Here is a 70262-nt window from a genome sequence, read left to right on the forward strand (position 1 = left end):
GCGAGATGTTCCTCTGGGACTCATTAGCATCCTGGGCCTGAGAAGCACCCGCGTGGCGCGGAGACGGTGAACGGCGCATAATCACCTCTGATTATGAAAGCCTTGTTGACCTTGCGCCGCTCGTCTGACAGGCCTTCGGCGATACCGCACACTCCGGCAGAAGTGCGAGGCTATTTTTTGATGGGCGGCAGATGGTTTGATGAATGCGCTCGGCTGCATCGGGGGGGGGGGGGGGGGGGGGGGTGGGGGTGGGGGCACGACATCGGCAGGACGGCATGTTTCCTCGCCGTTCTCGCACCTACTGCTTCAGTGTCAGAGGTTCTGCAGATGGAGCGCTGAGCATTGGGAGGATGGGGTGCGGATGAAACAGCAGCAGGGTCGTGGAACGGGGCGGCGGAGAAGTTATTAGCTCGGTGGAATGGGATGGGCGACGCCCGCCACGCTGTTTGGTAACATACGCCGCAAGGAGCCATCCTGTCATGAATGATGGCTGCCTGGGTCTGCATATTCACTCTGAAGTCTTGTCTACTAGGTTTAATATGAATTTGAATAAAAAAATATCGCCCCATACAATTCAGCGATCAACTCATAACTTAGACCTCTGCTTAACGAGGTCTATTTAAATACTTGCAGAAGGAATTATGGCCGATAATTAGAGTGCTTTATGGGCGTCACTCCTCAGGGGTTTTATGGGAGCAGGAACGCTATATGGACCTGGACGTAAACCGTAGCGCCCTCTGGTGGCCGAAACTCATCTACAGCTCCATCGGGGTAATTTATCAATAAAGAAAAAAAAATTGCGCTGCAAGCATGAACATTCATAAGTCGTCCATCTCAGTGGGGTTTTACCTTTTTACACAAAGCACATCAGGGTATGTAATTTATCATTATACAAAACCAGCTGTGACGTTAAAAAATACACACAAAGACGTTTTTAATATACTATTGTGAATACCAACACTGGGATTATATAATTTTTTTTTCATATAATATTTTTGGATTATTGCCCAGCCCTAGTATGAAATCAGTGTTTAGATGATATATGCACTCATTGTTTGGTGATAATTAGCATTTTTAATGGACTCCATGGCCCATGATGACCCTTCTAACGTAGTTCTGGAGCAAATGGATCTTGACCTTGTGCAGTCAGCAGGCTCCTGTGTTCCTGCTTCACAGAGCTACACTGCGAATCAAAGACAAATGGAGGCTGGCGAGGGAAAGAGCGTCTCCCGCTGACAGACAGACAGACGTGGATCTACGCAGATGCACACTGCAGCAGAACCTCCCCTCGTACATCAGCCATTTCATGTACCTCGCTGCTTTCCCAGGAGCGGCTTCACTGTTTTCATTTCCGCCTGCGCGCCACATCAAACATGAGCACAAACGCTGGGAATTGCAGTCTGGGGATTTCATTTTTAATTTTTTTTTTTTTTCATATGTTGCTCCTTTTTTTTTTTCTCTCCCAGCAGAACATCACAACATCACAGTTTCCAAGCGTATACTTTAAACCGAATTTCTTCCAGAAACCACAGTAGGCCAGATATACTGTGTATAAAAAAAATGCAGAGCTTAACCCAAAACCTGGAATTCATCTTTAATATACGGCACCCTTACTTAATAATAAGCATCTTTCTGATTTTAACTTTTTTTAATCAGCAGCAGTAATGGAGATGATGAGAACAGAACAACATCTGCTCGTAGGATGGCGAAATGACATTCAGAAAGCATGTTCATTCGGAACCAGCAGGGGGGAATTTAAACCGAATGAGAGAGAAGCGCTTCACTTTCAACAGATGTTGTCCACGATTGCCCTGAAATCGCGATATTGTTGATTCTGCGAAGAAGAAGAAGAATATCAGTAGCCTTCTGTATAGCTTTTAAATTACATATCCATAAATCATGTATCGCTAGACGAAGCACCACTATTTATTACTTTCTCAGCTATCAGAAAATCAAGCATTACATGTTTGGTATATTAATCATGTAATTTTAAATATTAATAGTCATTAATAGTCATGTAAATTAATAATAATTGGTCCATATTTGGTCCAGTGTGAACGGAATTTAAGCACCATCAGGTAAATTGGAAGAAAATTAAACTGAAGCTTGTTCATCTGCAACGGACCATTATCCAGCATGTAATGAGAGTGGCGTCGTTTCGTTGCAGTCCGTGTGTTTTAACCAAAACGGCTGATTCTACACAACTTTATACCGAAATGACGCCACATGTCCACCAAAGCTCAGTTGAGATGCCACCATTTAACAAAGTCGTTCTCATTTATTGAAGTAAAACCTAATGTTAGCAAGACAGCTCCAACTTAGAAAGCCTTTTTGAAAGATCTTTTGTGCGAAATGTCTCTGGCCTTGTGAACCTAGCGGAGCGCCATCTGCTGAACAGCCCGAGCGGCAGTAAAGAACGGGCTGTGTGTTTATTAGTGCAGATTTTAACATCAAGTGTGGAAATGAATGTGGAATTGTAACATTTCACTTTTTTTTCTAATAGGTAGATATTCAATGAGCTTAAGTTATTTTACATTTGGAGGTGAGGGCCACATTTTACATTTGGAGGTGAGGGCATCAACACATTTAATTTTTTATGTAAATCTGGATCCACTCGTTAAAAATACACCATGCTATTGTTCATTAGTGGGATTTTGAAAAAATGATAGAAATCTTTGCAGTGTTTAACATTAGACCATAGGTGGTGCTGTTTGTGAGGCTAGCTGAAAGGCATTGTCTAATGATTTAATCTCTTTACATTCCTGTATGATTTTATCCGGTCTTGAATCAAATGTGGACATTGTAAGACTTTGTATTATCCATTTCAGGGACACATGAAGGTGGTATGACAGGTCGGCTATTTATTTATGTCACAAATAAATACTGTCATGCTGTTAGGAACATTTCAAATACATTAAATGACCCAAAAAAAACATGCATTTATCGTAAAAACTTTGATGTCAAAAGATGACTCTTGAACAAAGTTTTATACTTTTTTTTTTTTTTGATGGCAGAAAGATTCATGCCAACAGTGAATAAAATGACAGTTTATGATGGAGCCGTTGGGCTCAAAACACGTCTCCCAATATTTCTGGGTGTTTGTGAGAACCCGGCTGCAGACTCGGCTTCAGTCACAGTCACAGATCGGTGGACTCGGGGTTGTAGTCTGTCCCCCATCCCCGGGGGGCTCTGTTAAAGTTGGGCCGCCGAGCCATGCGGTCCGGTGTGAAGCTGGGGAGGTTCTGAGTGTCCAGCGACTCGAAGGCCATTACTGGGACCACCCTCTTACTGGTCATGGGACCTCCGAAGGGCGTGGCGGCTCTGGGGGGATGAAGAGATGAAGGATAACATTTAGAGCGTTTACCAGACGCCCTTAACCAGAGCGACTTACAATCAGTAGTTACAGGGACAGTCCCCCCCCTGGAGACACTCAGGGTTAAGTGTCTTGCTCAGGGACACAATGCTAGTAAGTGGGATTTGAACCTGGGTCTTCTGGCTCATAGGCGAGTGCGAGTAGGCTAGGCTACTTGAGTAAAACCAGGACAATTGGTGCACTTGCGCTCAGGACAAAACTGAGTGATGACGAAAGACACTCAAGCGATCCCAATTCTCATCGTCAGGAAATATCTTCCAGATTCCGGGCCCATCTTGCAAAGTTTGGAATACCGAGTGGAAATGTGGCCTTGGGTCAGTAGACGCTGGCCGAAGTGCTAATTGTGACGGTAATTTGATAACCTTTCACAGTTCTCATCAAGTCTATTTTCAGCGTATGATGGCAGGCTGCTGAACAGCCCTGAAATCTGGAGAGGTTTTTTTTTTTTTTGTTGTATGGAATTCTAACACAACATTCCATCACGATTCAAGATTCATTTGTCACATGAATAGTTCTAGCATTACAACATGAAGTGAAATGCATCCTGAACTGCTCTGCTTTGGCTGTGCATAGTTAAAGTCATATGATCAAAATCATATTTTAATATAAATAAAATAGAATGAATAATGAAAAATATATATATCAAGCTAAAATGCAAGCAAATCTGTTTTTTTTTAAACACAGACATCACTGGCTCCTGGTTATGGACTCTACCAGTGAAGCAGTAACTGATTGAGGGCAGTGACGAGAGAATCAATTCCAAAAATAATTCCATTTGAAAAAAAAAAAACACGTCCTGTGGTAGTCCCAGTTGCAATCAACCGACAATATTGGGTTGATACAGAGCCCGATTCACCACCAGGGTAGGATCCTGGACGTTCAAGAGGGACGACCGCACTGCCACCTCACCTGTTGAAGCACCTGTAGTTGGCGGCCTGCAGCGCCTGCTGCGCCTGTGGGAGCTGGCCGTTTAGAGGGGACAGCAGCTCCACGTCGTCTCCCAGCGCCTCCTGCCAGGGTGAGCAGTAAGACTTTGGGATGACGGTGGCGTTGAACTTCTCCCGGGGGATTTCCTTCAGAGGCCCTGAATAGCCTGTGAATGAAATGTATGGATTTCATCTCCTTGACGATTCCAGACTGAGACAGGAGCGCTGTTACCTGGAGCGAGGACGTTGGGACTGCCTTTCTTAGCCACCATGTTTTTTAGGGTCGTGACAAGGCAGTGCTTCCCGGGCACGATGTTGGCGAGATTCTCCTTATCCACTCTCAACTCGGGGACGATCTGTGTTGGATTCAGGTTTTGCTGCTCCTGCAAAATGCATAGAATGTGCTGTTATATATAGTTTAAACGTGAAATTCGAGTTCTTTAAAAAGAAATGGGTCCACTCAGGCACCTCAGTGGATCGGGATTCGAACCGGCAACCTTCTGATTACGGGGCCGCTTCCTTAACCGCTAGGCCACCCCACTGCCACCACTGCCCCACTGGTGGCCTAGCAGGTAAGGAAGCGGACTCGTAATGGGAATGTTGCGATTCGAATCCTTGACCAAGGCTCCTGGATTGAGTGTAGTCCTAGACTAGAAGCATTTTTAAATGGTAAACACAAACACATGATCCACTTTCTGAAATTTCCCGTCATTTCTGTTCATTTTTTTTGCAACCTTCCATTGCGTCCGTGAGCTGCATTATGAAGTGCCGTGTCTTACATATATACCAGCGGCTGGGCCCGCTGTGCTTTCGAGGGTGAAGCGCTCCACCCTCCTCTGCCTCTCCTGGAACATCCGGGACCCTCTGTTGGACGACAGGTTCAGCTCTTCCATCTGCAGGTCTTTGGGCGTGCTGACTTTCCTTCCCAGGTCCAGCTTTTCTGATGCACACAGTTGCACAAAAGGCCACTTATTCATAATTCGGGAATAAACGTCACAGCGTTACGAAATAAACCCTGACCTGCACCTTGAACTGGGTATTACCGCGTCTGCAGGGTCTTTTAATTGCAGATGCATCTCTCAGGGATTAGGACATTAAGACGCGCATGATTTAAAATGGCCTCGGCGGATTGTGATGAAAAGCCGCCTCCTGTTTGTTGTGGATGTTCTGTTGCCTGGACGGCCAGCGCGTCTATAAATAGGCCAACGTGGTACAAGAGGAAGTTTGATGGTGGCAGGTTTGGCACATTGGTTCCTGCAGCCTCATCAGCAGCGGCGAGAAAAATGCCGCTGCTGTCGCCATCTAAACATCTAAAACTCAGGAGGTCATTTATCAGGAAAAAGAAGGTCTGGAGACACACAGAACGACCGAGGTGACATCATCTACTGGCTCAGGTGGCAGCAGTGAGGGGAACGTTCAGATGTTTCTAGCCAACCTACGTCACCAACAAGAATAGCCACAGTTGACAGGTCAACATAGTGAATTAAATAGAAACCCCTCAAGACGCGTTTGGTGCGTCTACTGCAGAGGCGGGTTGATTTGATTTGAAACTCACACGATGTCAATTATCCAGACTTTTTGAGTTTGGTGGGTTTTATGGTTGAACCCAAAGTCAATCAGTTGGACAGTAGATAATGAGAAATTTACAGGACTGCGCCTAGATGATGGTCATCATGGCCCAGTTTTAAAATCCTTTTCCAAATGGTCGGTGATGCAATGCTGGCAGAAGATATTTGAAATTGCTCTTTTCGGGAACACTGCCTGGAGAAATATAATAGAAATGGCGCGGAGCAGCATGCCTCACCTCCTCGAGCCTCTCTGCTGAGCGCCAGCGCCTGCTGCTGCCTCCGCTTTGCCAGGTCATCGTGCATCCCGTGCATCACCATCGTCGCCATCGGCCGCTGCTGAGGAAGAAACATCTGTAACTGGGCCGAGCAGCTGAAACCGAAGCTTAATGGTGGCGCGACGTGGACGGCACTGTAACAGTTTCCATGCAGCTCTGCTTTGATCATGCTTAATTACCGACCCAAACCCAACTCCGTACCTGTGCCTCCGTCTGGGGTTTGCCTGGCCGGGTTTCTGGTGTCTCCCAGACCTGCCCCTGTCACGCTTTGTATAGTCTTGGCATCTCCTGAGGCTTACATCACCAGGGTAATTTTAGCCTGCAGGGGGGGCGAAGGAGTAGGGGCGGGCCGGGATTTACACCCCTGTAACCCCATATCCCCGAAAATAAAAATCCGATCTGGAGAACAGGTGACGGCGCCTGGGCCCAGTGTAGCCGTGCTTGTTTGTGTGTGAGGGCAGTCAGCCGTAAGTCCAGGTATTGGTGACCTCTGAACCGCTGTCACGCAGGAGGTCGTGACTGAGGTCGCGTATTCGCAAATTCCATTTTGCGGCCCGAGACTCCAGCAGAATTGATGAGAGTGTAGGAACAGACGATGAACCAGACATGGGGGGGGGGTTCATGCTGCCTGGTGAACAGAGCCGCAATAATGGCTCAGAGTGAATGAGAAGTTTACTAGTTTACAACAACCTTTATTTCTTATATAGTTGGTTGTCTATTGTTACTCCAAGGTTGCAGGCTGTTGTAGATTTCTGATTATTCTTGACACCCAGAAGATGACATTTAATGATGTTCTTTGTGAAAGTTTAACGCTTAGAAAGGTTGCTGTGTTCTGTACTCACCTGGTTCTGACCTGCACTGACTGTAGGAAAGTTTTCTCCAGAGAGCAGGTGCTTCTGAGACCTGGTCAGAGACCAAGTCTGCTCCTGTCAGCTGGGGGTGGAGCACTCAGCCACCAGGCCGTGGCAGGTGACAGCGGGGACAATGCCCCACCGCTGACGCTCAAGTGCTCATGTCAGTAGGTTGGCTTTTAAGGAAAAACCTCTGTGTCTGAGTGAAGCTGAAGCACTGATTCTATTCAGGAGCCGCTGGGATCGACCGGAGCCGAGGTATCTCTCGTAAAATAAAACACGACAGCATGTTTCACACGTCTGCTTTCCCTCCTGACCGTTCACGATCGTGGCTAAACTCCGGAGACCCCTGTCAGGTATTACATGTGGCTTCGCTCCCCTCAGGATGTACGGGCTGCTGTGCGAGAGCTTGCACGACTTCATCAAGGAGTCGTATGGGGACGACGTCTGGAAGCTGGTGAGGGAGAGGGCCGACGTCCGGCTCCACTCCTTCGTCACCCACCAGGTGAGGGACTTCCATGCCACCGCGCCCAGGATTTAATTTTATCCCACCCAGATCGGTATCCATCGCTGTCGTCAGTGGACACTTCAACAGTTACTCACATGTCTCCTATTTATGTGACATAATTGGGTTTATTTGCGTGCAGGTCTACAGTGAGAGCGTGATCCCCCGCATTGCCAAAGCTGCGAGTGGCGTGACGGGGACGCCGTACAACGAGCTCATGAACTCCTGGGGCGTTTACTTCCTGGGCTTCGTGGGGAAGTACGGCTATGACAGGATCCTCAAGGTGGGCCGAGAACAGATCGGATGTTCACACACACCAACAGTAAAAAAGAACGGGTTCAATTCGTTTCAGACCGTTTCTTGTCCCTCAGGGGGCAAGTTTACAATAAATGTTCCTGATAATAAGTCCGATAATAAGTTATTAAAGAACATTACAAAAACGACAAAAGTGCAGGCCATTCTTGCAGTTGTGTTTTGATGTCAAAGTTAAAGTTCTAGGCCACGTTGGGTGTACTCTTAGCAACAGTTAGAACAATTGAATGGGAGGTTTTCTGAAAGTCAATGGCCAAATCTTTCAGACGTGCAGATTCTGATTGGTGGTTAACGTGAAGAGGGCATGTGGGCGCGATTTATTCTGTGTTGTTCCGTCCGGGGGCAGGTGCTGGGTCGACATGTCCGCGACTTTGTGAACGGACTGGACAACCTCCACGAGTACCTGCGGTTCAGCTACCCGAAAGTCCAGCCACCCACATTCTTCTGCCAGGAGGAGTCGGCTACAGGCGTCACGCTTCACTACAGGTCTTGCAGGAGAAAAGAAATAAACTACACAAGACCAATGTGAAATGATGAAAATGGTTGTTTTTGTCATTTCCCTGGTGAACAGTGTGAAAGGCGCCCGGGGAGCAGTGTGTGGGGACGGTACCTTGATCAAGGGGGTTCAGGATTTGAATGCTTAAAGCTGTTGAGAAGATTTATTTCCTCCGACATTGTTGATTTTTTCTGTAATTTGTTCTGTCTATCGATGAACATGATTGCTTTAGGGTGGTAGAAGCCTAGCGGGTAACAGACTCTCCTATGAACCAGAAGACCCAGGTTCAAACCCCCACTTACTACCATTGTGTCCCTGAGCAGGACACTTAACCCTGAGTGTCTCCAGGGGGGGACTGTCCCTGTCACTACTGATTGTAAGCCGCTCTGGATAAGGGCGTCTGGTAATGCTGTAAATGTAAATGCTTTGCACCACCATGGTAATTTATCTCTAGCGGTTGTGTGGTGACTGTAGCAAGTTTGCAGTTAACGCAGGAGCATGATTGGTTGACTGATCAATGACGAATGTTGGCAGGAGTAAGAGGAAGGGCTACCTGCACTACGCCATGGGGCAGCTGCGGCAGATGGGCAAGCAGTTCTACGACACGGACATCCACGTGGAGGTCCTGTCCGAGCAGCTGGTGGGAGACTACTCCCACGTCACCATGAGGTCGGTTCTCCTGCACCGCGCATCGCTGGCAGACGCTGACCGACAGCAGCATGTGTCAGACAGTGAACCCTGCGCCGATTCTCCATTCGTAGATTAAACTTTGACAACTCCGCCTACCGCTACATTCTGAAAGAGGATGAGGAGGAGCAGGAGATCCTGCCAATCACCAGTGATTTCTTCTTTGAAGTTTTTCCTTTCAACATTGTCTTCAGACAGGTATGGTTGCTCTCTGATCTCTCCATTTTCCTCCAGTTGTTTTTATATATATATATCATATATATCCATATATATATATATATATATATATATTGACTCTGCAGGACATGGTGGTTCACAACGTTGGCTCAGGTCTAGCAACGGTCTTCCCGGATCTTGATGGAAAGAAGATTAACGATGCCTTTCTGCTGGCTCGGCCACTGGTGGAATTTACCTGGAACATGGTGAGGAAATGCTGGCCCTGGCAAGAGCGTTTTATGTTGAAACATTTCAACAGATTTCTCATTGGTTATTTGCTTTTTTCAAGTTGGAACAACATTTAACAGAAATGTGTTTTTTTTTTTAAACAGATTATCTCCCATCCCAACAACCTGTTTGAGATCATGTCCAAGGAACCAGTGAAAAGGGAAAGAAACCTTCACAACCGAGTCCAGAGTGAGTTCAGACAATTTGAAAAGCTTTAGAACTTGCAGACGATGCAAGGATAACAGGGGTGGTTTTTTTCTCCCATGCTGAAGACTCTGATTACGAGAACGCCAACCGCACAGCAGACGTGGATGTGGAGCTCATGGCTTTCCAGTCCATCATTGGCGACGACTACAAAGGTAGCTCCTGTACTGGGAAGAAACCAGTCAGTGGCTCTGTTTAAAGCTACAGCAGCATGCTTTAGTTGTGCCAGTAGGACCAGGAATAGAGATGGAGTGGAAAGTTATGTATCTCAGGTCGTATTTTCCTGACTCTCCGCTTGTCAGATGGGAACAGTGCCAACGCCATGGAGAGCTGGGGAGATGGGAGCCGCTGTCTGAAGTTGAAGGGTCAGATGAGATACATGCCTGAATGGGAGTCCATTATTTTCCTCGGGACCCCTGTGTAAGAGAGAATCATCCTTGCCTGTTGACTGATCACAACTGCTTTGGATTAAAGTTCCCATGACACCGCAAATACCCCCTCAACTTCTATAGGCCGCTCTCCTCCTCGTCCCACCTCTCTCCTCCTCATTAGCATTTAAGGCTAATGGAAATCTTGTTGTGGGACTGGATCAAAGTTGCTGTAATTCTGCACCACGCCTGAATTTCGGAAAGAGCCTTCAGATACAGTGTTAGGGGACACTAAAGCCGATATAAAAACATAAAAAAGAAATGGTTTATGTCATGGGACCTTTAAGAGTCTCCGAAATGCGCGTTAACAGGAAAGTGAACATGTGTATATGTGTATATTTGTGTATATAGGATGGAGAGCCTGAGCGCCATGTTTAAGACGGGGCTCTACATTAATGACCTCAGCATGCACGACTCCAGCAGGGACCTGGTTCTCGCTGGCACTCAGCAGTCGGAGGAGCTGAAGAGGGCCCTGATCCAGGTGTGGTTCCTGAGGTCTCCAACAATTGCACACTGCACTTTGATACATCTCTCACCACCTCACACTGTGCTGCTGTGTTATTATCATTATCACATGACATATTACTATTACTACTACTTTTATTATCATATAATATTATATACTGCATATACTAAATATACACAGTGTTGGGGAGTAACTGAATACATGTGCCAGCGTTACATATTTAGAATACAAAATATGAGTAACTGTATTTCGTTACAGTTACCGCTTAAATGAGTGATAATCAGAATACAGTTACTTTGCTGAAATAAATGGATTACACGGCGGTCTGATCCGCTGGCACCAGAACGACCCGGCCGGGCAGCACCGCGTGCGCAAAAGCCATCTGCCCGTTCCAGAGCAAGCATAAGTGTGCGTAATAGTTCACGTAATAGTGCCAAACGTTTTCGCAAAATGTTCAATTTTCTCCAAGTACACATAGTATGAATGCAAGGAATAATTAATTCATGCATTTTTATAATCATTTTTATAATAAATATCTTGGTATTGTTCACTGCTAAGGCTCGTAACCTCATTCTTTTGTAAACTTAGTGTTTGTTTTTTGCAAGCATTAGAAAAGCAGCACCTCATATGTTTATGGCAATTGTTAGCCAATTATTGCATTTTGGGGGGGATTTCAGTTTTTCAACAAAACAGTTCAGCACTGACACCTTAGATGGATCTTGCTGCCTTTGTTAAATGGCCATGAAGTAATGTTGCTGGGTTGGGTTGAAACATATATTGTCTTGTGTTTAAAATTATATCTGGTGGCAAAGTTTAAAGTGCATTTTGTCATTGTCAAGTTTAAAATATCTGATTTGTATTGAAGGATCTTTAGTATTTTTTTTTTAATTATTTGTGGAAAAATAATATTGACAGTAAATGCCAAAAATGTAGATTTTTAATTTTTGAGAATTGTTTTATATATTACCTTTTTTGTCCTAATCAGGAAGAGGGTCATTGAAAATGCTGATTTTTTTTTAGTGACCATAACTGTAAATACTTTTCAATGGCCAATTTTATGTTTGTCTAATACTCTTCCACTTTTCAGCTTTATAAATAAAGAAATGTTTTTTTTTTAACTGTGATTGCTACATTTATGTAGTTGGAAAAAGCATGACAATATACTAAGTAATCCAAAGTATTCAGAATACGTTACAAACTACATTCTGGGGTGTGTATTCTGTAATCTTTAGTGGAATACATTTTAAAAGTAACCTTCCCAACACTGAATATACACCATACACTGTTATATTATGATATTGCTGATTCTTTTTCGTCTGGTTTGTCTTGACCTGCATTATGTCTTTTGTCTCTCTATGTACTTGGTGAGATGATAGTAAAGTTCACTTAGCGGAAAAATCTTTAGTTCAGCCGGTTTTCGTTTGAGGTCAAAAAATGTTTTTGGACGAATCCATACCAGAGACGACTGTTTTGGCCTTGCTCCACAGGAACAAAAGAAGTCCAGTAAGCTTGAGGAAAGCATGAAGATGCTGGACTACGAGATGAAGAAGACAGACGACCTCTTGTACAGGATGATCCCCAAACCGGTGGCCAAGAGGCTTCGTAAAGGCGAGCCGGCCGTCAACACGTGTGAAGTGAGTGAGTGCACGAGATTACCTATAACTGAACTCTGATGGGGGTGGTAGTAGCTTGGCGGGTAAAAAAAACTCTCCTATGAACCAGAAGACTACAAAGTCACAGGTTCAAACCTCGCTTACTACCATCGTGTCCCCAAGGAAGACACTTAACCCTGGGGTCTGTCCCTGTAACTACTGATTGTGAGGTGTTCTGGATAAGGGTCGTCTGCCAAATGCTCGAAATGTCAAAAAAGTTAAATATCGCATGGTGGCTTGTGAGGAGAATTTGCATGTTGCTGTGTCTCGTCGCGAAGGTGTTTCCCGACGTGACCATCCTCTTCAGCGATGTGGTGGGCTTCACGCGCATCTGCAGCCACATCACGCCCATGCAGGTGGTGTCCATGCTCAACACCATGTACACCCTCTTTGACACGCTCAGCGAGAAGCACCGCGTGTTTAAGGTCAGCTGTGTGCACATGGCCATTTTCATCTGGGTGCCGGGCTTGAATCAGGTCAGTTTGCATGACCCCACATCCTGTTTCAGGTGGAGACCATTGGCGATGCCTACATGGTGGTGGCTGGAGCCCCTGAGAAGACTAAATACCACGCCCATAACATATGTGACATGGCCCTGGACATGGTGCGCTCCATCGATCACCTTAAGGACCCTTCCAATGGCAATAACATCCAGATTAGAGTGGGTTAGTGTTGGGCAGTTTGTCTTTTGGTGAAAAGCTCTGCAGCATTCTTCAGAATTTATAACAATTGGCCTGAACAACTCCAGGAATAGATGCATTAGAACACGACCAATGGTGGAACTGTAGACATTGTTCAGTGTGTTTAAGTTGGAGTCTATTTCAGGCATCCATTCTGGCATGGTCGTTGCTGGGGTTGTCGGGCACAAGATGCCACGCTACGGCCTCCATGGTGACACGGTTCACACAGCATCAGCCATGGAATCCAATGGCAAGGTGAGCCATTCATTGAAACCACCAGGACCACCCTCAGACGTTAATCATCTTTAAATCCGTCTGCATGGTAGCAGGTTGTCATTTTTTTCCTTCATGCGTCAACAGGAGATGCACATTCAGCTCAGCAGCGCCACCTATGAGCACCTGAAGGGCAGCCACTTCATATTTGAAAGACGAGGCACCATCACAATCAAGGTCAGTCTTCGTCACCATCTAACACAGTTTAAATTGCCCTCATGTACCAGAATAACGACAAATGTAATATGTGTAATATGTACATTGATCACAGTATATCATAAAAAAACAAACCTGGTTGTAACAACCTTTGTTTTATTTATTACTGTGATTTAAAAAAAAATTAGGTTATCTGTGGCAAGGTAGATGCAAGAAACCAAATAAAAATCTCACACGTGCGCGTTTCATATTCATCACATGTCTAAACTCAAAGTCACAACAATAATTATAAGCGTCTCTGTCAAGGCTCAGCAGATTCTGATTAACACGCCGATTATTTCCCTGCCTCCGCAAATTCCATTACCCACCGTCCGTGTAACAATGGGTTTAATTCTGCATAACAAAGGGTTTAATCAGTCGTGCTGCAGGAAACGGCCGGGCTACAGGCAGTCTGATTCACTGCCGTTCTTACGTGCAGTATGATGTGATTTAATAACGATTTCACTACGACGCAGAACAGAATCCTAACTTGAAATTTTCCCAGTAGGGGGTCTGAATGCAGACAAGATGTAAACATCTATCCATCTATCTATCTAACTATCTGTCTGTTTGTCTGTCTGTCTGTCTAGGGTAACGTGGAAATAGAGACATACTGGTTGAAGGGGAAGAGGGATAAGGATGGGAACGCCCAGGCTGCCTGTCCCCAGTTCGAAGCCCAGACCATTAGCAAGGCCACCATCTCAGCCCCAGAGCCCCCCACTGATGAAGAAGTGCTGGCATGTTTCATTTCACTCCTTTGTCTCTGGACGTCCCTTCCATTTAAAAAAATGTCCTTTGAAGTGGAAATGGGTTTGAAGTTCCATTGACCCGTCGGACGTTTTGTCTTAGGTTTTCCCCTCCGTGGCCGGGGAGGATGAGGATGATGTGAAGTCCATCCGCTCACACCGCATTAAGTTGGAGCCTTCTGGAAACTCATTGGAAGAGTCCATGGAGGAATGCCGGGTGGAGGAGATGTCTGTCAACAAACAGGTGAACAGATGTCTGGAACCAGGCTTTGCACGATGTCCACCTGCAGTAATTGTTTCCAGGAGACGATAGAAAAGTGTAGATGCTCCTTTATCTGGTCTTTCCTCCTCCCACCTTCAGTCTCATGGCCTCCAGGACAGCAGCCTGCAGGATCCTCACGCCGAGCTGGACTCCCCTGAGTTCAACGGCAGGCACTCGATCTTGGAGTCTCCGGACGGGTCATGTGACTCCCGCAGCTCAGACAAGAGTGCCATGTGTTCCGTGTCATGAAGTCACCCGTCTGCTGACCCCGAATTGTACACCGAACAGCGGGTGCAGCTGTGTGTTAAAAAATAAAGCACGTTTCAGATGTTTCTTTTCCTCCGTGTCTAAATGGTGGCGTTTGGTCTGCAGGAGGAGATTAAGAGCACTCATTTAGTCCGGCACAGTGCTGTGCCCTGGAACGCTGATTTATCGGCGTAATGCTGGGTTTTTAAAAACAGAGAGATGTGAATGGCCTGGAGCTGCGTGATGAGATGACAGAAGCAACGATTTGCTGCTTTCATTTCTGGGTTCCGTGGTTGGTTCTACATGCCTGCGTACAGATAAATAAGCAATAATAATACCAAACATATGAGATGTCTTTTCCAGAGGTTTATTTTCATCATGACGCAAAGAATATTGAAAATGTAAACATGGGTGGATAAAAACCCGATAATTCCCCAACCCATACGAAATCCATGGCCAGATACAGATCTTCCATAATCTGGTTCTTTTTCATGAACTAAATCGCTACGGTTTCATTTATTTTAGTGCTTTTTTTTGGTGCTATAGTAGGTATATGAGGTAAAAGTTGCTACACTCTTCTTCCATTGGGCAGGAAGAAGGAGATGGATTTTTTTTTTTTTTATCCAGACTCGGGTTGCGCTTGGTGCGGTTGTGAGAGCGTTCCAGCCCTGGGGTCAGATGGCATTGCCCAGCGATGTGCATGACGAGCTGCGGTGGTAGGTGGCTTCCTCCTGCTCCAGGCTGAGGGTGGGGTTCGGGCAGCCTCGCTTCGGGGTGGGACTCAGGCTGCAGCGGAAGTAGAAGGTGTAAAAGAAGGTGGCCAGCAGCAGGACGCAGACCGCACAGAAGATGACGACAATGATGATGGTGTGCACTCGCAGGAAGCCATCGTCCGGCGAGAAGCCGGTGTGGTAGGTTGGGGTGGGAGGGGCAGGGGCGAGATCCACTGCACTGGTGGAGAGGTGTGGCATGATCGTCATGGCCTGTTACCTGAAGTAGGGTGAAAGTAAGATGGCTGTCATGTCCTCCTCCTCTTCTCCTGACCCTCAACAATCCGTTCTATGAGACCTCATTCAGCAACAAAATATATGTTTTTTTCTATGACATTACATAAAACAAACTGTTTTTATTTAAGCATCGGCTCAACTGCAAATCGCATTTTGTCAATTAGACACAACAACTGTGACACAGCAAGTGAACAAGCCAGACAGCATCACATCTTTAATCTCATAACCCCTGAAGCATGCAAGAATTATTAAACAGTTGATGATGAAAGGAACATTAAAAAACACCAGCTCTCAGCCTCACCCACCTCAGATCTCCGGAACAAGGATCCAGCGTCTTGCCTTTGTTCTCTGCACTGGAAGGGGAAAAGGGGATGGAGAGCGGGACGGAGAGAACGCAACAGGCTAGGTTTCCATGGCGATGCTCACGGAGTAGCAGAGAAGATGAGAGCGACATCAGCACTATTGGGTCAACGGAGATACAAGGTTTAATAAAAGGTTGAGACTGCGAATCACACTTGAGGCTGTGCGGGTAAAACCATGTTTTAGCTGGAAGAGGTAACTTCGGCAGCATGGGGACGAAATTAATGCATGATTAGGGTGAAGAGATTACAGTCGATTAGATCATTTGCATCTGAACAATGATATCCTCATCAGGAAAATGACAGTCCTTTTTTGGTTTTACTGCCACCTGCTGGTTTTATGTGGAAATGTTCTAATGGCTGAATGAAACTCTCAGTCTGTGATAATTTAAATTAGGCTAATTTAATTTAGCAAACTGCAGATCATAAAAAATCCCCAAAACTTTAGTGCAATACCAGTGGTTTTTTTTATCTCTTTTACTGTGTCACTAATTTCTTAATAAGCAGTAGATCTGAATACAAGAACATAATATTGCCTATTTAGTTGCACTCAGGCTATTTCCTTTCTTAATTGGGCATGATGATTAAATTACAGGCCTCTCACCAGCAGGTCAGTGTTTTCTAGGTATTTCTTCCAGAAAGGACGTATTTGTGCTTTTAGGCATTTGAATGTGCAGTGTGTGAAGTTGCATAATAACCAGTTCATGGAATTGCATCTTAGTTTGTGAAACTAACCAAGTTGGATTATTTTAATAGTATTTTTTTTCTCAAGCTCAGTTCATTAGACAAAAAAAATATGTTCCAACATGCAAAAACGTGCAAAAGCAAAATAAAATAGGCTAATGTATTATTACAACTACTTTAAATGCGATTGCTTTAATTTTTATTAGTAAATTGTATTGGGTCATTTAATATGAAACACCTCACTGCAGATCAATGTATAATTAAGGTGCCAAATTATAGATCAAAATAAACCATTATAAAAAAAATAAACCCAGCTATATTGACTATTGAGATGCAGTTTAATGTGTATAACAATAAAAATACAGCAAAAAAAAATATCAAATGATGGCGCATCAGAGAGGCTTTTATTTTGAAATGTCCCACTCATTTCTTCTGATTTACTAGGGTGCTGCATATCCAGTTCATCCCATCCTGCGGAGGTGAGAAGAAGAAATAGCAGGGTTACTGTAGACATCACCATCAGATCACCATCATATTACTCACACCAATGTGATAAATTCATTTAATGTTCCATCCTCTCACTTCCATTGACAAATTGTAGATATTTCATTAAAATCAGTTTGTTCTGCGATGGTACCCTGACACTTGTTACTGAGATGACACTTGGTAGTTAAGTGTGATAGTGTCATGTTTCTCATGTGACAGGAGAGATTCCACCAAAGTCCCATTTTATACCTGCACTCCTTCTCCTGAAACGGCTGAACACGCCTGTATTTGCCAGATGCGGTCCCGGTACGTGTGCAGGTTCAGACCTTCTGCAATCTCACTGGCCGGAGATGCTGCTGCCAGGTCCTGCTTGTTTGCAAAGATGAGCACTGGAACACCTTTGAGGTTTTCCATGTCAATCAATTCTGCTAGTTCCTTTATAGACACACACACACACAAATCCATATAAATTGATATATGTATATATGAAAAAATCCATAGCCATATACTGATATTCTTTGCACAGTGTATTTTTTACATTTATGCCATTTGTGAGACGCCCTAATCCAGAGCGCTTTACAACCAGTATTTACAGGGACAGTACCCCTGGAGACACTCAGGTGACACTCACTCAAGTGTCTTGCTCAGGGACACAGTGGTAGTAAGTAGGGTTTGAATTTGTGGTCTTCTGGTTTATAGATGAGTGCCACTACTACCCCACAACGATGGTCAGAGCCCATAAACTGACCATCTATGCTGTCTCTCTGCTACAGACAGCAGCATGCTAATGCTACATGGATGTTAATACATTACCAGCCCAGTTTCTTCAAACCTCTTCTTGTCTGCACTGTCTATGACGTAGATCTGAATACAAGAACATAATATCACCTGTTTAGGTGCTTTCAGGTTATTTAATTTTTTTTTATTGGGCTCGACGATTAAATTACAAGCCTCTCACCAGTAGGTCAGTGTTTTCTAGGTATTTCTTCCAGAAAGGACGTATTTGTCTCTGTCCTCCTATATCCCACACGTTGAGTTTCATACCATGAGAAGCTACGCTCTTTATATTGAAGCCCTGGAAAGAATTAAGCAACCCACAATTTAACACACAGAATGTGCAATTTTCATTCTAATTCTATATTTTGTCCATTGTTGAAACTGTGCTTTATTGAACCAAAAGTATTTTGTAAGCGTGCAGTGCCACATTTGACCACGTGGTGGGCCATCCATTAGGGGGTAGTTTATTCTATTGGTTTCTACTTCTATTGTCAGAAACAAGGAAATGCACAGAAACCCCTTGATTTTCTGACTACTTTTTAACACATGGGTGTCAGAATCTTCAAGATGACAAAGAGGAGGTCATAATAGAATTGTAGACATCTCATCTTTACACTACTTTACACACCAACAACTCACTATGACCTCTAGAGGCCCGCGGTGGTATTACAAGGCAGGGCATGGAGATGCTAGCTGATTAGCATGAGAAAAACTCAAAATGTTTCTGCAACGCATTTCTTCACATTGGTTTTAATATTACCTGTTCTGAAATCCGTACACATAGCACCTGAAGGCATCGGAAGGCGTACATTACTGCCATTTCCCTCACCTGTGTTGGCATAATGGTGTTGACATCCTCCGAAGCTAAACTCTTCAGTAACGTGGTTTTGCCAGCGTTGTCCAAGCCCAGCAGGACGATCCTCAGCTCCTGTTCTGTTAATCCCTTTAATTTATTAATAATTGACAGCAAACCCTAAAAAAAAAGGGGAACAGCCACGGGTTAGACTGGCCATTATTACATTTATAATTACTTTCACCTAAACCAGGGTTACATGAAATGGCTCCTTAAAACAGATTAAGAATCTATTTTGCAAATTCAGACATCTTTAAAGAGAAACTGTTCCTCTGAAAGTAGCCGTACGAGACAAAGTGGACCATTGCCGCCAGACCTTTAGCATTTCCGTCTGAGCGTGATGTCGGCATATGGCCCTTACCGCATTATAAGTGGGTCTAATCTGAACGGGCGAAGGACCTACCTTCTGAGTTTCCCCCATTGCGCCGCAGGTCAAAGCTGCATTCTCCAGTAAAAATGAAAGAGGGGACCTCCGGATGAGGAGTATGTGACGTGTGAAAAAAAAAAAAAAAAAGAAAAGTGAAACGCGGTGTTCTGTTAGCTGTTCTGCTGGAGAGTGGGGTTGGGCCGGCGAGGGGTTTTGGGATTAGCGGGCCAGAATTAGCTGCTGTCTGCCTCCTCCTCCTCTGCACTCTCCTGGATGAAGTTTTAACCTGGATTATCCTCCCACCAGCTGCTACGCCGAGCATCCAGCCCAACGGGGCCGGCCTCCAGGTTCCTCAAGCAACGCGAAGCAACACCAGTTTCCTTTTTGTATATTTGTTGCACTTGGGAGTCTGAGTTTACCCAAAGTTTTTTCCCCCAGTTTCTTCCCATAGACCACCATTGCACTTAATACACACAAACCCATATCATTACCAGTCTCAGACGACTGATGCTGTTTGCCACAATCTCAGAGCAATGTGCAATAATCTCAACTACTTACAATACGTGCATCTATTTATTCCCCTGCTGAGTCTTTTATGTACAAGAGTGATTGTACTGCGCGTTATTGCAGTCCATAACTTCATTTCTGGTGTTTACCAGATATACTTTGTTTGTCCACAGTCTGTATTTGTTGTTTTGCACCGTTACATCGCCCGTTGTGTAATATTTGTAGTATCCTGCTTATTTAGTTAGTTAGCTATTTTTTTCTGGGTTTCGGAACCTAACCTGGGTTTCAAACTGCCTGTGTGCTTGGGTTAACTAAGCAGATTATGACCCCATGACCTCCCACACCTTTGTAATATTGCTAAGGTGGAAAGATAGGGAGAAGAAAACAAGCTTTGCTAAACAAAATGGTGAGACATAGAATATTCTGACCTTTTAAACGGATGAAATGAAAATTGACATTATTGTCTGCAAACCTGCTGTTCAATAACCACTGAAACGAAGGAAATGAATGAGATGATTGACTCTCAACAACATTTTCTTATATTCATTTTCTTATACGACTGGATCCAAGCACCACTGGTCAAAAGCCGCCTTATCACAAAATACTGTAGCACAATTCTGACTAAAAGCAAGATAATAAGGAAATGAGCCAGGCACGTAAATAATGCAGGGTGTTTACGTGAATTATTGCTGGGTGATAATATCTTTTGCATGAATTTTTTTTACGCCTAGCCCAAAATCATGAAAGTGAAAGTGATCGTCATTGTGAAACACTGCACAGCACACAGTGACACAACAAAATGTGTCCTCTGCTTTTAACCATCACCCTTGGTGGGCAGTGGGCAGCCATGACAGTGGTGGCACCTCAGCGACTCGGGATCCGAATCGGCAACCTTCCGGCAACCCACTGCCCCAATCATACCTGCCATGTGTGTATGTGAGTGTGTGTGTGTGTGTGTGTGTGTGTGTGTGTGTGTATGTATAAAATGCTCTATCAGGAAGGGGAATGTTATGTGGGAATAGAGGGAAATCCCATATTATCTTCTTCTGTTTCTTGCCCCGTCTGGCCATGGTGTCAGCTCCTTTTGTGCTGTCTGTTGGCTGAAGAAGGGATTTGCACTCAGGATTACAGCAGGAAAATGCAAAAATCATTCAAATCTCTGTGGAAGCAGATTATTTTTATATATCAAGGTGTGTGAACCACATGGGCCTAACTGACATGTTTTTTTTTTTTAAACTCCATAACTGTGTTTATGTGTTCATTCATAGTTTTGATGCCTTCAGTGAGAATCTACCAATGTAAATGGTCATGAACATAAAGAAAACATGTTGAATGAGAAGATGTGTCCAAACTTTTGGCCTGTAATGTATACATTTCCTAAATTTCTTTAAACTTAGTCACATGTGCCTTTTGGCACCAACTGCTCCCGTGTGTTCAGTGTTAATCGTTTGGTTTTTGCTTAATAACCCTTTTACCAAGAGATCAGGAGTTTTCATTTGATATGAACTGTATTCACCCACAGTTTCACCCAAAATTTCACTTACGCCTATTTAGGTCTCACCCCATTATGTTATTTTTCAAATGAATGTCTGACATTGTTGTCCTTTTCACAATCTTTGTCCTTTTCTTAATCTTAATTGTAATTATATTATTATCCGGCGTGCAGATTTTAGAGGAACTTCTCACCACAGTACGACACAGTACATTCTTGTGGAGAGAAAGGTCAAATGGGCTTTAGAAGAAGCTGAGAATACATGATGTCGCCGACCTGTGGTGTTATCTGCCAAAGAACTGGTGGTGCACAGCAGAGGAAGACAGGAGAGGGCGCCTGAACGAAAGGAAACAGATTAGGAAATCTCTGAAAACCTGCTTCATCGTGAGGTGTCCTTACCCAGTAGAAGAGTGCATTGCGTGAGGTAGCTGAACATTGCGCCCCAGAAATCTCTCAATGCCTTGAAGAAATATTGCAAGAAATATTTTTAAAAAATAATTGTCACCCGTTCCTGCACTTCTGAAAGTTATGAGAGCGACTTGTACACTGGTGTGCATGCAAATCAAGCTCGGTCGAGCCTCTGACATCACACAATATTTTATGCCCATGTCGTGAAACCGGGACCAGCAAAACACAGAGGGCCACTGTGCACGAGGCCATACATTTACAGTTTCATTTACGGCATTTCCCAGACGCCCTTATCCACAGGAACTTGAAATTAGTAGTTAAGTGTCCTGCTCAGGGACACAATGGTAGTAAGTGGGGACTTTGGGGTCATCTGGTGCAGAGGTGGGCGTTTTACTACCACGCTACCCTTCAACAATTGTTTTCTGAATTAAAAAGATATCGGGTGGCTAAGAAGTCCTGACATTTTTTCATGTTGTACATGAGGCTGGAAGCTGGGAATGTCTGATAATGTTGGGACATTCGAATACGTGTAAAAAGGACATTTATCAGCAACAATTAATTTTGCGATACAGTGGAGTGCTGTGTTCAGTTACCGAATGTCTCTTTAAAAGCTTCACTCATTATTAGAAAATCCTTTTAGATTATTTTAGTACGGCTGAAAACAGTTGCGTGGATAAAAAAAAAGGAATTACACCGGACAAGTTCAGCATTCATCATTATTTCAAACAAAATTGTAATTTATTATATGTAATTTAAAATCGCGACATGAACCATTCATTTTTCACGCAAGAAGATGACCGCCTGAGGGCGCTGTTCAGTCACAAAAGCCCAATCGACACGAAATGCTTTCGAAATTTAATCAAATATAGACCACAAAGAGAAATTGTATATTTTAATCTGTCTCTGCGCACTAGTAGTGTTGAAGCGGTTAATAGTTTAATAGGTAAATATATTTCCACCGCGTTAACCAGCCGCGGACATTGATTCAATCAGGACAGGCGACGCGCGTCCGCCGCGGGAACAGGGTGGCGCGCACGGCGCCCGAAGCCCCTGTATATTAGAAGAAGGAGAAAAAAACATGTCTCTATGCACATATGCCTGTGTTTGTTAATGTTTTGCAGAGAATGGTCGCTCTTCGGGCTTTAACCGGGCGCGTCTTCGGTCTGCCCGCGTTGGCTTTCCAAAAGCTGGCCAGACGCAAGGAGCCCAAGTCGGTCGCCCGCAAACCTGCACGCACCTTCCGGGTAGGCCTTCCGTCCTTTTCTTTTAAGGTTTTATTTTGCATTTAACCACTTGATCTTGATTTGGTGTGAGAGGGACTGTGGCTGAGGTTTCCTCCTGCTTTTGGGATAAAAAAAAAAAAAGAGGAACGAGTCTGGGCCTGCAGGTGGAATGGCTGTCAGGATGAGCCTGGCTGCAGGTCACACCTGGTGTCACACGTTCAGGGCGCGGTCATGGAGCGTTTGGGTTGCGTAACCTCACATTACTCAAGAGAAAGAAAGAAAGAAAGACAGAGAGAGAGAGAGAGAGAGTCAGAGTAACCACACTTCCCTCTTGCGGTGTGTTGCCATGGCGTGACTTCCCTCTGACACAGGAAGTGAGCGTAAGACCTAAGTGAAGAGGGTGGTGAGTGTCTGTCAGTCCAGCCGTCATGTCGGACACGATGAAGACTCTCCGCGTCCCTGCCGGGCACATGGTACGTTTGTGGCCTTCCGTTCCGCTTCTATCCAGCATGCGGGTGGTCCATCAACAGAAGCTCGGATCAACTTTTTGTGACTTTTGACTGGATCTTGGCTGTTTAACCCGGCCACAAATCTGTCATCAGACAGATTTAGATGATATGCATTGTTTCTTAAAATGGAAAGTTAACATCATTCTTTCAGTAGACAGGTTTCGTATCGTTCATAATGTTCTTTTTTTTTTGTTGTTTGACACGATCATGGATGGATCATAATTAAAGTTCTCTGTATCTGAGTGTGGGAGCATCATCACACCGCATATTGGACTCAAACCCCTGAGGGGTCGAGCAAGAGACGGAGAAATTATTATAATTTTTTTTTTTTACGGTCTTGCGAACATGGCGAGTGCAGAAAATGAAAGTGTGCGTGTGTGAGACTACACAGCTGGAAAGATGGAGACGTTGCTATGTTTATTAAAGGAAAAATACAGGAAGTTTACGTTTCTGTTCTTATTTTCTGTGTATGCCATATCCCAACGTTAGGTGGCGCTGTTGCTGCAGATATTTTTGTGAAGATTTATTAAATACTTAATTTTTTTTCCGTATTCTAACAGAGTCAGGCGGTGTCAGATGGAGGTAAGGCTGATTTTCTGGTCATGGACATTGTTGTCCCCGCCCGAGAACGTGTCACTAAGGAGCCCCGTGTGTCCGCAGTGCTCAACTCTTCAAGCCTCTCGGCCGGAGGCAGCAGCCGCAGTCTGGGCGGGAGCTCCGCTTCCGTGGCGGAGGGTGGTGCCAGCAGGGTGGTCGGCTGGGCCGTGGGCATCGAGAGACTCCTGGAGGACCCTGTCGGGGTGGAGCACTTCACGGTGAGGAGGAGACGTCGTGAAGTGTTTTAGTCGAGCTCTTCTGTGTTGAATATCATTTACAGCATTTACCAGACGCCCTTATCCAGAGCGACTTACAGTCAGGAGTTACAGGGACAGTCCCCCCCTGGAGCAACTTAGGGGTTAAGTGTCTTGCTCAGGGACACAATTGTAGTAATGGTAGTGGGGTTTGAACCTGGGTCTTCTGGTTCATAGGCGAGTGCATTACCCACAAGGCTACTACCACCCTATATCCCTATATCGTCATGCCTCTGCACTGGAGGTGTGTCCATCTGTCCATGCAACGTTCCACAAAGCACTGTCCCAATTGTAGATGCTGTAGAACCCTCCTTTACCTGAAGACAGCACGATCCTCGAATAGTCACCAAAAAAATGCAGAACCGAGAACGAGGAGACCGCTCATGTATGACGATTTATTTTTACATGGGACCGGTAAGAATAGAGTAGGTCAACTTGCAGAAGCAGCGGTGCAACATTCATGTCCGCTCTGCACGCTCATGCCTATTTATTTTTAGATTCCATACGATTTTTATTGCGCATCCAAATGTACTTTGATCCGGCGCCTTGGGCGCATTGAGCAATGCTGTCCTTTAATCTTCGGCATCTCCGCTGTTGTGTTGAGTTTAACGTGTGGGAGCAGACTAGTTCTGTGCAGTACTGTGGTACCATAGTGCATCATGGGAGGATGGAGGAAACCAAAAAAAAATTTTTCTTTCAGCCGGTCTTCGCGGTAAAAGGCCGTGGTGGCGCGGCACAATTCTTCACCCGGCCGGCACCTGTAGCGAAATGGGGAGTCCAGACGGCCGCCGACTCCTCGAACGACGTCTCATTTGACTCCTTTGCCCTCCAGGCGTTTCTGAAGTCCGAGGTGAGCGCCGAGAACATCCTGTTTTGGCAGGCCTGCGAGAGGTTCCGGCAGATCCCGGCCAGCCAGGTGACCAAGGTGCGTCCCGGGTCGGGGTTTCTTCACTTCTCCGTATGACTTCACGCCTCCGGACCCGCAGACGCTTATTTATCATTTTGGGCATGCTGATGATTCATTAGCAGTCGTCAGCCAAATTTCCACGGAAGCTTGTTACGACTTCTTCCAGGAATATTAAACCGTAACACTTCCTGTTCCTACCCTCATGTTTTATACCATCCCATCATGCAAGTTTTATTAAAACAGGAACTACAGTACATTTACATTTACACTATTTACCAGACGCCCTTATCCAGAGCGACTTACAATCAGTAGTTACAGGGACAGCCCCTCAGGGTTAAGCGTCTTGCTCAGGGACACAATGGTAGTAAGCGGGGTTTGAACCTGGGCCTTCCGGTTCATAGTCGAGTGTGTTACCAACTAGGATACAACCATCGTCAAACAGTACATTTGGGACCGACTTGTTTCGTCTTGTTCCTTCCTTGCGTTACGAAGTAACTGCAGTGATTTGGAGGTGAACGGCGGGGTTTATGGATTTGTGTGTATTTGTGCTCTTTTGGTGGTACTCCTTACCTGACATTTCCGTAACTGTTAGTCCGATGGTCGTGCGTATTTTTTTTGCGTATTTGTATCGTGTGTGTGGTTCTACTTTTTCCGCAGCTGAAGGAAGAAGCGCGCTGCATCTTCGACACGTACCTCTCAGACAGTTCGCTTAGTGCCGTGAACATCGACGACGCGGCTCGCACGCAGGAGGAGGACCTGGAGAACCCGACGCCGGAGATGTTCCAGAAGGCCCAGCAGCAGGTCCGTGGGATCCAGGTCCCCCTCCTCATTCGTGTGTTGTGGCAGTTTTTTTTTTTTTTTTTTAATTCTGCTTCTTCCTTTTAGATCTTTAAGCTGATGAAGTTCGACAGCTATGCGCGCTTCGTCCGCTCTCCCGTTTACCAGAGCTGCATGTTGGCCTGCGTGGAAGGACGATCTCTGCCTGGAGTTGGCGACGACTCGAAGACTCTGTGGCGCGGTGCAGCGTCAGCAGGCGACGGCAAGAAGGTACAGCGCTTTTATCTCATGGCCTGCGGATGATGTGGAGGTGGAAATTCTCTGAGCCTCGGGTTCCCTTGCATGGATTAAAGCTGGTCCTAGACCAGAAGACTAGGCTTAATCCATGAACGCGATTCTGACCACAAGTTGCTGGACAAAGAGTGGTGCTTAATAATAAATAATAATAAAGTGAAGTGATGCACACAGTGAAATTTGTGCTCTGCATTTAACCCATCACCCTGAGTGAGCAGTGGGCGGCCATGGCAGGCGCCCGGGGAGCAGTGTGTGGGGACGGTGCTTTGCTCAGTGGCACCTCAGTGGCACCTTGACGGCCCGGGATTCGAACCGGCAACCTTCTGATTACAGGGCCGCTTCCTTAACCGCTAGGCCACCTCTGCCCCAGCACTTCAGTCTGATGGAGTGACGATCAGATGTCCCTTGGTGCTACATGAACTGCAGGACACTTCACGTATTACGTGCAGATAACTGGCCGAACATAAAATGTGTGAAGTGTCCTGCAGTGATTTCAACAAGCTCTGTCTCAAAAATTGCACCAGATTGCACCATTGCTCATAATATTTTCAAACTGACACATTATTTCTTTTCTTTTCTTTTTTACTTGGTTGAATTGGATTGTGCTGAATCACAATTCATTAATTCATGTCTTAAGTTCAATAATGAATGAACTGTATTTATGAGAAGAGTTGTGCTGACCGTTAATTTGAATGAGAAACATTTTGTCCTTTCTTTTTTTTTTTTTGAGCAGACTTCCACTCCAGACAATAAAAGTATGAGGAAGAAGAAGCTTGAGAACCGAGGCTCCTGGGGAGGTACTGGAAATGCATGTCGTGATGTACCAGATCAGCCATTATAATTTTCATTCACTGTATAGTGCAGAACACGATGGCCATTAGTGACCGAAAAGTAGCATAAAGAAGCTGTACCCCGTGTCGGTCGACCTAGACCATCATGCATTGTGGTCGGTTTTGTGCAGAAAAAAAAGAAGAGCCGTCAGACACTTGGCTGTATGTTGAAACTGTGGGTGTGAAACTGCTGAGAGATCCTGGTGTGAGAAGGACCATCACCCGTGCAGCACTTTGTCTCCTCCTCCCGCCTGAGAGAAGTTATTGTGTTTTTCTTTGAGAAACTCTTAAAATGCTTGTGTGAAAGCTATAAAAAAAAAAATTCCGGACTACGCTACCTAAAATAAAAAGTGATGCGTGTAGACATATATATTTTAATAATTATTATTATTATATAATTATTTTTTTCCAAATATCATGAAAATGTCACTTTGTTTAGATTATTTTAAGATTACTACGAGTTCCCCCAGCCTGTCTATGGTCCTGCAGTGGCTAGACATGGCGATAGGTGTAAAGAGTACTTTCGGCTTCACCAATCATAGAGCGGCAGCTCAGACAGTCGGGTCTGGAATTTTTCCCTTTATGATGAAAGGTTACCTGCCATTTCTCACGCTTTTTCCGTCCAGAGACTCTCCAGCCCCTCCCCTCCCCTAAAACATTAACTCCACCGACCATCACGGCTTCCAAACGAGCAAAGAATTGCAGTTACTCGGTGATTGGATGTAAAAATGAGCACAAATTTATTTTTCTTCAGTTCCATCACACGAGCTTCTGAAGAATTGTGGGACTGGATCAAAGTAATTCTGCGCCACGGATGAATTTCGGAAAGAGACTTCAGATACGGTGTTACAAAACCACTAATACTTACATTAAAGCACAAAAAAAGTCAATATCAAGGGATATGAATTACGTAACTTTCACTTATCCAAAATTAGCCATGTTTGGTGCTTCCTCTGTGCATATGTTTCTCCGGGACTGTGACGGATTAAAAAAAAAAAGTAGTCTGGTTGCATGTGGTTTGTTTCTGTTTTTAACAGAGGAAACACAGGCAGGAACCGTTAGTGCTGTTCTCTCGTGAAGGCATTTCTTTATCTGAAGAATATACCACGAGGGTTAACACCAGTGTTGCCCAATGTAGCTCATTCCTTGTGTGCACACAAAAGAGACAGAATAAAATCCAAAAAAACCTTTTTGAAATTATGACCAAGCGTTTGTGCGCGTCACTCATACTCAGTGGAGAAACGTGAAAAACGTAGTAATTCGGGACATATCATGACATATAGATTATGCTTTTTGTGTGTTTGCTCCCCCTTTTCCATAAAGCGTGCATCACATGAGCTGCAACATCATGCAGTTTTTTTACATCCAAATAGTGTCATGTTTTTTTGTTTTTTTTTTTTCAGCTGTCTGCCCCTATTCCCCCATATTCTGAGTGCACGTGTTTATTAATTCATGATATAACGTTTTATTTGTTTCTTTTAAAGCAGACTTGTCATACCAGCGTGTTGCCGTCACTCGAAAAGAATCTCAGATTTCTGTGAAATCGACCAGCAGCATGGAGCTGGGATCCATTTCCGGCAGGTCAGAGGTAGGTGTTCCCTTTCAAGAGCATCCGTAACGTTAGGCAGGCAGGCGTTAATGCACTTGTCCACGTTATCTTGAAAAAGCACGATTCATCAGACCAGGACAGCTTTTCCCATTTGCCCGTGGTGCAGCTCTTATATTTTTTTGGTAGGAGCCTTGTAGGAGCCATCCGCATTATTCACTTCATGTTGTGGATGATCAGCGACTGTTTATGATGTGCAAATATGTACTTGTGCAGCTCAAATCTAATTGAAATATTCATTACACATACACTGAACTAGTGTTGTTTTATGTTGATTATTGATCTCAAATGTCCAAATCCTGAAAAGCGTCCTGTTATTTGAAAAACTATGAAAACAAAAAGTCATCTTCCATCTGCCCTTTTTAAGAACGGCCGTTCCAGCATGTGTGACCCCGGTCAGGGTTCGGGCGGCGGGGGTCAGGGTCTGGTCTCGGGCCCAGCAGAGGGGTACTGCTGCGTGTACCTCCCCGACGGCACCGCCAGCCTGGCCCCGGCGAGGAGCGGCCTGCTGCTGCGCGACCTGCTGAGTGGGCTGTGCGAGAAACGAGGTCTTCCTCTCAAAGACGTCATCATCTACCTGCAGGGCAAGGACAAGGTATGGTGGAATAAAAAAAAAAAAAAAAAAAAAAGCTTTATACGTATAAAATATTTACACACAATGCTCTTTCATCTCGAAGTCTCACATCTTTGAAGTCTCAATATATAAAAATTCCACATACATTTTTCATGGACTGTGTGTTCATATGATGCTGCAGTAGCCTGATATGGAATGAATACAGTGAATGTGCTTGACTGTATTAATAAAACAATGCATGATATGATGCACGTATCATAACAATTTATATTGAGCCCAGAAAAACACAGGCTGTAATGAAACTCTATAGAATTCTTGACGGGAAAATGAAATTCTTTGGATCAAGCATTCTAAATTAGAAGACCACAAAGTCCCAGGTTCAAATCCCACTTACTACCACTGTGTCCCTGAGCAAGACACTTAACCCAGAGTGTCTCCAGGGGGGGGGACTGTCCCTGTAACTACTGATTGGATAAGGCCGTCTGATAAATGCCGTAAATGTAAAATGCTTGTCACGTAATGCAAAGTTGGCTAACGTTCGATGCTGCTGCAGCCCCTGTCCCTGGATCAGGACAGCTCAGTGCTGAGGGATCAGCAGGTCTGTCTGGAGCTCCGAGTGACAGTCGTGTAAGAGCCAAATACATGAGATGAATATTCACCACACACACACACTTTCATTGCTGAAATGTGCATCGTTTTTGTGTTAAGTGTGGAAGTGGTCTTCACTGGTAACACTGTGGGCATCATGGCGAAGTCCGGCAAGACGTTACAAGACGCTGTCGCTGCTATTTTGCAGAAGCATCAGCTGCGCCCACAAGACTCCATTATCACTGTGGTGAGCGAACGTGTTTGTTGGTGTGGACTGCTTCTCAGGCGAGCTTTTCTACTAGTGTACAAAGTTTTTCCTTTTGCTGTTTCCAGAAAGGCTCAAAGGATCCCCTGAAAATGGACACCAATGTCTTCCACCTGGCCAACAAAACCCTGTGCCTTGACCGAGTCAGAGGTGAAATTTTCTGTTTCGTTATTAATACTCTGTGTGTGTGTGTGTGTATTATGGCAAGAACCATAATACAAGGTCAAGATTATTGTGGATTTAGCAACGAGAAGCAGCGGGTGCAACTCCAGGGCGCCCTGCGTCTAATGCGTAAATGAACTGAAGTGATGGTGTCATTCGTTTTGATGAATAACAATATACTACAAATATACAGCAGTGCAGTAGTGACTGTGGGTCAGGGTGATGGAGCTGTCTGAAGGCTGGTTCTGCTATGAATAACTGATAATAAATGAAGTGATACCAGCTGAACGTTGCCGTAATGTGGCTGATGTAAAGCTCGGCTCTCTAGGCTCTCTAGGTTTAGTTTTGTGTGTTTGACTTGGTTGTTTTTCCTGCAGTTCAAAGTGTCCCACAGGAAACCCGATCGAAACCCCTCCCCAGAGCTGGAAGGCCTAATGAAATGGACGGTGAGACCAGAATAATGATGTTTCCTTTGTAGGTCGGTCGTCTTCTGATGCCTCTTTTTCTTTTTTTTTTTATGTTTGTGTTCTCGCCGCCTCTGAACCCCCAGATCTAATGGAGATGCTGTCGAGAGCCCAGTGCAGTCGGGTGGACGACCAGCGGGGCCTGTTGAAGAAGGAGCACCTGGTTCTGCCTGCCTTCTTGAAGGTTCCGGACCACCACACAGATGAAGATCCTGAGATGAAGGGGGAGAAGCACAGCTCCGTTGAAAGACCAGTCCAGCCCACTTCTGAACTCAAGTCCCGCACGGTTATGAGTGACCCCAGCACTATGGCCCAATCCACCCTGCACAGACAGGGGTCGGGGCCAATCACAGTCCAGAACTCTCCACAACGACACCTACCCAACTTGGTCTCAGCCTTCTCTGGCGCTGGAGCCCAAGCAGGAACGGCAGCAGGAATTGGAAGAAATTCACAAAGTTCTGAGTATAGAGTGTCTATAAAAAATACATGACGGAAGAACATTTGAGTAGAACATTAACTTCTATATATTAATTCTATGTTTTGTTTTTTTTACAAGAATGATTTTTAGGTAAATTCTGTATAACTGAAAGGAATCACTTTTTTTTTTGTATCTTGACAGTTAAGAATATCAGGTGTACTTTAACCAAGATTATTATTTACATTTTTCTTTATTTGCACTTTTCTCTCTTGCACTTTTTTTTTATAAGCACCTCACTAACCACACAAACCAAATAAGGTAAAACTAAAATTTATAGCTATACGTTTCAATCTGAAGCTTTCCATACGCCATCTGGAGAGAGAGAGAGGGAGATTCCTGATTTCTTCACCAATAAGTCTGTTTTTGAAGAGTGATACTGGGTTTTGTATATTTGAAAACTAATTTATTTGAATTCTTATTGTGTGTGTGCGCGTGTGATGAGGATCACTCTCTCCCTTTCAGCAAGGCATGGGAGTTTGAGGATGAATTTTCGGCCCTGTCACTTTGGCCTTGGCTGCCCAAAGCACTGGGAGGTTTTGTTTTTTTTTGGGCGGGTGGGGGTGAGTTATTCTGCAGGCCCTGTTCACACGCATGCGCCTGCGCTGATGGCATTTTACATCTGAGATGTTGTTATGGACCCATGATGAACAGGTATCTCATTTCATTGGATGCATGTTTGTATGAAGATAAGTGAAAAAATATATGTACATGTTTCTGTATAAGCTGTTGCTCTTCTGTGTTTATTATGGATGGTTAATGAAGAGAGAGTTTGTGTGTGTGTGTGTTCGTGCCCCATCACAGCGCATTTAACCTGGATGAAAGGACCTAAAGCAGGTACGGTACCAGCCTTCCTCCTTCATCGCCCATTTGATGAAGATGCTGTGTTTAGGGAGTGGCTGGAGAATAATTCTTTGCTGTGATTTTAACTGGTAATACTGCTGCAGTGCTGAATGCTCTTTGGCTGTGTGTCACAATGTTGATTCACTGAATCCGGGGCTCTTTAGATATGTATGGCTATACTGCCTCAGGATCATGTACAGAGGAATAAGTGCGTGTGTGTGTGTGCAATGACAGAACATTGGACACATACCTAACTAATGAACAAATTTAAATGATTTTTTTTTCATGTTTCCTCCAGCTCTGGGAAAATTAGACTGCTTTAGAAGGTTTTAAAAAGGCTGACTGGGCCCTTAATCTTTGTATCTGTTACCCAAGCAGCTTCTTCCGCTCTGAAGAAATGCAGTTGTGCACTTGCACAACTCCCATTGCATCTTGGAATTGTCATTATTAACGCACAGGATTATACTAAACCAAACATTAAAAGCAACCACTGCGTCAAGACCTCTGAATGAGTGTTGAGGTACCTGGTGCCGAACCATCAACAGGGATCCAGTTTATCCCAGTGCATTCTCCAGATCTCTACGTTTATCCGTTCGGTGTGAACAGCTTTTTCCTTTGCTCCATGGTCCAGTTTTGATGGTCACCCGGCCAACGTGGGAACTTGGACTAGTTTTAGTCTGTACTAACCGTTGCTCTCAAGCTCTCACCTAATCTTAACCCGACACACTTGTCCATTTTCCCAGCTTCATTGCTTCAAGGTTTCACATCAATAGTATGGTTACAATGCACCTTGGTTGTCATGCAAGTAGGGGCTGGTGTACGCGTGTGTGTGTGTGTGTGTGTGTGTCCGTTTCACTCATCCCTATGCAGGTCGTCCATGTGTTTCCATGGTGACAATCTCTGTGCCGTGTCTTGCACGGATCCTTACCATGCAAGGTCCTCTCCCTCTCTGCGCTCAGCTCTGCAGGGGGTCACACTGAACTCTGGCCTGCAATGACATCAGGGCCCTGGGGGGAATTTTGTAAACCTCGCTGTGAGAGGAAGCCTGGGTTCATGACCCCCTGTCTCCACCCCCTCTGGCATGGTTCACATATGGACCCATGAATAATGTATAAACCCTTGCTGTGAGGAATCTCTGTTGCTCTGACGCTGACTTTCCTTAAAATGTCAGTTATAAGAAACCAACTTGCAGACCCCGTAGTGCATTCTCCCTAGATGCCGACCTCAGAGATCACATGACACACACAGAGGACACATGGTCTTAACCCAGCGGTTTTAACTAGTCCAGGAAGTGCCAGTTATGCCTACAGACCCAGCCCCTAAATACATTACATTTCATCTTCATCTGTCAGAAATAATTACACTCCATCAATGGGGCTGGAGGGCTAGTTCGTTCCTCCTCCAACATACATATAGCTATTGCTTTATTTCTGCAAACCCAGGAGGCATAAACATTGATCCATTCATTTAATCTCTTCATAAACCTCCTCTTCTCACCCCTTCTCACAAGAGGCGGAATCCATCATGGATAAGAGTGTAAGTGCATGTGGAGAACATTTCTGTTTCCGTGTTGGGCTGGATGTCCATTTTAAACTGACTGCTGCTGTTGCCCGACGGTCCCCCTCTCCTCAGAAGACTCCGGTAAAGAAACGGTCCAAATCTACCGACAAGCTCCAAAGAGACGAGAAGGTGAGGACCAGATCTTCACCCACATGACTCATTCAGAAGTCCTTAAACATCAAATTATTCTATCAAATTATGCTCAGGCCTTCATCACAGCCCAGAAATCCTTCCCTGGTCCTTTAGGCATGGATTCCATCTCACTCATGAATATTTGAGGGAAGGGGAGGCAAAGGGGGTTTGTAATGATGTCGTCTCTGTGCATCTCAGTGCAGGAAGGTCCCAGAAGTTCCTGAGGAGTTAAAGTGACTAGGAGAATTTCGTTGGACCATAAAAAAATACATGAACTTTTTAAATAAAGTTGCAATGTGATAAAGTACCCCTCTGTTTATTTCTTTTATTATTAAACAGTTGAGTGATGAAAATATCTTGCACCTCAACATTAAAATTTTATTCAGTGTTTCATAGTGTTTCGCTGTTTAAATATTTAACTTTATGGACAATGGAAACATGAAATAATGACTGTTTATGTAGCGGCAAATGTAGCTCACAAATGTGTGTTCACAACTTTAAAAAATAAAATCTGATGTTATAAGCTGTGTTCATGTTCAGTGTTAATTTTTTCTCTCTTCAATTCTTTGTAGTTTTTTTGGCACCAACTGCTACTGTGTTTAGTCATTTTTGTTCACTAACTACTATCATGGCCCGATTGGCAGGTGCCATGACAACACAGTGGAGGCCGTGCCGAGCTCTTCGTCATTAGGGACGCTTTTGTGGCGGAAGGGTTATTTATTTATGTATTTATTTATTTTATTCATCGATGTGGATGCCGAAAAGTTGACGCACCCATGCAGATGCAGACCGGAATCTGGGGAGAAGCCACATGGCGGTACTGACGTGTAGCCAGCCGTGGTAGTGGCTCTCGTGGCGAGTGAAAGACTTGTTTCTTCTCCCGGGAAGGGGGTTTGCCTGCTCATTGTACTGTTCTTTATTAAGGAGTAGGCAGACAGCGAACAGAGCCGGTGGCTGAGGCGAGGATGCGACCCAAAGCTTCCCTATAGTTAAAAGGAAGTGTCCGTGCTATGTGGTATAAGGTGTGGACCATGCAAGAGCTGTGGAAATGGGTCACAGAGCTTCAGGACACCCTTGTGTAAGAGGTTCGGCTGAGCCGAGCAGAGCAAGAGAGACGTCATTCCCCCCGCAGTGCTGCGTTCCCTGACCCGCCGGGGAAAACGTGTCCCCAGCAATTCAATGAAACTGAGGGGGACAAAGGCCAGTTCATATGGTGAGGGCTTACCCTGGTGGCCTGGTGTGGGTCTGGAAGCAGCCCTGACCTCGAGGTGCTGGTAGCGGGGAAGCTGGTCCCATGTACTGTAGACACTGGCTCACCAGCTGTTCATGCACTGGGTTGGAGGGGGGAAATTGAACGGGACCATAGAGATCCCATGCCTAAACCTTCATGTGGGGAACAGGTTGTCCCTGCCACACATGGGTGCTGGACTTCCGAGTAGCAGGAGAGATCCCTCAGCATGGGCTTGTGATCGTGGAGGACCAGCACCCACCAGCCCTGTATGGTATTTTGGAGATTAATGTGATCAGATATTGCTGGGAGGTGCTACAAGCATGGGAGGTGCTACAAGCATGTTCATTCAGATCTCTCATTTAACCCCCTCTAGGAGTGGTCGGTGAGTCTGGGACCAGACCTTCTCCACTTCGAGAGACGGCTCCAACGAACAGATATTCTTGTAGCTCATATTTTTACTTTTTATTTGTGGGCAGTTGACGATGGTTGAATTTAGTCTCTGGCCGATGGGAAAAGGAGGGAGTTTGGCCAGCGATGGAGAATTTTCTGTTCTTTTTGTTCTTTGTCTGATTGATTGTCTGTCAGTACAGGTTTTGTGGAAGAGCAGCTCCGTGGGACAGGGTTTATTCCCCCGACATTGTTTCATTGCTGTGTTAGGTTTTTCTTATTAATGTGTGTGTTTCTAATTTTGCTCTGTGTGCTGTGTACATTACCAGTGTGATCACCAGGTTTGCTCCCTGGGCACGTGCGGGTGGGGAGGGAAGTTCTGCATCTGTGGGAAATCTCTTAAGAACCATGTAGACCCCTGGGAAACAACAAAAGTAATTTGGCTGTGATAATTGCTTTAGCTGCCAGTGTGTGCGCGCTTCGTCCTTGGTCCATTTCACCAGGAGCTCTTGAGCTTGTTAGTGGCCAGTGCCACAAAGAACCACAAAGGGAAACTCTGGTTGGTAATTGCCTGGGGTGACATGGGGGAGACAGCACAACATATCTGAATGTCACTTACACCCATATGGTTCTCACCAATCAATATTGCAGAACATAGGAACATGCAGGTCAGAACGTTATAGCTGATCAGTGTAGAGATGCGTTCTTTTATTTTATTCTATTCTTTATACTCATGCAAGTAAAACGAATGCACCTTTGCTGTTGTAAAACGTTTGGCCTCATTGTGTGTCCAATTTAGATTTTTTTTTTTTAGATGTACTCTGCACCCAGGAACAGACAGAAGAGTTTCTGTGCATTCTGGGTGGCGCACAGCTGGGTGGAATTAGCAGCCAGAGCGCAGGCGATAAGAGGGATTTTCCGTGGTGTGTGTGTGTGTGTAGATGAGATGACGGTGCATTGTCCTGGTATCTCCGCTGTACCGACCTCCTCATTTCGCCCAGCTGACATCACACGTTCTCCGCCCTCAAATCCTCCAGAGGGAGAAGAGCCAGACACACACGCACACACACACACACACACACACACACAGCTATTTACCAGCTATTAGTTATGTAACAGTGTGTGTCAACATTAATCTGACATGCTCAGGCTTGAGCCTGCCGACTGTAGATGGAACTTCGACAGCGCGGCACATAGGTGTGAGTGACTTCTCTAATGTTGAAACATCTAGCACGAAACGCCTATCTAACCAGGAGACCGAGTACTACACTTTAAAATCCATGCACGTGATGATGTAACACTTTTTTCATGTTTAGAAGTGGTACTGTGGACTAAACCCGGGCACTGGGGACACATGTGACCATTCGTTTCCTGGCGCCGGTCCCAAGCCTGAGTAAATGGGGAAGTTTTGTGTTTGGAAGGGCATCTGGTGTCCTTTTGCAGACAACCAGACTGGTTGATCCACTACGGCGACCCCTAACAGGAGGACCCAAAAAGGGACAAGAACTCTCCTATAAACCACATGAACCCAAAGCTGAAGATTCAAACACCACATATTTATCTATTGTGCCTCTGAGCAAGACAATTAACCCAGAGTTCCTCTAATGATTAAACTCGCTCTTTTTTTCACTTTTTATTTTTTGTTTGATAAAACATTTATTTGCAGATTTGTCACTCATCAGCTGCAAGTCGCGCGATGCTGTTCATGTAAACAATGTCATCAATTTGAATAAATTGGACATGCAGTGAATGAGATATCATCGCTCCCAGAAATCTTCTCAGCCAATCAGAATGAACTTCTGTATATAACCTCATTCAACCACAACCAACATCATCGCTGACCAACATGCAGAAAAATAGAACTTTCTCACAAAAGTGTTCACTCATATATTAACCATTTGGGCTCCAGAGACATCAGACGTTATGAGGGAATAAAATGTGGTGAAGCTGTGGTTCAAAATGGAATGGGAACTGATTGTGGGAGTATGCAGTGAGGTATTTTCACTTTGCTTCATATTAATTTTTACTGCTCAGCGTAGTTTGGCTGTTGGCAGGATGTCTTTTGGCTCTGAGCTCTCGATTCTGTGTTTTAATCATGCAATATTCATCCAGCGGTGCTCCCGTATACTCTCTCTTACCACCAGATGTCAGATTTGCATGCTCCTCCACAAGCCTGCAGTGGATCCTTCCTGTGCGCTGAACTGGTAGCGACTGGTCCTAGACACATGCATGAGATCCGGCCCAAGACCAGGCTTGGTATTCAGAGCCTGCCTCACTCTGTGCTTTGTTTCTGTAACAATGCATCCGTCCCGTGCCTCTGTATGAAGAACACGCCTCGGCTCTTGAAGCTATAGGTGAATTCTGAAGGCCCTGGCTTCTTATTTCCCATGAATATTAGATTGTTTTGCGATGAAATAAAATGACGATGACTGCTCTGCATTTGTCTGACGGGCAAGGATATATTATCATACAGAGCAATTTCACTGACATTTAGGCTTATTTGCTTTTTTAGAGTGCATTAGCAAATCCTTTATTGCCAGCATATATTATCTATATTTTTTGTTTGACACCAAGTAAAACATCAACCTTGGCATGAAAAATGCATTTTCAGTTGTCAGAGCACAACACCCCAGAATTGCTTTTAATGACAGAATTGGGAGCAATTAGCAGACGGACCAGTTCTTTTTTTTTTACTGCCACTTGGGAACAACGCTGTCTGCTCCGCTGCCAGACAAGCGTTTTACTGCCAAGGTCGTAAAGAGCAAGTGAATTCGCAAACAAATCATTACTTACGACACGATGCTATTATTCCGCTGATATTGGGGGAAAAAGCACTTTAATCTGTCTGTACATGCATTATTGTCTTTATGTAAAAAGGGATTTAAATAAGTTAAGGATTTTGTCCGGTTTTTATTCCAGTTTTAATTATAGCCACGGGATATAGAACAATTCAGGTCACGTTGTCTTTGGGGATGTAAAGGGTTTTTTTTTTTAGTAAAGCTCTCTTTCAGAATTCCCCTCTTCAGTCCAATTGACAATCTTTCCAATTCAGTCACACAGATTTTTCTCATTACAGCAAGTGCTGTCGTGTACATCTGAGAAGGTTACTTGCTATAACCTATATTACGAAGTATTGCAGCATTATAATGCTGCAAATAATCCAGGGTGGTAGTAGCCTAGTGGGTAACACACTCGCCCATGAACCAGAAGACCCGGGTTCGAATCCCACTTACTACCATTGTGTCCCTGAGCAAGACACCTAACCCTGAGTTGCTCCAGGGGGGGACTGTCCCTGTAAATACTGATTGTAAGTCGCTCTGGATAAGGGCGTCTGATAAATGCTGTAAATGGAAATAATTTGCTTCGAGTTGTGATTTTACTTGAGAATCCATGTGTTTGGTTCTCAGCATGCAAACAACCATCTTTGTGCAGGAGCGTTGTGTCGGTGTGGAGTCGGCCTGCACAGTTTTACGGAAACGCATTGCTTTACGGCGCCATCCTGTCACAGCTCTGCAGTGGTGCAGGCGGTGGGCGTCCAGGTGGCTGTTCTGCTCATCACCTCCTCCGCCACCGCCATCATCCTCCTGTCATGCATGTGTCAAAAAAAGTGGGCTTTCGGCGCGTGTGAGAGTGTGACTCACGGAGTAATCCACCGCGTTGCAGTTGCCGGTGGGAAAATAAGATAAAAACGCGCCACCTCTTTTCATTCATTGTTTGAAGTTGTAGGACTGGAGTGAAAGTGACGCATTTCGTAACGAAAAAACAAATACGAGGGCTGTGAACTTCTTTTAAATTGTACAAGCAACACAATAGGTGCTTCGGCACACATCCTATCAGCCTCCATAACTGCCTACACCTTCCTGAGGTTTCCTCTGATGCGCCGAGGTCACGACCCGGGGTCGGTCGGATCTGACAGTTTCACCAGATCCACGTTGAAACGATGCCTCTATTTCCATGGGTAATTTCAGGGAGAATGAGTTATAATTATGGGTAATTAACAAGCAGAACGGATCCTCCGACACATTCAGGCTTTTCTGAAAACAAATCCACTGCAGTTAGAATTTTACACCACAAATCATCTCCTCGCTTGATATTTTGGCAGACAGGAGGCTGTCATCATCCCGTCCATCACAAGCGGCTCAATTGTGTTTAATTTGAATTAAAATATTTTTTTCTGGCGAAATGCAGTGGAGAGATGGACGCGATTTTAGTAAAATTAATGAGTCACCAAACTGCAGTCAAAATTGAGATCAGATCTGAAAATAATGAGTTGTCACAGCATTTATAACAATCACTTACAGACTGAACAAAGACCTCATTGTTACCCTGTCATTTGCGTTTTTTTTTTTATGTAGATTCAAGACGTCTGCAAATGCGAATGACACATTCAAACGTAAGGTGGTAGCAGCCTAGTGGGCAGCACACTCACCAATGAACCAGAAGACCAGAAAGTCGCAGGTTCAGACCCCACTACCATTGTGATTTTCCCTTGAACTGCTGAGTGATAAATGGTGTAAATGTCAATGTACGGATGTAAAACTCAATATGTAGTCAGGTGCAAAATAATTCTGCAAACTCGGAATGCTTTGAAAAATCTTCATTAACCATCTTCAAAATGCAAAGTGACCAAACCAGAGGGAAATCTGAATCAAATAGTTTCTAGCCTTTGCCTACCATCATTTCTTATAGGTACTGAAACAGAAGCAGCTGAGCAGAAGGCTTACAACTTGGTGGGGAACAGACCAACTCTGTTACCAAGGTGAGGTTGTGGAAGAACCATGGCAAGACAGAACACGGCAACAAGACACGAGGTTGTTATACTACGCCCAGCCAAAGAGCTCAAAGCAGACTGCCGTTTAATGGTCTGCGGTTCAAGCTCTTCTGAACAAGCACAACAAATCAGGCAATGTTGAGGATCGTAGATGGTGCTAGTAGCCTAGTGGGTAACACACTCGCCTATGAACCAGAAGACCTGGGTTCAAATCCCACTTACTACCATCGTGTCCCTGAGCAAGACACTTAACCCTAAGTTGCTCCAGGGGGACTGTCCATCTAACTACTGATTGTAAGTCGCTCTGGATAAGGGCGTCTGATAAATGCCTTAAATGTAAATGTAGATGCTTAAAATTTACCCTACCAGTCAAAAGTCTGGACGCACCTACTCTGGTTATGTTGGGGTCATTTTGAAGAATCCAAAATAAGAAGCCTGTTTAGAATTTGTTGTGTGAGGAGGAAGTGAAGTATGTTTGATGAATCTGTTTTTCCCTGTTTTACCATCATGGCTGCTTTGTTCACCATTGTCAACATCAAAAGCTGCTTGATGAGGTTCTCAGTAACACGAGTGAATGATAAAGTGTTGAGGATCCCCGTTGTCCAACTTAGGGTGGTGGAGAGAAGACAAGAGTGTGAAATGCTGCCATCACAGCCAGAAGCGTGTCCACAGGGGTTAAATCTGATTGGTCTACCCAAGCTGAGCTGTTAATCAGTCTTTTCAATTAGAGCAGCGTTTCAAAATGTGACGCCTCCTGGGGTGTTTGCAATATTTAGTGTTTAATGATTTGCATATGTTGACTTTAAGTTGACAAGTTAGTTGGTTAGAGTTAGCATAGTGCCGCTCAGTTAGGGTGACCATATCTCCTCTTTTCCTTGAGCATTTAGTGATTAAACATTTGTCATGTTATCGGCTTTTACGTGCATAAGAATGCAGCATTTCATCCCTTATATACTCTGTGCCCCTGCCTGCGCCCAAACAGAAAAAGTCTAGACACCCCTGATCACAGCAAAACCTCCCTGCATTTGTTTTGTTACATAACCTCACATGTGTTATTTCATACTTCAATGTCTTCAGTATTGTTTTATAGTGCAAAAAATGCAGGACCCACAGATGAGTGGATGCATTCAAACTTTTGAATAGTAGTGTTGTCAGGATTGCCTGCAGCTGGGCTCCACACCGGAACCCAATCCTGACGCCCCATAAATGCCGGAAGTTTCCGCCCGTTCGGGGTCGCTGGCATTTTCGTGAACTTTAGTTGGTAACACTGTTCGTAATTTGAGTTCTGGCAATCGCCACACGCCTACGGGTTAGTTTTAGTTTGTCTGTATTTAAGTTAAATCGTTTTCGGCCACTGCGCCATTGTTTATTTGTATTTCTTTATTGTTTATTTGTTAATAAAATCCCCTTCCCAACATGTCAGACCTCTGCGCTTCCTTCCCCCGTAAGTCCGTAGTCGTGACAAGTGTTTAAGGTATGTGTATGTGTGTGTATAAAATAAATACATTTAGATGTTCTATTTAGATACAAATATATTGTAAACATTTAACTTCAATTGTTCAACATAGAAAACTATGATCGCAATCTATGTACAGAGATGCGTTCCTATATGAAAAAGGATAGAAGTCATATCTATATGATAATTATTTTTTCTTTCTTCAGCAAATGCAGTCATTCATTCATGTGGAAATTGTGTCCAGTTTCCTCCCTGATGGTCGGGCCCTATGCCCTCGATCACATCCTGTCAGTACGCGTTGTTTCATAGTTCTGAGTTCTGTCTGCTTTGTCCAGGGGGCTCTGAAGTCTCGTGTGAATCAGGGCGGACCGGTTCCGCCGTTCATCTGTGGATCTCCCGTCTGTCACGTCTGGCCCCGGGGCTGATCCTTCTGCTCAAGTTCCTGGCTGGGCTCCTCACCTCGCAGGTGCTCCCTGTCAAAATGTTCAATTCCGTTCTCGAAGGTCAAGTGGCAAAGGTCAAATAGGACAGCGTCTGACCCACGTCTGATGTAACAGAGCATTTGCATTTTAACCTGGAATAAAAAGCGAAGTCTGCAGTGCTGATTCAGCTTTTCAGTGTCAAATACGTCTTTGAAACACTCTTATTTAAACAAATTTAATCAATTCTACAGACTATGTACGGCCCATCCTCCGTGACCTAGAACACGGCTGGCTTGGCACCATTCTGGTGAGCAAATGAAATGAAAGCTGAACGTGACCTCTGCACTGACCCCAATCACACATTAATTTCATTTGGACGCGTTTTGTTAATCACAAGGTCAGTGAAGTTATGCGCCTCCATCATCAGGGACACAGTCTCTGAATTCATTGAGGTCATTTATGCCCCTAAAGCACCAGCCAGTCCAGTGCATCCACGAGTTCTCATTACTGGGCACAATCAATTAAATTAACAATTTTACAAAAAGCGCTTTAACCTTAGCATCATCAAGATGATGGAATACAGAACACATTTCATTTATTAATGAACTCACCTGCTGCCAAGCAGTATACTATCAGTTAAACCTGTCAGTTAATTTGTCATTACACCAACAATTTTACTACAGTTTAATGTTTTTTTACACTGCTCATTTATTACATTATAGAAGTGTATGTGTATCCAAAATCATCCTAAATGTGCTCACCAACAAAACAGAATAATTCTCAGTACGTTAACTCGATTCCATAAAACAGAGTAAATTTTGTGAATCCCTGTGAATAAGTGCATGCCGTGGAGTGGAAAACTGCACTGCAATGCATGATCAAATATAAAGTGTTCTCATTTAGGTGAACTTGGTTTGAACTATTTATGCACACCACCACACAGTTATGTAAGTTCCTAGCACATATAATGGTTTATTTTACTTTTGCTTCTCTGGCTATGAAAAAAAATACTCCACATATGCACACAGGGGTATATTGGAGAAGTGTTGAAAAATGGATCGACGATTTAATTATCAATATTGTGATTTTTCCTATGCGTGTGACATGCAATGGATTTCTGGATTATTTAGATTTTAAATGTAATTACCATATAAATTAGTCATGAATTGAACAGCCCAACAGATACATCAGTCAAAACCCAGAGAGTGTCTGGCCTTTGCATAAATGTCAATTTTCTGTTCAATTTTGATAAATCCTCCAGCACAACATAAGGTTTCTAAAAAGCAATCACTTAATTCTTAGAAAAAAATAGCTCTATGTTTTAAAACAATTTTTAAACAGCAGATATCAATAACAATATTTGTAGTGAAAAGTGAAGTTATTGTTATACACAGCAGCACAGCACATCGTTACACACCAAAATGTGTCCTCTGTATTTAACCATCACCCTTGGTGAGCAGTGGGCAGCCACGACAGGCGCCCGGGGAGCAGTGTGTGGGGACGGTGCTTTGCTCAGTAGCACCTCAGTGGTACCTTGGCGGATCGGGATTCGAACCGGCAACCTTCCGATTACGGGGCCACTTCCTTAACCGCTAGGCCACCACTGCCCTATTTTCTCCAATACTCAACCAGGAGACTTAAAGCAATTTATTTAGTTTAAACATCTCAGGTCTCCATTTTATCCTCTCGGCCTCTATCTTGATGATCTTTAAAAAAAAAAAAAAAAAAAACATTTTACAAACTATATGTGGCTGCATTTCATTTTGTAGCGCTGATGTGAAACTGATGCAGGCTGTCGCCACTTCCATTTACTTCAATTATTAATGGAGGGGAAACATATAAACCAAATATGCATTAAATTGTGCATTTTTCAGTGTGGATCATGAGAAATCTTAACCTCCATTGCCCTTGTTTGCTATTTTTCAGCCTGTGCAGTAATGCGTGCTGATAGCCTGTGCCTTCTGACTCACAAATCCAATGTGGGTGCTGCCACTGCCACGGAGCGTGCCAGCCTGCTGTCTGCCAGCTCAAGGGGCAGAGGAGGCGCAAAGCGGGGAGATGGAGGTTGGGGTGTGATGTAGTGAAGCTGAGCGCTTCTAGCAGTACTTGCACATTACCACAGTAGCATTTGCAATGTGGTGATGCACGGTGGTCTGAGCACCATGAGTGATAGTCCCAGTTTCTGCAAAGGACAAAAAGCAGATCTCTTTATTGAATTACTGGAATATATTTCATTTTCATTGGAACATAGTTACGTTGCCCCATTTTAGTAGAAACCGTGTGTCACATTATAAGTCATGGTAAAACCTGTATTGATTACTGTGATTAAGAAACATACCATTTATTTTTAAATGAGCACACATCTTCTACCATAATAATGGATGAAATGGTACATTAAATATCAAAAATATTTACTATTCTATCCTCCTCGATCTGCTATATCCACAAAATTAATTTTACTGTTTATACTCTTATGCATTATGTTTAACCACTTATAAATGCACAGCTAGGTTTCTTACTGTAGAACATTAAATGCTTCATTACTCCAACAAAGCATCGGCCTTGCAGATTTTCTTTCCTCCATAACAAACATGGATATGACCCCTCGGTCAACATCCTTGTTTCCAAACTAGGAGGGGGTAGAAGGCAGGGGGTGATTCTTGTTATTATTGTTATGTAATATTCATATTATTATTATTATTACTGTTGTGTGTGTGTGTGTGTGTATGTCAGATCAGATTTGTTCGGAGGAGTAGCACCTGCCTGTCTGTCAGCTGTGACCATGACAAGGCTTCATCTACACCCTCCCTTAAGTAGGCTTAAATGAATAATTAAGCACAAAAATGACTGAATCACGTTTACTGGAAATGAGTATCCATGCCGTATATCATTTATACAGCCACTTGTGGAAACCTTTAGATATTATTTATGGTTTGTGGCCTGCAGCCATTTTCAGTGAAGATGCTCAATAACACTTTGCTTATGTTCTAAATCCTCCTGATAAAATTTAATGAAGAGCAGTGGAACGTGGAGCAGATGGCTGTAAGTCTTTTCCTAGAACGGCCGCCTGAAAACGGCCCAGGGCCTTCAAAAACAGAATTGTCTCTGTTTCATGCTGGAATCAGTGGGGTTTCACTATACTCGTGTGAATTTATGAAGCATGCTTCAGGCAATCGCAGACTAGGGTAAACGTACTGTTCTATACAATATCCCCCATTGCACTGTAAAAACAGGAAATTCATCCCATAATGCACTATTCTCTGAGGTACTTTAATATTTAAAACCACCCACACAGAACAGCTTCAATCTGAACAATAAGTGGTGCATAATATCATAAGCGTGCAGCAGCTACATGAAAGTGACTGATTGAGACAAAAAGTGTGCGTGGAAAGTGAAGGTTAAATTCAGTTTTGGGGATGGTTCGAGTTGCAATTAAATGATGCTTTTTCAGACGAGGACATTGTTGCAACGACTCTGCATTGAACCCTTTTAATGATGTTTAGCCTCATTTTTAGCAATATTTGTATGCAAATGCACACTTTACATATGGCAGACACCTTTAACCAGTGCTGACTTTCAATGTTGCATTCAAGTTTTTTTATTAAAGTTAGTTTGTTTATTTGTTTATTTATTGTATTATCACACATTCAGAGAAATCGATCTATGTTCTGCAGCTTTTCATGGAACTCTTCCGCTACATTTCACATTCTGCCCGTGTGAACATTGTAAAGCTGAGGTCAGGCCTTCCTTCCTGCTGCCGTGTCAGTGGGTCACGGATGAATGTTCCTCCGTAAATAGTGTCCCTCCCTAATTTCCATGTTCACTTTTGCTCTGCTAATGAAGCATTACATGCCATCCAGGAGCCGGTGTGTTTACACCCGGGACTGGAAAAAGAAATAAATGCCCCTTTAAAACAGTCTGCTGCACACATTGTGAGACAGTACCTCCAGCATAATACTTTTTGTCTCCCATTGAGTGCTCTGCATGCAAAACCCACACTGAACATAATCCTGCGTTTACAGGCAGGCAACTGTGGAATATGCAGGAGCTTTTAAAGGAAGGAATAAGCGGATTTCCTCATAGCGTCACCCTTGTGACGCTATGTGATGGCATGACGGGTCCAGCAAATGTAACACATCGGTTTTCCAAAAAATTCTGGATGCTGATGCTCAATATCTAAAAAATGTAATAAGAATTCCTGACCTTAAACAATTGTTTTAATAGATATATAGTTATATACAGATCAATCCATCCTTTATTGTCATCCTTATTGATGACAATAATGATCCACATTTTGGTTTTGATTTAAACTAATTTAACTAGTTAACAAAGAACAGAACAGTTTTTTCGAATTTCACAAAATAATCACATGGCACAGGGAGGCGGAGCAGGACTTACAAGGCAAACATGGTGTCGGAATAACATGCTTTAATGAAACTGTGCTTATGAAATGTCATTATTTGCTCGTGTGTATTTGCACAAGACCTGCATCCCTGTAGCTTTTCAAGTATTCATGTGAGGAGAATGTTCTGTTGTGAATAAGAACTTGGCTCATGAGATGTGCAGATCATCGAATTCTGTTTTATTCTGTAGGAACTCTGCGTTTGGTCTTTAGAGTCGTCCCACACCTCTCCCACTCTTTTCCCACCGAGATGATTTATCGAGGAATAAAGGAGTTAAAACGGTCCCACGAGGGGCAAATACACTAGAGGAAGGATGTGGCATGCTGAGGAGTTATAAAGGTCAGGGGGCAGCAGTTTGTCTTGAACTTTTAAAGCCTCTCTCTCTCCCTCACTATGAACATATTTACACAAGGGAGGAGCACCGGGCGAGCAGCTCCAGCGTGGAAGTTGATTTCAGTCGAGTCCTGGCTTTCGTAACCCCCCCCGGATCCACCAAGCCCTCAGCCTGGCATCTTTCCAGAGGGAGAACGCGCGGAATGATGCACGAGTGGCGTAATTACAGCGCCAACGTCTGCACACTGTCATGTCCAGTTCCAAAGTGATTACCATTAGCGTCGAGAATCTGCGATGCTGAATTTCAATAAGTCGCCTCAACTCTCCTCTCCTCCCTTGTCATCTTCCATCCGCTCGCTGTAAGCGATGACTTGTCGGTGACAGTTCCCGTGGCCCCGGCGGCTCCGGCAGGGTGTCGTGGGTTATGCATCAGAGCTGTACACCTGATATGCATTTCCAATGAGCTCATGCACTGACCAGAGTCCCTCAACGCGAGGCCCGAGTGTCACGCTGCCACCGTGACTTCATCTCGGCCTCATTTAGTGTCCCAATCTGCCAGGGCGGCTATTAGCACATCGGATTACGGCGGACGGGCTGGCACCGGCTTCCTGTCACGTTTGTCTGCCTAAATTAGACCATCTGACTTCTGCTCGGGTGCAGAGCCAGAGTGAGAAGGCGTACAGCAAGCACCACGCAGGCATGTGACGGACGCCACATACACAAACTGCCAGTCCTCTGGAGAAATTCACAGAACACGTACTGCAATTGTGCCAGCTATTTTCTAAATAATTAAAAATGTGACAGAGCGTTTGTAAATGTGCCACTAAATAGGCCACGCCCAGAAGTAAAAACTGATTGTTTTTATCTGATGATGAACAGCACAAGGTGACACAAAACAAAAATGTCCTTTGCATTGAACCATCACCCTTGGTGAGCAGTTGGCAGCCATGACAGGCGCCCAGGGAGAAGTGTGTGGTGCTTTGGACGGTGCTTTGATCAAGGGGACCTCAGTGGCACCTTCATGGTTCAGTTGAACCCACAACCCTTTGGTTATGAGTCCGGTTCCTTACCCGCCTCGCACAACTGCCCACAGAGCTCCTCCACGGAATGTCACCCGCCATCGCAGACCATACAAACAAGGCTCTCATCTGGGGGTCCCAGAGAATGAAATGAGTTTCCGACCATCATCAGAGCAGAATATCTCGAAATCTCATCACGACAGCACCTGCTAGACTTGTACTTGCTCACACTGTTTGTATTTGCTCTTCTAAGACACTGCATGCACTTTAAGTGCAGATCATATTTGACCAACCGATATCAGTTTGTGGACATCAATGGTGTTTCGTCTTCACATAGTAAAGTAGAGTTTGGTGTTCCACAAGGTTCTGTCCTAGGTCCGTTACTTTTTTCTCTATACATGTTACCTTTAGGCGACGTCATCCGCAAACACGGTATTAGCTTTCATTGCTACGCTGACGACACACAGCTGTATCTGTCAGCAATGCCAGATCAGAGGCAGCAGCTGAACAAAATAGAGAATTGTCTGAAGGACATTAGACAGTGGATGCTCACCAACTTTCTCCTGTTAAACCCTGACAAGACAGAAGCGCTTGTACTTGGGCCTCAAGCAGCCAGGCATAAACTGGCTGACTACACAATAACCCTGGATAGCCTTTCTATCTCACCGAGTATTGACGTTGTAAGTCGCTCTGGATAAGGGCGTCTGCCAAATGCCATAAATGTAAAATGTAAATGTAAATGAAGTAAAGGATCTAGGTGTCATCATTGATGCAGGTCTCTCATTCAGTTCGCATGTAGATAATGTCACTAGAATAGCATTCTTTCACCTTAAAAATATTGTGAAAATAAGAAATATCATTTCAATGCATGATGCAGAAAAGTTGGTCCATGCATTTATTACATCAAGGTTAGATTACTGCAATGCATTATTGTCTGGATGCTCTAGTAGGTGCATGAGTAAACTCCAGCTAGTACAGAATGCTGCAGCCAGAGTTCTAACCAGAACCAGGAAATTTGACCACATCACCCCAGTCTTAAAATCACTGCACTGGTTACCCATCAAATTTAGGGTGACTACAAAATCCTACTTTTAACCTATAAAGCTCTAAATGGTCTCGCCCCACAGTACCTGAGTGAACTTTTGGTTCTTTACGAACCGCCACGCCCCCTTCGATCAATGGGTGCGGGGTCACTACTGGTACCAAAGGTGCAGAAGGTCACAGCTGGGAGCAGATCCTTCTCCTATAGAGCTCCGCAGTTGTGGAACAGCTTGCCTGTCAGTGTCCGGGATTCAGACACAGTCTCAGTGTTTTCTCTGGCTTTTTGCTAAAGTCCTAGACCCTCATTTCACTTGATTTTGATGCAGTGTCAATTATAAAGTCCAGTTTATCACAGAGTCCCCCTGTTAGACACAGACAAAGTTAAATTCACCAGTTAGGCTGTCCTAGTTAGGGTACCGGGCCACTGTAGCACCAATATACCACTATAACCACATATTTCAGTATCGGTCGTACAGTGAAACCGTCTGCCGCTGCTTCTGTTTGTTTTTCTCCGAGACACGGAATCAAGCGCCCAGACTACTGGCAGACCCCAGTGATCAGACCAGCAAATAAATCCTGGTTCCTGACATGCTTTACAAGGACAAAACATGAAACAAACCAGAGGGTCACCACAGCCACCACCACCACTACAGCTACAGCTTCAGGGATCTTCAAATGGACCAGTAACATCATTATGGACACGTAATCTAGACCATGACACTGACTACATCCTGGACTTCTCCAACCCTACAACCGTAGGACTTATCAATATATCATATCCAACCCTGCACTGACACCATTTGCAGGCTCACTCTACCCTGGAAGGGGGTCCCTCTCTCTATCACTCCTTCCCAACGTTTCTTCCTTTTTTTTTTTGTGGAGTTTTTCCTTGTGTGCAGAAGGGTCAAGTGTGGGGGGTGTGAACTGTAGGGCCTGTCAAAGCCCATTGAGACATACTGTATGTGATTTTGGGCTATATAAGAAATAAATGTTGTTGTTGTTGTTGTTTAAGTTGAGTGGCGCTCTATGTCTTGTCCTAAGTCTGGAAGTCACTGTAGATCATCGGCATGATTTGGAATAGAACAACATCCAGATCCTCCTGGATCTCAAGAAGATATTTCAAGGAGGATGAGAAGACAAGGGTGGGTGGGAGGGGTGTTGAGGTGTGTTTCGTTGGATGGGAATGTAGGTTTAAAACTGATGTACTTACCTTCCAACTGGGTTCTTCTGTGTATTTACAATCTAGCAGCTAAGTTGCTGCTGTGCTGCGAAGGAAATTAAATTGCTTCCTTTGTCGCCCTTTGCTGTGTTCAAGGGTCTTCGTGATCCAGCAAGAGGAAAGAAAATTGGTTTGCTAGGTGTCTATTAAATCCAACTCTGCCTAAAAAAAGCTGGGGAAGCCGCTTGATTTACTCCTCTGAGCAGATGTTTCTGCTTCACAGGGACCGTTTAGGTCCATAAAAGATTCAGCGGGGTGCGAGGGAGGATCTCACACTTATCTCTGGTATGAAGGGAAGCCTCTGTGTATTTATACGAATTGCTCTGCTCCCTGTTCTGTGACCTCGAACGTGGCTCAGGAGGAAGTGCCGTTGCATTCACGCCAGGACAAAGTCTCCACTCTGCAGAATGCTCCTTTGGTTTTACATTTACAGCATTTGGTAGAGACTCTTATCCAGAGCGACTTACATAAGTGCTTTAAAATGTCCATCCTTAAATCCCTCATTTGGTTCATTAGGATTCGATATGTAAATGTCATTAGCTTTCGAGTGCAAGTATTTCCTGAAAAGGAAGGTTGTTTTAACATTTTTAGTGACTGTTGTTCAGACATCTTGTGGAATTTCATTCTACCAAGACAGAGAAGAGTCTAGATGAATGCTTTCCTAGTACCTTGAGAGATGGAGGAGGATTGGAGAGATCGAGGTGCAAAGTGAGGAGTGATTAGAGATCTGAGGTAGGGGGGTGTGACACTTATTTCTATTGGTGTGCATAGTTCTAATGGATGGACTGAACATCATGCACAAAAACAAATATTTTTGCACAAAGTAAAGAACAAATCCATGTGTAATAGAAAATCGACCTCTGAAAGGTCCCTGTTAAGACCTCTGTTTAGACCTCTGTGATACTTGTTGCCTCTTGGGAGATCTCTCGCTTCTGTGGAACGGCCGAGTCTGCGCTTCGATCCTCTGAGACGTGGCTTTGTTTCAGCCTCCGTGGTTATTTGTCATGGACGTCAATGGCTGTACACACGCTCTACTTATCATGCACCTCAGCTTTGATTATGTGGACTAAGGTAAATGTGTCGATAAATTGATTTCTTCTAATTAACAGGGTCATTAAATGCCAGGAATAATTAAAGATGGTTACACAACTTTGTTTCCTGCTCTTAGTCCTCAGAGGCACGAGATAAGCAAAATAACTAATGTAGGCACACAAAGTGTCAAAATAATTGTTCTATAATATTTTATAATAATATAATATTCAGTGTTTTATGTTTTTCATATTTATACAGTTTATGGCCATTTATCGTTACACTAATATTATCATACTCACTGCATTATGTCCATTGTGTCTTTTTTAGGTCAGCTTAAGTATATTTATTATCCCCATTGTTTTAATGTGCTGGTTTTCTGCAGTTTGGTCCCGGACAATATAGCTAAATTTTTCTTGAGCGTTGGCCTAGGCAGAGCTCCACCCGGTGCTCCACCTGCCCCACTAGCACCAAAGATTCCACATAGCGGCTGGAGAAATCTATGCTGACACCCAACCCCTCACTGGACACCGTTTAGAAGAGACCAGGGGTTGCTGGTTTGTGGATGGACTTAAAACAGCCAATAAGATAACGGTCATTATTTGACCTCATAACCAAGCCACTGGGGATGCATGTGAAAGTGAAGCCTGTGAAAAGTCTTAGTTACCGTACTTCTTGTAACTTTCCACTCTCTTGGGTGGTCAGATGTTTAAGATTCACTCTAAAACACAATAGAGCCATATGGCAGCTTAGATTGGATTAATCTTTTTTAATGAAAAAATAAACATTTGTTAAATGGAACGTCCCTATCTTCTCATTTGAATACATTAGTGTGGGACTAAAAATTGCAAGAATTTCATGGTCGTCCTCATAGAGCCGTGAAGGAGCTGCTGAGGGAATGCAGATGGACAACTGATTGAATGCTAATTTCTGAGTTTGGGGGGAAAAAATGTTCTGCTTTCCCAATTCTGCATGTTGTATACAACATGGGGATGAAATGATGAAACTGAATGTTGTTCTGATGCAAATTCTCCTTGTAATGAGGAGAAAATAAGTAACAAAAGTTTAGGTTTCGTTGTCTACTGTCTATGTGACAGAATTTTTACTCTTGAGATTTCACTACAAACTGTCAAATTAAGTCATGTAGCATGAAGTTGAAGGAAATCCATTTGTCACCTTTGAAAAAGGTGGTACAATTCTGACTGGTACAATTCTGTGATGATAATTTATTCTCACAAAATGTGACATGATTTTACCTAAAAAAAGAAAACATTTTGCAACATGAATCTCTATCCTCTCTGTCAGTGTTTACTGATTAAAAGTGAAGATACTGGACATGACTGTCTAGTGAAATTTGTACATTCTGGTGGTATTTTCTGATGAAAAGTGCTGGAGAAGAATGAGGGTGACGTCTCAGCGCCTCTCTGTGACCAGCAGCGTTGGTCCAATTCCATTCGGGCCCACGTTCACATAATGAGGCTGCACTTGTTGCATGAAAAGATCCGGGCAGAGATTAGTGATTATAAAAAAAAAAATATGGCCGCATCAAGGTCCTGGCTGAGCCGTTTCGCCAAATGACTGCTGCCACAGACGAGAGTTACGGAGCACAAAACTTGTTTGCTTTTACTGATTTTTTTTTACTCTTACAGCTCCAGTTGGTTAAAATACAATGTACATTAACGTTCAAATAATTCATATTATAAATCAATCAGTGTGGTTCACCGCTGGATAATTTATGTGAAAACAGAACATCTCTGACAATGATTCTGAGAAGAAAAGCATCACAATGTACTGTATTTTCTTATATGGTTGTCCATTAGCTGTTATTATGTTGTGATGCCTAATAGTGTTTAATGTAAAAAGGAAAAGAAACATAAACTGAGATTTTTCCATCCTGTGTTCAGCACCCAGACGTCTGGTCACGTGAACCCTTAGTCACGACCTTCTTCTGCACTGGCGACAGGACAGGAATCGCCTCTCAATGGCAGGCTTTTTGATGGATTTATCATCCTCCACTTGAGATTAAGAGCTGATGAGCTCTGCCTGGCGGTCATAGGTGCTCAACATCTGGTAGATGTTTCGAGAGATGGTGGGTAAAAAAATTTAGATAAGTCATCAGTGTGAGGCGTCATTGCGGTCTCTCTCCTCAAATGGGGTTGTGGTGACGATGACCCTCTGCGCCGCAAAGTCCAGATCCACCTGAGAGGGATCAGTTCTGTGCCAGAGAGACGGTTCCAGTTTCCAAAGTGCCATCTGTTGTCCATCACAGTTCACCAATGGATTATGCACAGACCAACCAGCCACATTTCACCTATCTATCCATCAATCTACAGTCCAGTAATACATAGGTAATAATAGCTTCTAAAATGGAAAAGGTTTTGAAAACTGCATATTTCAATCTTTCTCTGTGTTTGGTGTATCTCACCTTTGGTTTCATGGAACTGGGATCAGTCCAGGTTCACCCAGCACGATCAGAATGTTCCGGAGTGTCATGTTGTGACGTTCCTGAAATTTCAGCAGTGTCTGGTCAGTGTCCAGTCTACAATTGCTCAAAGGTGATTAGTAGCCCAGAAGTATTTACTTCTTCTTAAATGTGACCTTTTTTTTTGTGACATGCTGCTGTGGACAGGAGACGGTCTCTTCTGCCCCCCTCCCACTGGCCAAACTGGGATTCCTCCAAGAGGGTAAACCATCTGACAGAAGAACTCATCTGCACCCAGCCATGTTGAGAGCCGTGTGCAGCATTTAAATCAGAGGGAAACACATTTACATTCCTACATTTTAGACCTAGGAAATGCATCTTTAACACTTTAGACTTCATTTCTCAAACTTCAATTTTCTACCATGGCTCCTTTCTTACTCGTGGACTTTTAATACATTATCCACTGGATTCAATAAAAAGTGCTCCTCATTTTCCCCTGGCATTTATATTCAAAATCCCTTCATTACATGGATCTCCAGGGGATAAAAATTAGATTCAGAGCTGCATTCAGAACTCAATGGGACATCTTTCATGTCATTGTGTTACAAATGCGCTCGGTAATATGCTGCACTTTCAGATGTGATGATTCATGTTCTGATTTAGGCTGATCTGCAAGGTTGGAGATAGTGTTGGAATACTGTTGGTATTCCTTAATGCCAAGACTCTGTGCGCTGCAGTCCATTTTCTGTTTTCTGCCTCGAAAAACGACAGTTCTGGTATCGTTTCGCTTGATTTTCTCCACCACGTAGCAGTAAGACTGAAAGAAAGAAAAACTGCGCCGCTGCAGTAAATTGAATTTCTTGTTGTCACAGGTACCCGCCAGGTAAGAAAGTGCAAGAGTTCACTTTGATGTAGGGCACCAAAAAAGTAGGTTATTTGAAGCTCTACCATTTGTGCTTTCACACGTCGCTACAACCTGCTCTGTCCAGGTGTCGGAATGACGGGCTTTTTGATGCTTACAGACTCTGAAACCCCCGAACGTCATTAGAAGCAGAGCGTTGTGACACTCAGCCGCTCGGATGTCAGGCCAGCCCTCTTCACGCCTTCCACACCGTGAGAAATGTCGGCTTTTCTGAAAAAGGAAAAAGGTATACATGGCCGGACGTTACACGTCTTCACTTTTAATCCATATTGGCCTTTAGGGTCTCAGCCCATTGGACGGTTTGCAACTGTTCAATATTCAAATTCGGCATGTATCTCCCCGTCATCACAGGGCACCAGTGCAGCCACCTGAGTCTTGCATAATTCATGCGTGTGCCAGGCTCGTTTTCCTAATGTATTCTGACTGCACACAGCCCAGTTCTTTCCTGCACACACACGCACGCAAGCTTAAATACACAATGTTGCTGCCATTCGAAGACATGTTGCCACCACAGTGCTGCATAATTCATGGCAGTGGTGCACATATTGGGAACGTGCCCTGAACGTAGCATGGCTAGAGACGTGCGAGAGGGTGGACGTGGTTTTAGTGTTCAGTGCGTCATCGACGGCTGTGTTACTGGGACGTTAATAAGGCGTCACAGAGGCTTTCTTTGGCTTCTCAGCCTTTGTAATGTCGGTGAGTGTTGTGTAACAGCTCATTAGCCCGTCACTCAGCAGCAGAACGCAGGACATTAGGTCACACAGGGACCTTCGGAGGAAACTTGAGAGGCTGAGAGGCTTTTTAAAAATAATTATTTTGATCTCAAGCATGGTGCAAATGTGTCACAAATCATAAATCATAATAAATTAATTGTCATAATTAATTAGGAGAATTTTTCCTGATGTGGAAATTATTAATCTTCAGTAAATATATATATTTTTAATAGAAAAGCCAACAGGCATTAGCACATATTTAAAGAAAGTAGTTTAAATCTCATATTAACGGCCAAAACTATAGTTACATAAAAGTAATAAAACATGAGTTATGCAGTTCAGCACTAGGTTATTATTGTTATTATTAACATCAAATTATTTCCCTAAAATCAAATATATGGTTTCACCAACTTCAACTCACCCTCAAAAAAGGTTCATTTTCATGACTTTTAGTCCTTTAACTTCACAGATCCATGCAGAACAACTTGACTTCCTGTATCCACAGTGTGCATCTACTAAGACTGTGTGTCTTCAAGAAGCCTTGAGACATGTGATAATTCCAAATATATGAATTTTACAGTGATTACTAAAGTTGAGCTGCTAATCCAAATAAAGCTTCTTACGTTTCAGGTTAATTAGATGCAGAGTATGATCTAAGGTTCTGAAATTTTCATGCAGTGCGTGTGTGTGGGTGTGTATATACGTGTGTGTTGTGATGAGTCAATAACTTCACTGCTTCCAGGCCTCTAACCTGGCTCACGCTGGGTGGCTGCTTGGCTCCGAAAGCCTCCTCCGTTCTGAGCCGCAACTCCAACCATCTGCTCCTGTCACAGCAGACAGCAGGCCACACCTCAGTCCAGGGATGAAAAACAGAACAGGAGCATCCCGGGGTTCTGACACCAGTGCCCATCGTCAGTTACTGTGAAGAAGCAGTCGTTGCAAAACAGCATGATGCCTCGTCAAATCTGAAAAGAATCCGGTTCTGAAACGTCCAAATCATGAAAAGTTTGTATACCAGTTGTCAGGTTGTAATCAAGAATTTTAGCAACACCATAAAAAAATTAATGCAAACACATGTTCGAACAGGTAGAAGTCGAGAATAAATGCTAGGTGTAAAGAATTGCAGCGTAAACTTATCCATAGTTCTGGACTAAGGAAGAAAGTGGGTGTGGTTCATCGGACATGATGAACATCTCTGGCCTTTCTCAATTTGCCACAAACCGTAATTCAAAAGGAAAGTTGCCTCTTTAGTGCATCCGCATTGCAGGTCATGTGTAGCTAAGAGTGAATAAGTGAGGCCTGATTTATTAATGCTGCGTAATTACAACATTCTTCGAGGAGAATGTCTGAAATGAAAATACCAAAGTGCTTCGTCACTCTAGCACTTGTTAGCCATGCAACAATTGATTGCTTTCCTGACATGATGGGGTCAGCGGAATGTAAATGTTAACACAGGGAAGCAATTTGGAAGGAAATTGAGAAAAGTAAATAAAAAAAAAGTAAAATAAATGCAGTTTGTGATGCGTTAACAGTGAACTTTTACGATAGACTTACAGATGGGTGAAGATTTGTTTTTCGGTTTAACAAAGTGACAGGCCCGGAACAAAACATGACTTCCTGTTGGACCACTGAGGTCGGGTGGATGGCCTGCAGGGGCTGGGCGAAGCTTGGGAAAGGAAAAGTCCAACGGGTTTTGAAGTAAACACTGCAGGGAGAGGTGGCCTGTGCTTTTATTAGAGGCAGAGACATTGTCAAACCAGGGGTCATTCTCGGGTCAGACTAAATAAATGAACGAATGAATCAATTAAAGCATGTTTTTGTTCAATTGCTTGCGCCAGACACAGATGTGGTTGCGCAAAAAAAAAAAAAAAATGCTGACCTCCTCGGATTTTCTCAGAAGTATGAAGATGACAGAGCAGGTTATGAGAAGGCTCTGGCCTTGTTTTCAGTTTTACCAGGTAGTTGCTGATTCTACAAGGGGCTTCACAGCCGACTCACATGTAGCGCTGCAGTAGAGGAATCACGTGCTAACTTTACAAAGCAAGGCAAACAACAACAAAAAAATGACCAGAGGTGGGTAGAGTAGCTAAAACTTTTACTCAATAATATTGTTTACTCAATAATAATCAAGTACGAATAAAAAGTAGTCATGCAACTCAAGTCAAATGACTCAAGAAAATGTGCAAAAGTATGTAGTTATAAAACTACTGAAGTACTAAGTAACTGTTTGATTTTAATATCTCATTAGTTTTTCAGAAACAATTTATTGATACAGAAAAAATAGAAATGTGATAATTGTGGTATTGTAGAAAATAATGGACTAAATGTTCATTCTTAATTATGCTGATTATATGTGTTAGGATTGGTATATTACATAAAACAGGTAAATGATAATTAATCTGACAATTTGTTTTGTGCATGTTCTCCTCCAGGAAGCAACATAGCAACCCAGACCAGGGAACCGCTGTGGAATTGTAAGAAATACACAGTAACACGTGATAAAAAAAATGATATTCTCAACAATTCCACGCTTGTTTTCTCCACAAATCCTAGCAAAGATGTTTATGCCAGAATCTGAGCGTTTAAAGATCTGAGTGTTTTTGCTACTGTCATCCTCACATGCCTCCCAGCTTCTACTATTACACACCTGCAGATGGTCCAAGATGTGGCAGCGTGTCTGATTTTCAATCACGTGTCACTTGAATCAAATTCACCTACAGAGGAACTTCCAGGTCTGCACCCACAATTATAAATTCCCATGGAATGTCGCCATGCTTTTCAGAAAGCACAAACAAAGCAATTCCTGTCCAGACTGCTCTCATCTGCCACTCGCAGATGGTAGAATGGGCTACCAAACGCCAACAGGGCAACTCCATCACGCTCTGTCTTCGAGAGTCTCTTGAAGGCTCATCTATTCAGAGAGCACCTCCTCTCCTAAAACTGAATACCTATCTGGAGACCTCACACACCTTTGAATGGAGCAGCATTTGAAATGGTATGAATCTTAGGTTATAGGGCCCCGAGGAATGGCCAACAAGTCAAAGAAAAGTAAAGTGTTCTTCATTATCCTGTAGTGGCTTGTTTGCTGTGCATGATTCCAATTTATCTGTTTTTTAGTCATTTTTACACAAACACGCATGAAGCATACCACACGTCAGCAGCTGTGAAGATCCACAGCAGTGCAGAACCACAGCTGCAGTATTTTACTGTCCATGTCGCAGCAGTAAATCGCCTTAAAGCTACTGTTACTGGATTCTTATTTATACGGAAACGTTCTACCAGCCAAAGCTGACGGTATTTCATCATAAAGCTAACAGTTTTTTTTACAGAAAGTACCGCTGGCTCAGCGTTGCATATCCAAGAGGAGGAAAGGCACATTCCTGAGACGAGATCGAAAAAAAGATGCCCTAACCTGAGGACATGCACCAAAGTAGAATTTAATAAAGTGTCAGCAGAGGACATGGGTGGGGGTCCGCGTGAGGAAATGCCTCTTCCTAGTGGCAAATGTCACCGTCATGTCAACTGGAGTGAAACGTGTAGTTAAATTGTGGCACAATTATCTGTTAATCCACTGAATTTAGAAAAGAAGAGGGTGGTCTGACTGGTGGTCGGTGTCAAACACAACACATTCCCTTGAATAATGGAAGTACTTGATATAATTTGACTGTCTCATGTGTAGATTGAAATGATATTCTCCACTGAATTGTGGAGAAATTCTGTTGGTTGGAGGGGGGGGGGGGGGGGTGCATAAAACTAGAACCAGGTGTTGTGGATGAAGTGCCGGTGATCTGATGCTTCTGCAGGTGGAGCTTGTCTTATTTAAACCTGCCTGCTAAGATCTGCTGTTCTTTTTCTTACTGACACTGTGTGTGTGTCATCACACTGAGATCTAAAGAACACTGAGGCCCTCTGAACAAGGTGGTTGATGTCTGTGCGTCTGGCAAGCGATTTAAGAAGTTTTATAAATTAGTTTGATACTGAGAGAATGCTGAACATTTCTTTTGATTTCATGATCTGCAGGCAATTCCTTGGGTGAAGGTGTAAACGTCCACAATCAGAAAGAGACTGGACAAATTGGACCTGCATTGGAGATGTGCCAGGAAAAAGCCTTTGCTCTCCAAAAAGAACATTAGAACCAGACCACAGATTCCCAATTTGCCATTTTGAAATAATGGCCTCTGGGCAGAGATGTATTTCACGCTGCTGCTATATGCCATATGAGGAGAAATGTTAAAGTTTAGATGTACAATGAAGTTTGGTGTTCCTTCATTGTCTTGGTGACCAGGCACCTTGCAGTGCTTCAGTTCTAAATTCTTCATCATGACAGAGTTGAGAGGCCATCGCAGTAGACCTTTTAACAGGATACCCATCCAATGGGAGGGGGACGGTGGTGGCCTAGCGGGTCAGGAAACGTACCTGTAATCAAGTACCTGGCCCATAAGTGCCCTGATTTCAACCCCATTGAGATGCTGAAGGAACTTGAGATCAAAATGAATTTTACAAGCGAGGTCAAACATTTCAGGCAATCTTCCAAAACTGAATTTCCATCTAGAAGCTATCAAAGAAAACACCAGATGGCAGAGAGATTTTCTACTCAAGAACCTGATGGATTTCAAAAAGGACGAACAACTTTTGACTTTTGAGATTTGCTCCAGTGCACCTCACTGGCTGATTTCCTTCTGCTTGTCAAACTGGACCGAGCAAAAATGAGAAGAAACAGACCCAGACCCACAGCCATAACTAATGAAAGGTTGAAAAGCACACTTTCCTTGTTAATGTATATCGCCATTATCAATCCTCCAAACAACTTGAGAAAAATATAAACCATACAAAGTGTTTCATGATATGCTCGCCACTTTGGGACATTATTTCTTCACTTGTTTCTTACACTGCATTTCTGTCTTTTGACGACTCTAAAGAGGGCGATTAATGGTATTATTTAAGAGCTACTTCTACAGCACAGCTGCCTTGTCAAAGGCGAACTCTCCATCTCCATTGATTGATAACTTATTTGTGTCCCTTAGAGCCCTGTGGGTCTCTGAAGCCGCCTCATGCTTCAGCGTAATCAACCCTGTATTGAGGTGCAAGCTGTGGCGGCGCATGAAATATGCAAGGCAGTGGGCTGGAAGTCTCCCTGGAGAAATTAGAGCCTGAAAATAAATGATTATATCTTTTTCATTGGGATGTCTCTCATGCATCGCGATGTATGGCGCCCGATTCGTTCCGAGCTAATGACAGCACGGCTCCCATCCAGGACGGAATGCTGATGTTCAGACATCACACCGGACGAAGTGGATTAAGTGGCGTACGTGAAAATTGTGCTCGAGTGACGAAGGAAAGTAACCTTTGGGAGAAAAGAATATTTGGCCAGCTTGTGCAAACTCAAGTTATGTAAAAGAAACTGCAGCTTTTTTATTAGTTGGCTACAATGACCGATTTAGGGGGACATGATGTATTCTTCATAAGTTTTTTTATTTGCTAGACTTCTAAAGGACTTTCAACTCATCCTCTTTTGAAGCCTCGGATGTGTTCCACACTTCATTATGTATTTATAGTTATAATATATAATATATAATATAGTATTCAGAAGTTTAAATGGAGTTGAATTTTATGTGCATGTTCCTGCTTTCAGTCAAGTACAGGATTTGTCCTCATCCAGTAGGGATGAAGTCATTAAAGTAGCTGAGACAGATTTTATTAATCGGTCGTTGGTAGGTCAGAATAAAAACAAATAACAATTGTGAACTGATTTGTTTGAAATTTGAAACGTTTAAGTATGGCCTACGATATGTGGGAGTGGCCTAGTGGGTAAGACACTCACCTATGAACCAGAAGACCTCAAAGTCCCAGGTTCAAACCTCACTTACTACCATTGTGTCCCCGAGCAAGACACTTAACGGAGTGTCCCCTGGGAGGCTGTCCCTGTCACTGACTGTAAGGCCCTCGGGATAAGGGAGTCTGATAAATGCCATACATGTTGTAACCATTTGGCAATCAGAATATTTTTGTGCACTACGAATTTGGAACACTGCACAAACAATGAAAGTGTTCGCTTGACATTAGCTTTTGGGGTTTTGTGCCCAATCTGCTTGACACACACATGGGCCCAATCAGGACAGTGTTATAACCACAGACGCTGTGGTTCCGCACATTGGGGCTGTGACATTCTTTTGTGGACCCTGCATATATTGTGTGTAATGTTGTTGTGAGATAGTTTTGGTTCTGTCCTTTATTTCCCCTGTTTTCGGCCATCGAGCCTGGTTTTGTTCCTATTATTTAATAAATCTTGTTTCCCATTATGTCCCGCATCTGCGCTTACTTGAATGACATCTTGAATCACAAAACCTCTAGACACATTCTGTATGTGTCTGTTATGGAAAAAAGTTTGATTTAAATTATACACACTTTTAACTCAACCCAATGAGAATTTTTTAATACAAGGTGTTGTATCTCCTTTGACTCTGACGCTCCCTTGCAAGTCATCCCTCATTTTTCATGAGACTATTTGGCTTCCAAACCGGATTTCCATTTCATCGTGTTTATGTTTGCTTGCCATTACTGCTGCACTTTGCCAAAATCTTGACAGCGCTGTCAGATGAGGAGGTGTCTCCTGTTAGGAAGAGAACATTATCTGCTATTTAAAGTAGGAATGGGCTTCATGCAAGTGACAGGCTGTCTGGAAGCCCTGAAGTATGAACGTGGTCATGATGTGTTCTTTTTTTAATCCTTTTTTTTTTTAAGATTAAAAGGACGAATATTTATTTCAGTTGTTGAAAGAACCTGCCTTTGATATTGGGTATATATAACTCTTGATTCCACCTAAACCAAGGTGTGTGTGTGTGTTGCCAGGTTTTTGCTGTGTTCATACAAAATTAGAAATGATCCAATGACAAGGCTGCATGCTGTAATGTCCAGCTACCCCCCCACACACATGCATGTTCTGTTGGAAATATTTGGAAATAAAGAGTTCCCCTCTTTAGAAAATCGCTCGTTCTGCTCTCTTTTCTGTAACCCTAACTCGGCACACTGAGCGGAGCGGCGTGGGATATTAAATAAACAACATTTAGCTCTAATTTGCTGCAGCTTCGTTTTTTCCCCCCGACTGTTTTATCTCCGTCCAACGCTCACTGCACAGCCTCTGGAAACAGCTTCACGAATCGGAGCGATTTTCTAAAGCTGTCGCTGAAAAGCGTCTCCTGCAGATTACCGGGTGAGCCTTCCGCAAACATCCCCCAGGAGACCTCCTTTCTACCTCAACCACTCATGGAGTCCAGTCCAGCTCATGGCTCAGATCGGGCCGTCATTTGTATAAATGCCGTCGTTTACAGTTACGCTGAGATTTGAGTTTGAAAAGGATTTTCAAATGCAATAGTGTACTATGTGTTCTTGCGACAGGTCTTTAAAAGAGTGGCGTTCGACCTTGAACCTCTTCCTGTGGTTCATGTTCGTCCATCCTGTTGTTCTCAAGCTCCTGTGCGCGTACATGCATGTAACGCAGGCCACAGACGTAATTTTAACTCTCCCTCTCCTCCCCCCCATGCCGTTATTATCAGATGCCTCTTTGGTCTGGAGCGCTCATTATTTTAGGATGGAGAGTGAGAGAGAGAGAGAGAGAGAGAGAGAGGGAGGCCACAGGTCAGCCCCACTCCCCTCATTTCCCGTTGTTTACTGCTGATATGAGAAAGGAGTGCCGCTCCTGAGAAACTTAAATGACAACCTGAAGGAGGCCAGAGCCTTTGGTTTGGGGGGGTTATTAAGATTAAGCTCCCGGGAGGCGAATGCTGTAACAGGAACCGCCTGATTACCTGCCAGATCAGGACAATGCAAACAAAACTAATTGAACGTGTTGCCTTCCATTTTCTTGGCGTGGAGTCGCTGATTGAAAAACGTAATTGAAATGGAGGTAGGAGATTTGACAGGGGACTTTCCTTTTCATGCTTTAGCTGTAACAGAAGGTTGCACAATGCAACCAACACAAAAACATTAACAAATAGTTTTATTAACAAATAGAAATAGTTTTGCTGATTCTTTTGGGCCATGCATGTGAGCTTCAAAATGACAAATGTTTTTTTTATGTTAATTTTATATCTATTCTTGCACTATTGCATGCATGAAGTTTCAAGTTAACATTAGTGTTGCCCGAAGACGACCTTCATTGGACATCTGCCTAAAATACTGTAATTAGTTTGCATGTCTCCTGGATGGATGGATGGCCTTTCCTTCCAGACTGGAGAGCTTTTGATTACCACGCCTGCTTCTTAAAACCAAAGGCATGCTGAGGTCTTGTGGTTCTCATGCATTGAACCCTGAACCATGAGCACACATCAGCTTCATGTTTCTGGCACTTGGCCGAATCTGGCCACAGGAGGACTTTGGAGAAATTCCTCTGTAGTTAAAAATAGCATTGACCCCCTACAAAGGCTTGGACAATAGCTTCTCATTCTCTCCCGGTCTGCCGCTGGACCTGGTGTTTACCTCGGCCTGTGTTAATTAAACAATAGTGTTACTGATTAACATCCGAAAAACAACACTGACCACTCACACTGGTCCATTTCCACTTCCCACCCCTGGAGCAGAATAGGTTTGTAGTAGCCTACCAGAAGACCCAGGTTCGAACCCCACTTACTACCATTGTGTCCCTGAACAAGACACTTAACCCCGTGTGTCTCCAGAGGGGGACTGTCCTTGACACTACTGATTGTTAGTCGCTCTGGATAAGGGAGTCTGATAAATGCACTAAATGTAAATGTAAATGTTTGCCATGCATTCATCACAGGAAGATTTATGTATAGACTCATAGAACCTTGCAGATCTTTAGATTAAATCTTCTTGTGCCTGAACACTCCATATATGGCACTGCGCAGACGAATACTTCCATGCAAAATCTTAAATCTTTGATATATCGCTGCAATTACTACGGCAGTTACTATTCAGCACCACGGAGAGCCATGGCCCTAAAACACCTGAGAGTTCAATTACTCCTTTCACTCAGTTCATTTCCACTGAATGACACTTGCCAGCAGCATCAGTGAGTAAAACTGACCCGGGTGTTAATAGTTAATTGTTGCTGAAATGTGATCATTTCCGTGTCCACACTGAATAATTAATATCTCTTGAGTCAGTCCACAAGGTGCGTACTATTGCCTGCATTCTCCACAGTTCCTTATGGGGCAGTGGTGGCCAATTGGTTAAGGAAGTGGCCCGTAATCAGAAGGTTGCTGTTTTGAATCCTGATCCCGTGCCACTGAGGTGCCACTGAGGAAAGCACCGTCCCCACACACTGCTCCCCGGCTGCCGGTCATGGTTGTCCACTGCTCACTAAGGGTGATGGGTTAAATGCAGAGGACACATTTCATTGTATCACAATGTGCTGCGCTGCTGTGTATCACAATGACAATCACTTCACTTTCAGAAAGAATTGCTTGTCTGAATTGTCTTTATGTAAAAAAATGTTCACATTTTAAAAGCGACTTGTGTACATTAATATATTAATAACCACCACTATCATGTTTACATCCGAATAATCCACATTCACAGAAAACAATCATTATAATAACAAAACGTTGTAACGATGGACAGCACTCTTTACGTGCGCTTTGGGGTAAAACACACAATTTTCTTAAAAGCCTTCCGGAAGTCCCTGTTGAAGATGGTGTAGATGATCGGGTTGACCGAGCTGTTGCAGTAGCCGATCCAGAAGAAGGCGTCGAACAGCGCGCCGGGGATGGTGCAGCGTTCCCGGCAGATCGCGTGGAGGCTGTAGGTGAAGAAGAAGGGGAACCAGCAGAGGACGAACAGCCCCATCACCACCGCCAGCACGAAGGTGAAGCGCTTCTCGCGCATCTGCGCCACCTTGGACTTGGACGCCGCCAGCCGCCGGCCGTGCGCCTCGGGGAAGTGCTGCGAGGCGCGCTGGCAGGCCCACGACGCGCGGGTTTTGGTCCGCGCGTTTCCGCCCGCGCGTTTGGAGAAGCGCGGGTCCCTCGGCTTGCTGTCCGAGGCGCAGCTCTCCTCCAGGTCGATGTCGTCCAGCTCCTCCTGCCGCTGGTTGCTGCCCGAGCTGTGGCTGCTCGGACTGTCCGTCTCCGCCTTGTCCTTCCGGACGAAGCACGTCTCCGACTGGGACGGCTGCCTCTCCAGCCCGTTCTTGGCCACGAACACCGTGGAGGAGCGCTGCTTGGCCACGCGGTATATTTTACAGTAAACCGTCACCATGATGAAGCCCGGGGCGAAAAACGACACGAGGCAGGACGACAGGATGTACCACGTCTCGTCGTTTATCAGACACTCCAGCTCGTCGTGCTTGGTCATTATGAGCGGGGGGAAGGAGATGACCGCCGAGATGACCCACACGACGACGATCATGGACTTGATGCGCTTCGGGGTCCTTTTCAGGTTGTAGCTCACCGCCTTGGTCACCGACCAGTACCGGTCCAGGCTGATGGCGCACAGGTGGACGATGGACGACGTGCAGAAGAGCACGTCCAGGGCCAGGTAGAACGCGCACCAGGTGCTGCCGAAGTACCAGTATCCCATCACCTCGTTCGCCAGGGAGAAGGGGATCACCAGCGTGGCCACCAGGATGTCGGCCGATGCCAGCGACACGAGGAAGAGGTTCTGGGGCGCGCGCAGCGCCCGGCTGGTCAGAACGGCCACGATGACCAGCGCGTTACCCACGATGGTCAGCAAAATGACAGCGATGACGACGAGGATGATGAAGGCTGCCGCCAACTCGGTGTGCGGAAAGGGTCTCGCCGCGCCGGTGACGTTCTCGTCTTCCGTAGAGTTGAAGCCACGCGTGGCGAGCTGAGTTACATCCATCGCGCGCGCATCCTGGTGTGCCCTTCCACGATCCGCAAATCCCCGTCGATCATGAGTCGGCTGCGTGCGTAAAACCTCCCCGCGTCCCGACGTCCGCGCTCGCCATCGCGCGCGCCTCCTCTCAACTCAGATCCGGGGTTCAGGGGCCGAGAAGTTCGGGTTCGGAGCCACCCTCCCGCCCCGCCCGGCGCATCGTCCCGTGCCGTGGCGCTCCCGGCTCCGGCGCGCAGTTCGGCTCGGCGTTACGCGGGCGCGCCGCTCCTCCATACCAGCCCGCAGACCAGCAGGAGCTGGAGTGTGTTTGCTCTGCGAGGGAGATGACATCATTCCTAAGACCGGCCCATTCTTAAAATTCACGCGAGATAGGGAAAGGCTGGGGAAAGTATCTTAATAGTAAATATGTATAGGGTTGATTTCCATTACTTGAATGACTAAAATGCATGGGAATGTTACATCTTACATATTAAAACTACCAGCTTTAAACTACCTGGCTGAAATTGTGCAGGTCCCTATCATGTCACACACACACACAACAACAACAAAAAAAAGTTCTAACCCCTCCAGGCCTGGACTCTTCCAGACTTCTGGAGATATCTTGTGGAATTTGACACAAAGACGTTAACATCATGTAAGATTTGGGGAGGGGCCTTCACGGATCAGATTGAGATCTGGGGAAACTTAAACTCTTCTTTATATTCTTGAAACCATGCCCGGATGGTTTGGACCTCTGTGTCTAGTGGTCGAGAAGGAGCCGGCTATTGCCCGAGGTTGCTGAAATTTATATGAGAGAGCGGGGCAGGGGAGGGGTGGGGTTACAGAGCTCAGCAAACGCAGAGCGAGGGAGTTTACCCACGTTCTCAGTGTTGCCAGAAGTACAATAATGATAATATTTGTACAATAATTTGACCTTCTGTACAATAAATGATTCCAAACTTCCCATTATGTACAATAATTTTACCACTTTGGTTCATGGATAACTTATTGTCTTAACACAACATGGTACATGATGTTTTTGACTCATGTTACTTTACAGCCAATCAATACATGATGTGACACATAGGCGTCAAACTCTCAACCCGTGGGCCACTTAAAACACAAACTACAGATCCCTTAATGTAGTGCTTCAGTTGTCTTGCCGAATGCAATCCCGTAAGTTTTGGCCAAATGGTGCAATTGAGTTTCATGTAGAGTGTGGTGACGCACAAAGTAGACAACAATGAGTGGTTTGACCCCTGCAAATTCCTCAAGTGTGGGAATCTCGACTGCATAATTTCTGCTAGTGGGTGACTGCGCCCATGCTCTCACCGTGAGCGTTGGTGGAATAGCAGTTGAGCCGGGTTTGATTTCCGGCCAACGCAATACAAGTTTTGGGCAGTGGTGGCCTCCACTCCAGTCTCCCAGTAGCCACGTGCCAACTACTTGGACCTGTGCCTCAGGAATGGGCTCTGATCTTCTCATTCATGGCAAAACACAATGACTATGTACCAAAATGACCACCTGTTCCATTTTCTAAACCTGCTTGTCCATGTCAGGTTTGCTGGGAAGCTGGACCCTTTCCCAGGCATTGTTGGGCCCTAGGCAAGAACAATGTCTGGACAGGGGACCTGTCCAAACCACAGCATCACTACAGAGACACAGAAGATGGTCCCTGAAAGAATACACAATTTATGGTTACATTATATAAGACCTTTCAGTCTATGGCGTATTTATATTTACAGGTTTTCCACCATTCCTCTATCCAGGTCATCAAGAATAGAACATCAGCATGTGTGCTGCAACAGCTCAGTGACTGAAATCTGGCGTTAAGCATTGACATGACCAGACTTGACATTCATAAGACCAGACCAGTTGAGCATGGCACTAAATCGGCACAGTTTGAGGAAATCTAGGCTGACCTAGCATGTACAGCTCATTAAATCTCTTGTAGGAGTTACACCAGACTGAAGAAACCCTCCAGGAGAGGGTACAGAAAAGAAATACACCTAGCACATTTTAAAATGTAGAAAATTCTTGAAACTAGAGGTTATGTAACAACAGTACTGCAGTCGTATGGCTCTGTATTCCATCCTGAAATAAGTGTCAGGATGGAAGCAAAGTACATCTCAAATGAACAAAGAAATATAGTTACTGCTGAAGGTTGCTGTATGTTGTTGAAAATAAATGTCTGGTTTCCAATGCCCTCTAGTGACCGAAAAATTATGACAACCTGTGAAAAAAAGGAGCAAAAGCTGCAAAAGTAAAAAAATATACTGACTGTAGGCTCATGAGCAAAAAAGCTTAAAAGAGCAAAAAAAGTGTGACTTCTGGTTGAACACTTACCTATCTAGACAATTTCGAATATGATCAAAGGAGGCACAAGGTTCTGGTGAACTGTCTGTGAAACACTTAATGGACAACATAGATCATTGTTCAAATTCAGGTTTAGCTAAACTTTGCTGAATCACATTTTTATAAAGTATGTAGAAAAAAGTATGACAAATTCATATAGTTTATTGTCATTTACATAGATATTTGACAATATATATTGAAACGAAACGTTTCTCTGGAACCTGGTGCTACATGTAACATTTAAACAAAGTTACATACTGACAAAGTGCACGTGCCTGACGCAGATAAACTTGGCAACGTAAAGTTCAAACATGGGACACAGACAGCGCCAGAATAACATTAAAAGCAAACAAAATATGTAAACAACAAGAAGACAGACAGCACTAAACTAGTATATTGAATAATGAAGGTGCAAAGTAAAGTGCAAATACCACTGTGCAAAATAAAAGAGTGAAATAATAGATAATGTTTTCGAAACATAAAAGAAGTAGTGTATGTTTGTTAGTGTGCTTTAAACTGAAAAACTTGTTTAAAAATTTGTTAATTTGTTGCAAGATCATAAATGTTGAAGTGTTGTACCAGCAGCTTCAAATTATCATATTTTGAGAAAAGTTATTGTACACAAGCAGCTTTAATTACACATTTTATCAAAGATTCTGTATCTTCCTTCAGTTTTTCACATCTTACAAACTCTGACTCATTCTATTCCTTACCACTGGAAATGGTCACTAACTCTCTCCTCACTTTCTCTTTCTATGGATCATGTCTGTCCACTATCTTCCAAAAGTTTTTGCCACTAATGTGGTGGGAAATTTCCCGTCTGGGGAGCTGCAATAAAGGAAGTCAATTGAATTGATTATCCAAGTTTATTTTACCATGGCCATGGGGGGAACTCGCAAGAGAACTCCCCCCATTAGTAAGTTCACAAGCATATTTATACCATTATGGTAATGAAGGGTTGGAAGACAGGATCATGCCAGCTTTGTCATCGGCGCCTGGACAAGGACGCTTGTTTAAAAAACATCTTAGCCTTGTACATCACCAAGGTTTAAAGTGAGATACAGTTGTTTTCTGGCTGTTCCATAACCAAAGGTGAAACACGTGGAGTGTCTGGGCCTGCTAAATTTCGTGGAGTGTCTGGGCCTACTAAATTTCCTTCCACACTATTTTTATTTATTTTTTGAGTTGATTAATGATAACTACTATACTAGGGTGGTAGTAGCCTAGTGGGTAACACACTCGCCTATGAACCAGAAGACCCGGGTTCGAATCCCACTTGCTACCATTGTGTCCCTGAGCAAGACACTTAACCCTAAATTGCTCCAGGGAGACTGTCCCTGTAATACTGATTGTAAGTCGCTCTGGATAAGGGCGTCTGATAAATGCTGTAAATGTAAATGTAAATGTACTATAGGCACAAAAATGTATATGATGTGTGCGTAAGTTGAGGAGTACATAATTACATAATAACACAAAAATCAAAGGATAAAATAAATGATTCTAAAAGTTATTAAAAAGTATGCAGCAAATTAATGCAAAATTACAAGGTAACGTAACATATTCAACCAGAAACATCAAAGTATACCACTCCATCAAGGGTTTAAGGTAACTCATCACAGTTGTACTGAAATAAAAATATAAACTCAAAACTAAAGGCGAAACAATAATGAAAAAACTAAATTTTAAATAAAAATCAACACCAGGTATATCAATCAAGATATAGAGTTATATGTACATTCACATGGACCTTGTAACAGTACATCCAACAATGACTCCAATAGTAACTCACACGCACATCTCGCACAATCGGCGGCGGTCTTGATTCACGGAAAATCCGCTCTTAACTCATGGCCTTATTTCACACTCGATCTCCAAGATCGGCTCACGGTACTTTAAACAGGACTTTTAACAAATAAGAAAAGTGACACCCCCTTGATTGGATCAATTCAACTGACTACAGAATATAGCAAATATGCTATTTATCTTATCATTTTGATTTTGTATTTCATAATCTTCTAGATTCTAATTAAATGTTTGAGAGGTGGAATATTTTAACTCACCGGACTCGTGTCCCCAGACGACAAAAAAAAGGAAACTCCCGGCGGAATCGGCCAAGGACGCTGACCGCAGCCCCAGTCACTCTGAAACTCTAAAAC

At 44.0% G+C, this 70262-nt stretch overlaps 5 protein-coding genes across 7 annotated transcripts; 2 read left to right on the top strand and 3 right to left on the bottom strand.

Moving 5' to 3' along the window:
- Positions 1 to 2840: 2840 nt before the first annotated feature.
- On the bottom strand, positions 2841 to 6461 carry LOC114768323 (myozenin-2-like). Of its 2 annotated transcripts, none has more exons than XM_028960541.1 (6): positions 6344 to 6461; positions 6104 to 6200; positions 5079 to 5239; positions 4532 to 4682; positions 4283 to 4466; positions 2841 to 3321 (listed from the first exon to the last, which is right to left on the bottom strand). In XM_028960541.1, exons 2-6 carry the CDS (start codon positions 6192 to 6194, stop codon positions 3138 to 3140), a joined length of 771 nt encoding a protein of 256 aa, XP_028816374.1. In that variant the 5' UTR covers positions 6195 to 6200; positions 6344 to 6461; the 3' UTR covers positions 2841 to 3137. The 2 variants fall into 2 exon arrangements, with proteins under 2 accessions (XP_028816374.1, XP_028816375.1); XM_028960542.1 differs by having other exon boundaries at positions 6104 to 6203; positions 6344 to 6414.
- A 917-nt stretch (positions 6462 to 7378) lies between these two features.
- On the top strand, positions 7379 to 14673 carry LOC114768006 (soluble guanylate cyclase 88E-like). Its single transcript, XM_028960030.1, has 18 exons — positions 7379 to 7498; positions 7641 to 7781; positions 8157 to 8296; positions 8841 to 8975; positions 9068 to 9191; positions 9296 to 9415; positions 9542 to 9626; positions 9710 to 9796; positions 9944 to 10061; positions 10421 to 10550; positions 12023 to 12169; positions 12466 to 12612; positions 12696 to 12852; positions 13013 to 13122; positions 13228 to 13317; positions 13926 to 14072; positions 14185 to 14325; positions 14443 to 14673. Exons 1-18 carry the CDS (start codon positions 7379 to 7381, stop codon positions 14590 to 14592), a joined length of 2289 nt encoding a protein of 762 aa, XP_028815863.1. The 3' UTR covers positions 14593 to 14673.
- A 504-nt stretch (positions 14674 to 15177) lies between these two features.
- Positions 15178 to 19255, bottom strand: LOC114768007 (ADP-ribosylation factor-like protein 3). Its single transcript, XM_028960031.1, has 7 exons — positions 19159 to 19255; positions 18732 to 18875; positions 18084 to 18200; positions 17939 to 17989; positions 17375 to 17560; positions 15902 to 17110; positions 15178 to 15579 (listed from the first exon to the last, which is right to left on the bottom strand). The coding sequence occupies exons 1-6, from the start codon at positions 19174 to 19176 to the stop codon at positions 17063 to 17065; spliced, it is 564 nt and encodes a 187-aa protein (XP_028815864.1). The 5' UTR covers positions 19177 to 19255; the 3' UTR covers positions 15178 to 15579; positions 15902 to 17062.
- Positions 19256 to 23032: 3777 nt separating this feature from the next.
- On the top strand, positions 23033 to 31776 carry LOC114768625 (regulator of G-protein signaling 14-like). Of its 2 annotated transcripts, none has more exons than XM_028961003.1 (14): positions 23033 to 23225; positions 23822 to 23843; positions 23922 to 24076; positions 24945 to 25037; positions 25677 to 25820; positions 25905 to 26066; positions 26824 to 26887; positions 28405 to 28508; positions 28894 to 29121; positions 29654 to 29727; positions 29809 to 29935; positions 30022 to 30103; positions 30493 to 30561; positions 30666 to 31776. In XM_028961003.1, the coding sequence occupies exons 1-14, from the start codon at positions 23181 to 23183 to the stop codon at positions 31067 to 31069; spliced, it is 1773 nt and encodes a 590-aa protein (XP_028816836.1). In that variant the 5' UTR covers positions 23033 to 23180; the 3' UTR covers positions 31070 to 31776. The 2 variants fall into 2 exon arrangements, with proteins under 2 accessions (XP_028816836.1, XP_028816838.1); XM_028961005.1 differs by having other exon boundaries at positions 28408 to 28508.
- Positions 31777 to 64375: 32599 nt separating this feature from the next.
- LOC114768180 (alpha-2Da adrenergic receptor-like) lies at positions 64376 to 66074 on the bottom strand. Its single transcript, XM_028960332.1, has one exon. The coding sequence runs from the start codon at positions 65776 to 65778 to the stop codon at positions 64543 to 64545; it is 1236 nt and encodes a 411-aa protein (XP_028816165.1). The 5' UTR covers positions 65779 to 66074; the 3' UTR covers positions 64376 to 64542.
- Between the last annotated feature and the right edge of the window lie 4188 nt (positions 66075 to 70262).

Source organism: Denticeps clupeoides, chromosome 18 (assembly GCF_900700375.1).
Source record: "Denticeps clupeoides chromosome 18, fDenClu1.1, whole genome shotgun sequence".
NCBI classification, from domain to species: Eukaryota; Metazoa; Chordata; class Actinopteri; order Clupeiformes; family Denticipitidae; genus Denticeps; species Denticeps clupeoides.

What these genes read in the sequence shown, in the direction of transcription:
- LOC114768006 (XM_028960030.1), top strand. Translation starts at nt 7,379, where the DNA reads ATGTACGGGCTGCTGTGCGAGAGCTTGCACGACTTCATCAAGGAGTCG. An exon ending in CCTTCACAACCGAGTCCAGA is followed by an intron (nt 9,627 to 9,709) that starts GTGAGTTCAGAC and finishes CCCATGCTGAAG; the next exon opens with ACTCTGATTACGAGAACGCC. An exon ending in TGAAGAGGGCCCTGATCCAG is followed by an intron (nt 10,551 to 12,022) that starts GTGTGGTTCCTG and finishes CTTGCTCCACAG; the next exon opens with GAACAAAAGAAGTCCAGTAA.
- LOC114768007 (XM_028960031.1), bottom strand. An exon ending in TAGAAAACACTGACCTACTG is followed by an intron (nt 17,990 to 18,083) that starts GTGAGAGGCTTG and finishes TCTTGTATTCAG; the next exon opens with ATCTACGTCATAGACAGTGC. An exon ending in GGTTTGAAGAAACTGGGCTG is followed by an intron (nt 17,561 to 17,938) that starts GTAATGTATTAA and finishes GTGTCTATAAAG; the next exon opens with GAACTAGCAGAATTGATTGA.
- LOC114768180 (XM_028960332.1), bottom strand. Translation starts at nt 65,778, where the DNA reads ATGGATGTAACTCAGCTCGCCACGCGTGGCTTCAACTCTACGGAAGAC.
- LOC114768323 (XM_028960541.1), bottom strand. Translation starts at nt 6,194, where the DNA reads ATGGCGACGATGGTGATGCACGGGATGCACGATGACCTGGCAAAGCGG. An exon ending in CAGCAGAGAGGCTCGAGGAG is followed by an intron (nt 5,240 to 6,103) that starts GTGAGGCATGCT and finishes TGTGTGCATCAG; the next exon opens with AAAAGCTGGACCTGGGAAGG. An exon ending in GCCCAGCCGCTGGTATATAT is followed by an intron (nt 4,683 to 5,078) that starts GTAAGACACGGC and finishes TGCATTTTGCAG; the next exon opens with GAGCAGCAAAACCTGAATCC.
- LOC114768625 (XM_028961003.1), top strand. Translation starts at nt 23,181, where the DNA reads ATGTCGGACACGATGAAGACTCTCCGCGTCCCTGCCGGGCACATG. An exon ending in TCGGGGTGGAGCACTTCACG is followed by an intron (nt 24,077 to 24,944) that starts GTGAGGAGGAGA and finishes TTTGCCCTCCAG; the next exon opens with GCGTTTCTGAAGTCCGAGGT. An exon ending in AAGACTCCATTATCACTGTG is followed by an intron (nt 29,936 to 30,021) that starts GTGAGCGAACGT and finishes TGCTGTTTCCAG; the next exon opens with AAAGGCTCAAAGGATCCCCT.